A 71,082-nucleotide genomic window follows, 5' to 3' on the forward strand; every position below is an offset into this window, starting at 1 on the left:
CCTTGCCCCCCACACCTGTGCAGCCAAGGAGCAGCCAGACCTACCTGGCAGGCCAGAGGGATTCACCAGGTGGATGGCAAACCTGGGCCCAGGAAGGTGTCCTCAAGAAGAGCGCGGCGTTGTTGGCCACGCCACTTCGCCTCCCTGAGTGAGCGATGGAGGAAGCCAACAGAATCTGCCTGGCCCGTGCACACATCTCATTGAAGTTGTAATTGATGCGACTTGTAATGGAGGGACATTCCTTCAGCTTTTAAAGAAAAACTGTTGTCCTGAAGATCTCAAAGCACAAAATAAAAATTGGCCCAGGCGTGTGACAAGCAGGTGACAGGAGGAAAGGGCAGTGGAAAGGTTCATTATTGAGACCCGAGGCATCCATGAGGAGCTGTAGCACAGTGGGGCGGCCTTCAGTCAGTCGGTCATCAATATGGCCAGCGCCAGGTGCGGGGACTCGCTGGCCACAAGCCCTGGTCCCTGCCCGGATGGAGCTCACAACCCCACGTGAGACGCAGATGAGCAGACAAGCAACTGTGACTCCAGTAAGAAATGCCAACACAGGAACTGTCATGGCGTCTTCTGAATTCGTCCTGGGGGCTTAGGGCAGGGAGGTGTCCAGGGGATGGGACAGAAAAGCAATTCTCTAGGAAGAATAGGAGTTCGCTAAGCAAAGAAAGGGGTATAACGGTGGGCTGAGTGTCCCGGTTTGTCCCTCGCCGCAATCTTAGGCAACAGATGCTAGTATCATCTGCCTTTTCAAACAGAAGCTTGGAAAAACCCAGTACTTATCAGCCTCGGAATACCAACCTGGGAACTAACAAAGCTGCAGTTAGCAGCCATGGCATATGAAAAAAAGCCCTGTTTTCGCTTCTCCTTGGTCCTTTATGCGTTTCTTTCTCTAAAAGGTCATTGAGTTTGGTGCAGGAGCAGAATCAGTCCTTTTGTCTCATTGGTGAAAGAGTCCCAGCTTCTTCCATTTGGAAATTCAGGGAGTACATTGAAGTTGAAGGGTGGGTGTGAGATAGACCCTCCCCACCCCTTCCCCAGGCGCCCCCCTCCCTGCCAGTTACCCGGAGATGGAGGTCACAGAAACTTGGAAACACGCAGTGTCCTGGGTTTCGATCTTGAGTTGGAGGCTGGGGCATGCCCTCTATGGGAAACTCCTGGTATGTCTGGAGACTTAGCAAGAGATGGCAAGGAGGGGAAGGGCCAACTTGGACTTGGCCCTGAGGATGATGGCAAGAGTTTGCAGATCATGGAACAAGGGAGTGACCCCTTGTCGTTCAATAGCTTGAGTGGGTGGTCCCACTCACGGAGGCTGTTCTCCATGTGCTGTCTTCGAATTGCGTATTTCAATCAAATTAGTCTCAATCTGCTATGGAGAGTTGTGTTTCATACTTGCTGTCTTGAGAGGAACAGGTTGGAGGAGGAAAGAACCAGAGGCAGGAAAGCAGCCAGGAGCATGTGCGGTGGTAACACAGTCAGGGACCAGAGCTGACCCTGGAGAAGCGACCACATCACTGGGCTTTTAAAATATTGAGGAGTTAGAGACATCGGGCTTGCCGACCCACTGAATATGTGGTTTTGGGGGCTGAAAAGAGGATGTCTGCCCCCACTGGGTCGTGGGTGGTTGGGGAAGCAATGAGGCCACTCACCGAGGGGCACAGTGAGGACAGGGGAGGCAGGTGCAGGAAGGAGGAGTCGAATTTGGGGCGGTTGTGTTTGAGGTGTCCGTGAAACAGCAGAAGGGATGTGATGTCCTTGGGGCAGTGCGGTACCGAGATCCTGTCCACAGGTGGCCACGGAAGCCACGGCTATTTTAAAACAACCGCCACAATAGAAGTGTTACAGTGGAAGCTGACATTCTCCTGGGTGGTACCAGAAAGGCAGGTCAGGAGCACAGAGCCCAGCCCTTGACTCGACTCTGGGTGATGATGGCTTTTGTGCCCGGAGCAGATCAGAGGGAGCGGCCGCCCCGAGTCTTCCCTCTGCCATCCGGGCACCCTCAGCCGAATGCCAGGCGTCAAGGAGGGTCTCCAGCCCCTTTGGATTTCCTGGGCTTTGTTGGGCCCGGGTCAGGGCGGTAATGTTATTTAAATCTAGGGTTTGAATGGAACGTTATTAAATGCCTCCTCAACCACAGGACACTTGTGATGGGCCGCGGTGAATGGGGGATTAGGCAGATAAATTGCTATTGTGACTCTAACACTATCACCAGGTTTGCTGAGGACAATAATTATGTAGCTTACAGTGTTTGGAAATACTGCCTAAATCTCCTCCCCACATGTTGTTTGTGATGGAAAACAATTAGACAAAAGGTCCTTTTGGTAAGCTGCCTGGGATTCAGATCAGCTTGATGAATGGGTTTTCTCCTGGACCCTGAGCATTTGTTAGAAGTAAATTATATGTCATTTCAAATCCGAAAGGTCTGCCTTTCCATGTTTATTGGGATAAATTAAATCTTCTAAGGAGGGTAAACAGAAGGCCCCGATAATTATTTGCTTCTGTATAATTTAAGCTGAAAAGATGTCGCCAAGAGGAGGACAGGGACAGCAACACCTGCCTGTGCCCTCCACGGGGAAGGCACAATGGGGAAGTTTAATTTGATACTGATCTACACGCATCACGTCCAGCGGGGCTGGGCAGCCCCACTTCACTCACCAAGGCTGTCTTCAAAGTTGGCCTCTCAGTTGCAAATTTCAACCAAAATCATCTTGATTTGCTACTTGAAGATGAACTTTTATAACTTGAAGAGGCTTCCTTACAGAGAGTGTGATGCTTTTCTGATCAGACAGGCTTTTCGTCCTGAGACTAGGATAGGACTTCCTCCCAGCCTATGCTAAGCCCAGATCGGAAGACTTTATCAGCATTAGTAGGAATCCAGCAACTCATCCATCTACCCGTCCATCCGTCCACCTACAAATCCATCTGTCCACCCACATATTCATCTGTCTGTCTGCCCATCCATACTCACCCACCCATCCCTCCGTCTCTCCCTCTCTCCATCCCTTCGTCCACCCACCACGCTTCCATCCTGCCGCACTCACCTGGCCATCCATTCATTCATTCATTCATCTACCTGTCTCCTCACCCTTCCGAAAATACTAATTGAATACTTCTGTTGAATGCTGGCTCCCCAGATAGGACCAGCACAACCTATTGACAAGACAAAGCTGAGGTGATTTCCTGCCAGGCTGTGAGAGAACACCACTTCTACAGAGCTTTGGGAGGCGGTGTCTCAACAGGGGATGCCAAGGTCAGAATTTACTGAGAATGGGAAGTTTGATGTAATGGTGGGACTTTCAATAAGGATCAGGAAACAACAGTCTAGGAATGTAGAAATCCTCCAGGCAGGATTTTGGAGGTGAGAGATTTGAAGAATTATTGGGGTGCCAACTAGCTGTTGGTGCTTCCTGTCGAAGGATTGATGTATCTTTTGGGAAGTTCCTCTGGTGAACAGTCAAGCCATTTGCCTGGCTAAGAGGCTTCCAGATACACACAGTCATGCTAGTGAAGCAGTGACACACACAGTCTTGTGTGTGTAGGCAGCTGCAATTTGGGGTCTCAGTGTCCAGGTTGAGTGGGGGTATAGGGTTTCATCCCCACCTCTAGGGTGTCTGGCTGGAGGGGAGGGTGCCAAGGTAGTGGACCTGGGAGGAGTTTCTGAGTCCAGCCGAGGTGTTGGATCTGGCAGGGACAGCTCTGTCGGGATTCAGTCCCTCTGTCTGGTCTTTGCGTCTCTGTCCTACATCCCTGCAGTCACCCACCTGACGGCAGTCCCTGAGGGTCATCAGGTGCCCCTTGGCATCGTCATCCTGGTTCGGGTGCAGGAGGAGACTGCACGTGCACCCTGAGGTGTACCAGACCCAGGGAGGAGAAGCGAGGAAGGGCAGGGCAGGGAAGAGAAATGATTGCCAGTCTGTAGTCAGCGTCCCCAGCACCCCAGGCCAGGAACAGCTCCCCGTCTTGATTGCTGCCTGGCGCCCGCCCCAAGATGTCATCTGTGGTGTGAGGGTCCAGGCTCGGGTTTCACTGGTCCAGCCAGTGATAACATCTGGCTCTTGGGGTCCTAGGCCAGTGACCTCTTAGGCTCTCTGGTGCCTTGCAGTCTGCAGGGAAAGTTTCCTTTGCTCCTGGGCTGACAAGCCTCCTTTGCTGATGTGAAGTTAGCCCCTCCCTGAGTCAACTATCTCCTTCACACAGAGTCCTGCAGTGTCCTGCCCCCAGGCTCTGCTTGGCTCAGCTTTGAAGGAAAATTCCATCCAGTCCTTGCTGTTGCCCAAACACCATCTATGCCCTTGGCCTGAGCCTGCAAGAACAGTCCTGTAAAAATCCCAAATGTTACTGTTTCAGCTTCTGTCATCAAGCTTAATCATGGCTGGTTGGAATTAGGAGAGACTAACCAGTGTCTATTAGTTAATGCTGACAGTAAAGTATGACACTTCCCTGTGTGTAGTGTGACTTCACTGCACAAGCTGATTCAGTCTTCAGACATGGTGGTGATAGCCCATTTAACAGAGGAGACAGAAGAGGTTGCTGGTGGAGTCAGCATCCCACGAAACAGGCCCCTGGATGTGCTAAGATTTACAGCTCTCCCTGTGACCCAACTGGGGGGCAGAAGAAATGGGGATAGAATCATCTGGATTGGAATCCAGTCCCTGCCCTACCTCCCTGTATGCCCCCGAGTAGCCCGGTCTCTTCCTGAATTCAGTGACGACCCCCACTCTGAACTATAGCACTGCGTGCAGTCTTCTGCACGTCAGAGCCCGCGAGTCCGCTGTCAGACTTAGACCACGTGTGTTGAAAACATGACGTTGAGCCAAATAGCCAAATAAAACAGGCCTCTCTCTTTTAAAGCCCAGAATTCCTCTCTCTCCTTATTCCTGTATCCTGCCTTTGACCCCCAAGCCTTGCTGGATGCCTCTCCCTGGTTTTTACCTTCTTCCTGTCGGCCTGTCTATGACCTGAGCACATTTTCCCTGTGGAAGTCCGTCTACACCGCCCCTTCCTGGTACCACCTCATTTTGGACCATCTCTGTTTTCCCGAAGGCGGTGCCCCAACCTGACCCTTGGGGATGCTTGTGTTTGATACAGCTCCTGCCCTTGCTGGGACCTTCTGTCTCTGTCCCCACACCTCCCAATCTGACCCCCATCTCCTCTAGTTCTTTTCTCTCACTCCACACCCATGGTTCTCAGAACGTGGTTCCGAGATCGGCAGCATCAGCGTCACCCGGGAGCCTGTCCGAAACTAGACCTCCGAATGTGAAGTCTGGGGGCAGGACCAGCACCCCAGGTTTTACCAGCCTTCCGGGCACCCCTGAGAATTTTGGTGACATGCTCCTGGGTGATCCCTGGAGCTTTGCTAACCTTTTATAGGAGAATGCTTCCCAAAGCGCGTCTCCAGGCCGGCCCTCCCCCTGGTTCCTGGTGATTCCACGACGCTTTCCCAGGACTGTGAGATTCACAGGAAGAGCTGCTCAGCTAAAACAAGCCCCGAGTCCTGGGCTTTGGAAGAGCGAAGGGGCCCAGGAAGTTCACGGTTTCTAATCCAAGGATGACTTTCTTTTTCAGCAAGTAGATCCTCTCTCAAAATAAACCATAGGTTTGGGGGCTTGGATGACCATTTCATAGACTCCAGGAGAATTCAGGGGCCTGACAAGAATGCACGGGTCTGAACCCTCCTTTCCCATGTAGGTTGAGAGCTATTCTCAGAAATCTGCTGGGATCGGGAGCTGCTCGATTTCCACTGAAATATACAAGTTTTAGCGAATGTGGATTCTTCTTCTTTAGTAAATTCCTATACGAAAAAGGTTCAGATTAGATATTAATTAGTCTCATTGTTATAAGCCTGTTAAAAATCTCCCAGGCTGTCCTATGTTCTATATACCTGGTCTAACAGACCCCCTGAAAAGACTAAATCTTCTGGGTGTCAAGGCTTGCTTGGACCTGCTTGGGAAATCTGCTTTCCTGGAAGGCTTATGCTGCTGCCAGCCTGGCCGTGGGATTAGGCACGGGTCAGAGCTAGGGTCACAGGACAGAGATCAAATGTCAGCCCTTGGGGCTAGGCCTGGGCCCATGACACAAGGCAGGTTGTTTTCCTAAGCGACTTGTCCAAGCCCAGAGTCAGGGGCAGGGAAGTGTCTGAGGGACAGGCAGAGATAGGGCCTTGGGGCTGGGATCTGGAGACCTGCCATCTCTGCTTCTCCAGGATTTGCAGTCCCCAAGTTCAGGGTCACCAGAAGGAAGGATCCACTGGTGAGCTTAGCATGATCATAGCTGTGTTCACTGAGGTTGACTCTGCTCCTGGGACTGTACTGCCTGCCTGAGTGACCTTCCTGATTTCTCCTGCCATCAAGGAGAGAGATGCTGTTTTTGTTTAATGAGGTAAAATGGACATGATATAAAATTAACATGCTAAGGTGACATTCGGTTGAATTTAGTACATCACAGTGTTGGCAACAACCACCTCTATGTAGTCTCAAAATATTTCCAACACCCCGAAACCAAACCCTGTACTGATTGAAGCCATTTTTCCTCCTTCCCTCTTCCCCTAGCAACCACTAATCTGCTTTCAGTCCTGATGGGAGTTGCTGACTCTGAATATTTCCTATAAATAGAATCGCACAATACATGGCCTTTATGCTTAGTGTCGTGTTACCAAGTTTCATCCATGTTGTAACTTGCATTGGCACCTCATTCTTTTTTGCATGGCTGAGTAATGTTCCATTGTGTGGCTATGTGGCCGTTTGTCTGTCTGTCTATCCACGGATGGCTGTTTGGGCTGTTTCCACCTTGGCAAGTGCGACTTCTATCACTATTTCACAGAGAGGGAGTTTCAGAGTTTGATGCTCTTTTCCAAGTTCACCCAGCGAGCAGCTGAGCTGGGCATTGAATTCAGGTTTGTGAACTCTTAACTACAGAAGTCTGCTACCTCTCAACACGTCTGAGCAGCGGATCTTGGCTCCATGGTATCATGGTCAGTGCCCTGGACTCTGAACAGTTGATCTTGGGCTAAAAAGACAGAGGAATGGAATTCTCCGGCCCTCTCCTGGGACTCTTTGAGGAAGAGGATTCTTGGCTGGTCTTTGTTTTGAATACCATTTTGTGGGCAAAAAACTAAGAATCCTCAAAGAAGATTAATATCTAACATGATGTAATTCATCACAACATTTCTTTTAAAAAGTCACGCTTGTTGGGGCGCCTGGGTGGCTCAGTCTCTTAAGCATCCGACACTCAGGGTTGGCTCAGGTCATGATCTCGGGGTGGTGGGATAGAGCCCCACATTGGGCCCCACACTCAGCAGGGAGCCTGCTTGAGAGTCTCTCTCTCCCTCTCCCTCTGCTCCCTCCCCTGGCTTGTGCGTGCTCTCTCTCTCTCTCTCAAATAAAATAAATTATTAAAATCTTTTTAAAAAGAGTTCACCCTTGTTGAGGTGTAAGTCAAGGGCAGTAAGGTTCACCAGCATGAAGTGTACAATCTGATGAGCGCTGACACAGGACAGTTGCATAACCACCTCCACAGTCAAGATACAAAGTAATTCCTCCTCCACTGAGCCTCCAGCCTTTACCTTTCCCAGCAGCCCCTCCCTGGGGCCCTGGCTGCCTCCACCCAGGAAGTGCATTGCAATTTACAAGTGTGTGTCTTACTCTTTATTGCCCGGTGGCAGTCCCTTAGTGGGATCTGTCTCAATTTGTTTATCTACCCCCCAGTTGATGGACATTTGGGTAATTTCCATTATTGGGCTCTTAAGAATAAGACTGCTATGAACATTCATGTCCAAGAAGCCGTCTGGACATGGGAGTAGAATTGCTGGGTCATATGGAAAGTTGTACCATCGTATGTCTGCCCAGAGAGGTGGCTTTCCGTGGTGCCGGGCTCCCTCTTTGGGCTCCAAGTGGGTTCAGTCCCTGGACGCTACAGTGAGGCCCCCGAGCCTGTCCTTCCTGGGCTGGGGGAAGCCTGTGCATCACCAGGAGTTGAACTGTTCCTTCCCTGGGGCCATCTCATGCTGCTTAGAGGGCGGCCGTCAGGGCTTCCCAGAGAAGCAGGAAGGCTGGAACTGAGGATGAAGCTTGGATTTAAAACAAAACAACAGCAACCACAAAAAACCTCTCTATAGTCTAAGCTGGTGACTCAGAGCATGTCAGCCTCTGGTTTGTGAAGATATCAAGAGCTTTCCTCAAAGTGCTTCCCCTGGTGGCCTAGGGTCCCCGAGAGTGGCAAATGGTCTACCTTTCTATTTTTCTCTGCACGAGGTGGGGCCCCTGGTGGATTAGGAATTTCAGGGTGCAGGGGGGAGGCTTCTCCTTGTGGCCTGGCCGGGAGGCAGCTGAGCCCTTCCCAGTCAGTAGGCCGGTACCTACCCGCTGCTAGAATTTTCCTACACAGGAGCATTGTGGTGCCCCCACGTTGTTTGGAACAGAAAAGGAAAATGAGCAGGCAAATGTCCAGGCAAATACCTGTGGGTTTGAAAACAGAGCTCTTCTCTCCAGGACTTTTCTAGGGGAGTCATTTGCATGCCCATCTGATAGCAGGGGCCCAGCCAGGCCCAGCAGATAAAGCCCATCTGGGACCTTTGAATGAGAAATAAACATTAGCTTCTTTTAGACCCTAGAAGGTCATTTGCATAAAAACCTGCAGCATTTCCAAGGTCTTTGGAGTAGGGGGTGGAAAGCGAGAGGTGAGGGCGAGTGAGTTTGCATGAACCTGGGAAAGCAGAACTAAGTGGTTCAGGTTAAGCCATATTGTTTCCTTATTATTTGCAAAGATCTGGGCCCCCGAGAAGTGTGGGCTGGGAGCCCTCCCTGATCCTTGCTCTGGTTCCACTTCTAATTTCTCACTTGACCTCTTTGGACCTCAGGTTCCTCTTCTAATAAAATGAGTAAATGGGACCAGATCCCCCCTGGAAGCCATCTGCCTTGCACTGAGTCTGTATGACACACCAAACACTCTGTTAGGAGATCGAGGTACAACAGGATAGATCAGATCCCTGCTTTCAAAGAGCTCCTGGGGGAGTCAGGCAGGTGGGCAGACACCAGCCATGACAGTGCTAGACAGGAGGAGAGATATAGACCTGCAATGGTCCGGCCTGTCCCCGTGGGGGTTATCAGCTCGGGATGATCTGGGCTCACTCCCAAATGACAGCCAGTGTCTCCCCCCACATCGACTGACGTCTTTTACAAATGTAAATGACAAGTTTAAAGACACCCACCATCTGAATTCTGGCTGCCTTCTCCTCTACTCTCCCTGCCTCCTTTGGAGCTCCTGGAAGGTGTCCTAGGAGAGACGTCCCCACTAGACCCTCTGGCAGTGGGAATGATGTCAGTCCCAAGCTGGGTGTCCATGGGGCCTCATCCGTGTTCAGGCACGGCTTCTGGATTTGGTAATCTGTGTGAAATTTTGATGTCATTGGAAGCACGTAAGGAAAGAAAGGGGGTGAGATTCCGTTAAACGTTTGTTCTGTACAAGAACAGAAGTCTAACCCTAGAAAGTAATTGGATGTTTTGAGAGGCCCACCAGCCAAGGCCTTCTCAGCTGGAAGGCAGGGCCAGACGGCAGAAAGAGCCCCGAGAGGGGTCCGGAGACTGGACTTCCATCCTGGCTCTGTCTTTCACCAGGCAAGGCTCTGTGACTCCGTTTCCCCATCTGTGAAATGAGCAGGTTGGACGAGGCAGGCTCGGGGTCTTTGATGCCTGACTTGCCAACAGAATGAGCTCCTTCATGTACCTGATCACGGAGAACCCAATGTGGAGAATCTGGGAGAACCAGCTCAGGCCTAGCCAGCGCCCATCAGATGATGGAATGGACCAGTATAAAGGCGGACAGTATTTCTGGCTGGTGAGTGGGTTTTGTCCTTTTTGAAGGATCCTGTTACCTGGGGACCCTCGAAGAAAAGCGGCTTTGGTTTGTGCAACAGCCCGGAGGCAAGGATGTTTGCAAATGGGGCTTCCCAAAAATGCCCCTGGCTGCCTTGCTTTCTGGACAAGTCCTCCTCAAGAATTTATTTCAACCCAGAACCTTAGCATCACTGACTATCAAAGAAACACAAGCTTTCACAGCTCCGAGACATGGAGACCTCCCTCTTCTGGTTCCCTTTGCCTTTAAGAATTCTTATTGTGACTGGCGACACTCTCTGGGCACAATTAATTAAATCAATGGCCCTCTCATAAATTTAAAAATACATCCCCCATGCCTTTAAATCTCCGAATCCCAGCTGGGGAACTGAAAGGCGTGAAATACACAGTCATCATGTCACAGTCCTGCGAACGGGATCCTGGAGCTGTAATTCTGTGATGAATGTCTCCAAGACACACACCCACAATTTGGTTATGCCCCAGAGGCACCAGGAGGGCCTTGAGTAGGAGAGGGGAAGGTTCTAGAAGGAAAGACTGGGCTGCCCTGTGGTGTGCTTTGGGGATCAGTATAGATTGGAGACTCAGACGACAATATGGGGCAAGTCTCCATCCATGGATTTGGAAAGAAATCCTAGAAATTCCCCTGAGACCACTGGGAGGCATCATGGGCCTCATCCTGCTCATCCCCCTGAGTGAGGAGATGAAGGAAGTGACCAGTGGTGACTGTACCACTCCTGCCGGAAGGCTAGGCTGCTCAGACCTGGCTGAGCATACAACTGTCTTGAAACACCCAGGACCCTGCTAAGGCCCAGGCACTGACAGGGTGGGGCCCTGCCCTTAGGCGGTGAGCGCCCTCCAGGGGCCGCAGGTAGGCTGGCAGGCAGGGCAGTGTGAGGACGGGACTGAAGCAACCTGCCTCGGTGGGCAGCTAGCCTGCTGGGATACAGGCCTCCCAGGTAAGGGACTCCCGGAGGAACTGAAGGGTTATTTGGAACCTTCCAGGTGAAAAGGAAGGATGGAGGGTGGGGGTCCCTGCAGAGGGATGGAGCGGGGAGAGGGTACTGCCCAGAGGGTGAGGGACTGGGAGTTGTTTGGTGTGACCCAGATCGGGGGTGTTGAGCTCTGGGCAGGAGATGAGCTTTCAGACAAGCTAGAAGGCAGCATCTCAGTGCCCTTAGAACCCGCTGGGAAGGAGTCAGGGGGGCGGGGGAGGAGGCCGACGGGCTGCGCGTTCCAGGCGCTCAGCAAATGCCCTTTGGTGCGTTTGGGGAATTCCCTTTATTACCCAATTTGACACAATATTGAAGTTGAGACTTTTCTGTCCCCTTTGGTTTCAGTAGATTCTATTCATTTTTATTTCCTTTTGTTTTTGTTTTTGGTTGATATTGTTCCCAGTTCACTGAGAATTGTATTTCAGAAAAGACTGCTTCCTGAACCCCTTGGCTTTTCATTACAGCAATTATTTTATTTAGGACAAATAAGGGAAAGCCCTATTTCACATGTGCTAATAAACCCACAGTGTCCACCCCACCTCGGCCCCCACCTCTGATCTCACTTCCAGAGAGGGGAAGCCAAGCAGGCAGCTTCCACCTACCCCTCGGTGGGACAGGCTAGGGATTAGCAAGGCCTGTAACCTCTCCGCTTGCCCGTCCATTGCTGGCAGGATCTGTGTCTGATGGCCGCTTCTCATCAAACCCTGCCCGGGAGGTGTTACTTTCCTGATCGGACCGATGGGGAAAAGGGGTCTGAGAGATCCAGCAGCACCCGGGGGGAGAAAGCAGAGCAAGGCTGGTGTTCAGGGAGGGTGTTTCTTCTGTCGGACCTACCCAGTGGGGAGCCACGATCATGGCGGCCACAATCACCCCCAAATCCCCTTTCTGATGGGGCTGGGGAGCCCTTGGCTCTCCCAGAGACGCAAACGTGGACGCTGCATGTTCCAGGTCTAAAAGCATCCCCCGACCCCAGGCTCGGGCCATGCTGAAGGCTCAGAAAGGCAGAGTCAGGGCAGGGAAAGGGGCTTATACTTTTCCCCTATGTCCACCCATGGGCTGCAATGTTCCTGGTTCCTGGACCCAGCCGTAGAAATGATGGGCCAAACTGTACATTTTAAACTTCTTTTTTTAGCAGTGGACTTTTAAGGCGTTTGGAGTGAAAGCAACTATATTTCTTTGGGCCAGTGAGAGGAGAGGAGGCGGTGTCCTGGCGGCTCCGGATTCTGGTGTCCTCGAGGTGAGGCGATGCTGTGTTCGCTCCCCACCCCATCCGCCCCATCTGCATAAAAAGTGTTTGAAACCACTGCTTGGAAATATTCTTGAATCTCCATCTATTTTCAGCTTATGCTCGGTTCTTAGCATTAAAATAAACCCTAGCACCTCATTACACACTGTATGAAGCAGAACCTCCCTTCATTTTTAAAACTGTCTCCTTCAAGCTCCAAAGGGTGCTTTCGGGTTGGCGTAGGAATCTGCATGCTTCCTGGGGAGAAGGGCAGGTGTGCGAGCCCGCCGTCCTGGGTTTCATCGGGGGCTGGGCTAACGGGTCGCTCCTTCCTCTCTGTGCTCGTCCTTTCCCTGGGAGACGTCAGCTGTCCAGATCCTTGATGACCGTTGGGTATGTTGACTGGTGACCCTGTCCCGCCCGCTGTACCTCCCTGCTTGTCTTCTCTCTTTATACGTTGGATTTTAGTAAACACAGAAGTAAGGAATTCCCATTGCTCCTTTGGGACTGTGGTAATCTTTAAAGCTGGTCCTGTTTCTTTTATCTTTGTTTAGGGGGTGGGGCATCTCTGAAAGCTAGTCGGGGCACTGATCATTCATTCTAGTAAGCAGTGACTTGGTCAGCTCAAACATGGGCATTTATTGCCCTGCTGGCTGGGGTCTCAGATGGGCAGTTGCGGGAGCTTTTAACCTCGAGAATCTACCCATGCCCCAAAGCCCCTTCCTCGTGTTTTTCTGCTCTGAGCAGAGCCCTGTGATGTCACCTGTCTCCCCCACTTGCCAGGACTTCTCTCTGCAGGTTGCCCCCCTCCCCCCACCGTCTTGGTCCCCGACCTAAGGACTCCAAGTCCCTGATGGGTCCTGGACCACTGATTTGAGGCCTTTCTGTTCCCTTTGATTCGGTCTTTGGCAGAGCCCCAGGAACAGGAGTCCTTGATGGCACCTGGCCCTTTCTAGTCACCGACAAGGGAAACCTGAGAAACCATTCTCAGAAATGGAACTAAATTGTCAGTGAATCTGTCCCCATCTGGAGAAGAGAGGAAGATTTGGGATGGCAACAAAGGCTCCTTTGATTTCTGTTAATTAACTACTTTGGACTCAGGGGTCTGAAGTGGCTTTCGTTTGACACACAAAGAATCCGGAGCAAGGATGACACCCACGTTCAGGGTGTCTGCACTGGAAAGGGCTCTGTGTATTTACCTGTAGGGCAATTCAATTAAAAATAAAGAAAGAGGTGAATCTATGAGATTAGCTCCAGGAACAATGGCACCGATTGTGGCCGGGTGTAACAATCCCGCCGAAAGCAGATGTTAAACAAATATTTTGATGGCTCCAATCAGCCGCAGTGTGCATCTCACGGTTGTCTTTCTCATTATCTCCAGGGGGTACAAATCCTGAAATCTTCATCAGCGACCCACGCTGGTGATTACTGAAACGCTGTCGTGAGAGCTTGGTTGCAGATAGCCATAGGAAGGAGCCTGATGGATGAACGCGGGGACATTCTGGTGTTGCCTGCTTTCACTTCCTCGTCCCTCCGGTCCTTCTGGGAACGTCCTTCCGTTACTGGGAAGGTCTCCTGGGCTTTCGTGACAGACTCAGGAGAAGGAGGGGAGCAGAAGACAACGGGCCGTTGGCTGGGGCTGGGTGCAGTATTGACAGGAGGACCCTCACGGAGGCCCCTGGAGGTTTTCTTCCATGGTGTCTGGAAGAGAGGGTAGATGGGAGCGGCCGTGTGTGAGGAAACATGATTTGAAGGGAAGGGCGAGTTTCGGGAGTGTCGTCCTGGGCCGTGGAGCCCCTTCACGAGGGCACCTGTTATGAATGAATGAATATATGTAGAAACATATGGAGAGGGACAAGCCCTTGCCTATAGGTTGACCCAAATGATTATTTTGTTAGATTATTGTTTTTCATGAAGCAAGCATGAAACTTGGAATACTTTTTAAGTCCTTGAATAGGAATGTTCAAAATAGATAGGACTTACTACGACTTTGGGATTTGAACGGCATTTCAACCTTCCATTAACACAGAACAGTCACCTGTCTTCTTCACACCTCCCTTTCTCGCTCTGAGCTGGGCGCCAGCTGCGCGAGGACAAGGGCACCCCTGTCTTGTTCGTGTTGGGGCTCCATGGCCATGCCTGAAGCTTCATAGGCCTTCAATATGTATTTGTTCCACGAAGGAAGGAGGCATCCAAGGAAATTCAGGTTCTCCATGGTCCACCCTGTTCCCTGCAACGTCTCTGGAAACACTTCGGAGCAGCTCAGACCGGAAATCCGGTCTTGTGGGACCAGATCCTCCGCGGACTTCCTGCCCTCTCCTGGGCTTGCCATGGCTCCCGACTTTGTCTCCACAATGCAGCCGGGCTGCATTTATTATAATGTTGGTCACACTGAGGCAGGTAATAAAATTTGAGTGGTAGGTACAGAATCATTTCATTTGAACATTTTTAACTTCACATTTTTCAAATGGCCATCTGGCTTTGTATAGACACAATGAAAGAATTACGACCTTTGGCCAACTTTACTGAACAAGGCGATAAAATATAGTTGAAGTATATAGTGCCTTTTGATTTTGGGGGAGGCGGGATGTCATTGTAGCCTGAATTATTCTATTTCATCAAATGGGCCCGAGCATTCTACAGAGACTGAAAAGTCCTTTGGCTCAGTCCGTGAGACTTTGGGAGAGGAAGGGCAGGCGGTCCTGGGAAGGAGTCATTTGTCTTCAGGATTCCTGAGAAAAGGAATTTCACATCTGCTAGGTCGAGTTCCTTAGTTTCCCTGAGACTCAGTATTCCTCATAAAACATGGAAATGACATGACCTGATTTGCCTTCTTTTATGTCACAATTATGTGGGCCAGTTAGAAAAAGCCGTCTTCAAAGTACTTTCCAGACTTTGAAGTGCCATGCAAAAATCTCTCGCATGTTCCGTTTGCTTAAAGCGACCCTTCCTCAGAGGCTTGGAAGATACGTTATATATGGACACATGAAAAGATAAATCTTAATATTCATCTTAAGAGTCAATAACACAACATTTGTCAGCTCCATAATCATTATTTACCTACAGTTGCAGATCACTTTATGAGGATAATGACTGGGGTAATTGCTTTGTTATGGTAAGGTAGCCACACACTTACGGCCAACCATGTAAATTACAGCTTTTTAATCTCACAATTACAGAGCGGTGGGAAGGCGACCGAAGAGGCTGACATGGCACCGCTAATTGCCAACCAGTGCGCTGGGTGGGACTTTTCTTTTTCCCTGTCCTGACCGGTAACGGCGGGATGCAGAGTGAGCAGGGTCATCTGGGGCCTGGCCTGTACGCACATAAAGTGAAGACTCATTGTTTTAGCTGGCGTTTTAATAGGAGGCTTCCCAACGTGAGAAGCAAACATAGGAACTGGAACACTCACCTTCCACTCCACCAAGCGGAGGCATAAGATGGCAGATACAGTGGCCTGGAGGTTACCTCTTGAATGATTGCCTGCTTCCCCTGAGGTCCTGGGGGAGGGGTGGGTGTGGAGGTCAGGCCCCTGCTGAAGAGGGTTTAGATCAATACAGGAAAGGGGTTGTCGGCTGCCATTCATTCTGGTGAGAGTCAGTTGTGCTCTTTCTAAGAAGCGCACAGCACCGGAGTCAGGTCTTTGAGCTTGGATGGCTTTGCTGCTTTTGAGCCATGGGAACTAGAGTCGGTTACTTCTCTCCTCTGGGCTTTAGATTCCTCATCTGTAAAATGGGCACAGCAATAATAGAGCTTCTCTCCGGGCTTATTGTGAGCCAGATTAAATGAGAAGATGCAGATCTAGTGCTGAGAGTGGTGCCTGGCCCACAGGCAGAAGGCTGGCTGCGTTGGCTGGACATCCGTCTGGTGTAACCCCATGCCCACCCCCTGGTACACTAACTCCTTACGTTACCGATTCATGGAACATTGCCCGCCTTTAGGAGTCCTCGCATGTCCCATATGCTGCCAGGTTATGACCGGGCGCTGTCAGCCTAAAGCAGTCTTGCCTTGGGGGTTGGAAGCTGACCTTATGTGAGGACACCCCGCGTCTGGGCTTTCCCGATGCTTGAGTGACACTCTAGAAATGCTTTACTTTTTAAGCCTAATGAATCAGACCCAACCTATAGGGTTTTTGGGTGAACATTCTTAGCCTTTCAGCTTGGTCTATGTGGCCACCAACCTGCCTTACTTCAAAATCCTGCACCCCCAAGCGATTACCTTGACTTACTCATCCTCGCCTTCTCCTCCCATGGAAACCCCCTTTGTTTGCCCAGATTCGCATGAATTCCAGCCCCCAACAGAGCCATTTTCTCTCCGCCCAGCCTGCAGATTCGTGAGCCGTCCCCACACCCCCAAGGGTCGAGGTTCATAAGTGTGCTTACCAGCAACTCAGGGAAACTTGCACAAATAAGACCTTGACCTTGACGCTCAGAACTTGACATTTCTCGGCCCTGTTCTGTCTTCCAGAATCTGAGCCCCAAAATGATGGCTTTCTTTGGGGGATACCAACACGCCTGAATTCACCAATCCCAAAGCCTTGACATGCGTCTTCCTTGTGGCCAGAGAGAAGTTCCAAGAGTCGCACGTTGGAATGGGGAGCCATCCCAGGAAACTCAAGGGGAGTTGTACTGCAGAGTTGATGTTCGCATTAGAATTCAGATTTCTATTTCTCTTGAAACCATAGTCTCAAGAGATTTTTGTTCCATAGAAAAGGGGGATGTGGACAGCTGGAGGGAAGAAGTAAGTGCTTCTGTTGAGAAGACGAATGAGCCGGCTCCAGGTGAAAGCCTTTCCCAGGTTGCAGCCCCGTGTCAGCGTGTCTATCTCGGGAACTATTTTTCTGACCCATTTTCGTGCCCAAGAATAGACGCTTTCCCACGATCCTATGTATTGCCAGGTCTGGAGAACTCGAACTGTTGAGGCACGTAGCTTTAGACAGATGGAAGGGTGTGTTCTAAATGCTTGTCCTCTTAGCAGAGATGCATGCTGAGTGGCTGCGTAACGTTCATCTTTTTAGTGACATCAAAGCCAAGTGCAGAGAAAATGCACTATTAAAGCAGAAAAGGCCAAAGGGTGCAGGTGTACAATTTTAATATTAGGAGAACGAGCAATTTTCTTTTCTTTTCTTTTTCTTTCTGATGCGAGGAAATGGAGGACTATTCGAGGCAGGAGTCCTGAACTCTCTGCATAAGACAGTCACTTTCGAACCAAGGATGTGTAGTTGACTCAGGTCTATGTGTTGGGGCCTGACACCCTCTGGTCTGCTGGGCAGTGTGTCTACGGAGGAGGGTCTGACGGCAGCAGCTCTAGAAATGGACCCGGGACCCAGGTCTGAATGCCTGGTCATCCGCTTTTCACATGGCCTTGGGTAAGCTGCTGATATTCTTAGCCTCAGTGTCCACATCTCTGTAATGGGTAGAGTAATAGGAGCTTTGCGGCAACATCACACAGTGTGTGCGAAAGCACAGGATAGAAGCTGAGGAAATGTCAGGCTCCTTCTCATCTTTTTCCTTTTTTCCCCATACCTCCTCCCTCCCCCTTCCCTCTTTTGAAGTGCTTTTTGGAGTATGGGGGCATGGAGGCAGAAGTGGAGATTTCCGGAAGGTCTGGGGTCAGGGCGCTCGGGTACCCTCTTAGACTCCGCACACTGTTGCTTAGGTGAGGTCTGAGAACACCCTCATCAGAGGCACCTGACGGGCTATGTCAAATGCAGGGCTCTGAACCACGGCAGACCTGCCCGATCAGGAACTCCGAGGCGGGCCCCAGGATTCTGGGTGTTCGGCCCCGGGTGTACCCAGTGCCGCTGAGGGCCTGCGCGTGGCCGTTGCTCTCCCGTTTCCTGACGGAGCCCAATTTTGTTCAGGTATCCTTCCTGCCTTGACAGAATGGAGGGGCAGATCCTGACTGGTCTGGACAGACCCAGAAGCCCTCGGCCCCCCTGCCAGTGACGGGCTTAGTGGAGGGCAGGGGACTCTGTGCTGACCACGGAGATGACAAGGGCTGATGCGGGGATCAGACTGCCTTGTTCTTTGTAAAACTCTTGTCTCCTTCCACTAGATGCTGGAAGCAGGGGGGCCATCTTGCAACCCAGGCACCAGCCAAGGACAAAGCCAGACGGTCCTCACTGATGTGTCGGGCAGGTGGGACATCTGTGTCCATTTAAAAGATTGAGACATAATTAATGGAACATCAAATTTACTGTATTAAAGTATACAATCCACTGATTATATATATATATATATATTTTTTTTTTTTCTTCAGTATGTTCACAATGTTGGGCAACCATCACCATTAATTCCAGAACATTTCCATCATCCTGGAGAGACACCAGTACCCACCACCAGTCACTCCCAGTTCTCCCCTTCTCCCAGTTCCTGGCAACTACTAACTTACCTCCGTCTCTGGGGGGCTGCCTATTCTGGACATTTCCCGGAAATGGAATTTCTCAGTACATGGTCTGCTGGGCCCGTCTTCTTTCCTTTGGTGTAATGTTCTCAAGGTTCGTCCATGCCATAGTGTGTGTCAGCACTCTGTCCTTTGCCATGGGCCAAAAATGTTCTGCCGTATGGATGTCCACTGTTTTGTTCACCCGTTTGTCAGTCGATGGACATTTGGGCCGTTCCCACTCTTTGGCTGCTATGAGTAACGCTGCTATGAACATTTGTGTACGAGTTCCATGAGGAAGTGTGTTTCCCAGTCGTCTGGGGCTGCGCATCAGCCGGTTCTTGTCCTTCCTAAAATCCAGATAATATGGCAGAAGGCTCAGAGGTAGACTCCAGAGTTTGGCCACCTAGGCACAATTACTGGTGCTAGCGCTGACTAGTGAGGGGACATTGGGCAGGTGACAGGATGTCCTGTGCATCAGTCCTTCTTCTGTCAGGTGGTGGTGGTGACTATGTTGTCTCCACAGGACTGCAGCGAGGACTCAACAAATTAATCCAGTAATATGCCTTAGAACGCTATGTGACACATAATTCATGCCCAGACAATGTTGTCATGTTTTTAATAAAGATTTTGATTTATTTATTTGAGAGAGAGAACATGATCTGGGGGGGTTGGGGAAGCAGACCCCTCACCGAGCAGGGAGCCTATTGTGGGGCTCGATCCCGGGCCTCCAGGCTCATGACCTGAGCCAAAGGCAGATGCCCAACCGACTGAGCCACCCAGGCACCCCAGCTGTTGTCATTAATGTCATACCCACACACCAGAAAGAATTCACTGGAGAGCTTTCTGCTGAATTTATTCTTACCTGTCTCCAGGGAGCAAGGTGAGGTAAACAGCCACCATCGTCACGTCCACCGGCCGTCCTGATGACCCAGACAGAGTGCACGCTGGCTGCATGGGTGAAAACAACCCAAAGACTGGCCAGAGTGGTCGGGGGTACCACCTTCTATTTCCTCTGCTTGTCTGTCACTAATTATTGAAAATACGGGCTCTGTTTTTCTGTGCAAGACACAAGCCCACTCCACTTCCCTGTTCTGTGTCTACAATTCTTGCAAGGTTTTGATTCTTCTTTGGTCGTTACCTTTTATCAGGATGCTCATTTCCCTGGGCTCTTTGTTCCCTACCTCTATACATCTTGTTAGCGTCTCATGTTCAAAGGTCAGCATGTTAGTCAGACTGGTAATGGCCTGCTTCTCCCACCCCACCCCAGTTCCAGCCAGCAGGAGGGCTGATCTGCCCTTAATACCGTGCCTTCGCCACGGCTTCGAGTGAGAAATATGAGACAAGATGTGGCCTTGGGAGAGGTCCACGGTCCTCCATTTCGAGCATTCCCCCGAATGTTATAATTAATGTGTTATAATTAATAACTAGCCCTGCCCCAGCCTGAGCTGAAATTCACATCCCAGTCCCAGGGGGCACATGCATCTTGGCAGAGCTGCGGGTCTGGGCCTGTGGTTCAGACTTCTCTAGCATTACGGGGCGCCTCCTTGCCAGGCCTGGAACCCTGAGGCAGGCTGAGGATTTGATTCAGTCGCACTGGGGCTGTGGACCTGAGAGGCCTCCTATCCGGAACTGACCATTGCAAAGGTCTGATCACACCCCAACCGAAGGACCCCACAGCTCAGCGGCCAGCTCTAGGTCTGCATCTGTGAGTTTTTATCGGCTGTATGGGCCAGTAGCTAAGCAGCCGGGCTCTGGAATCAGACGGTACAGATGCAATTCCTGTCCACATTCTCCTAGCTGTGTGATCTCAGGCAAATTCCTTCCCTCTCTGAGCCCTATGATGTCATCTGCCAAAGAGCAGAGAAGATGACATCCACCTTACCCTGTCATTCTTTGGGTCAAACAGGATGACATGAGTGCTTCGCAGAGTATCAGGTTGAATTCTCACCAGAGATTAGCTGCTGTCACCATTACCTTGGTCACACTCACTGTGTCCCCATCCCTCCTTGTCGCTCACCACACATGGAGAAACCCTGCACTACTACGAGTGCCCGTGGGCCTCTGGCCCTCAGTGCTCCTCCTGCCCCAAAGACCTGGCCTCAGGGCGGCTCTGGACCTTTCCCTGCAGACCTCCTGCCAGGCAAGTGCTTCCCAGCCCATGGGCCCCCTTCGCTCCCCAGCTGTCTCTGCTGTCTGGCGGTCTCTAACGGAGGTTGGGCCTTCAGCCCCCACGTCAAGGGCTGAGACCTCGACTGCCATGCCAAGTCCCAACCCCTACCCAATGCTCCAGGTCGAGCCACTTGGCCCTGGTCTGTTTGGTGTATGAGGGTCCCACCGATGATTTATGAAAAGGAAGAAGACAGAAGCCGTGTTCTCTGTGCACAAAGCCATTCTAGGAACCACAGCGAGGAGCCACCCGTCACTGGAGAGCCAGGACGGAGCCAGGCCACTAGGAGGTATTCCACTATAGGAACAGAAGTGCCTGCAGCTTTCTCCATGGAAACCCCACACACGTGTGTTTTCTACCACTAGGAGGAGGGCAGAGGGGTCGGGGGGAGAAGGTGGCCTGGCTCCGGCGGACGGACAAGGTGGACCAGAGCAGGAGGAAGCAGAGGGCATTGAAGGGCGCGGCCAGCTCTGGGCCAGCCCAGGTGAGGGTCCGACCTCCGTCAGGGTCCGGGCTTCAGCCTCGCCAGGGCGTCGCGTTTGGGAGGCTGATTAGCCGGAGCCTGTAGTTGGGAGGGAAGAACAATGCTGGGTCGGCTCGGCGTGCCCGGGCTGCGGGATCCCGAGCTCATTACACACCTGTTTGCACGTCCAGGCCTGGAATGAAATGTCGAGCTGCCGACGGCTTCCTACAAATTCCTCGGTGTTTTGTTTAAGGGGAAGAAATGCACCCAGATCTTACTCCGGGCCCTCCTTGCTCCGTCAGCCACAAAATAAATTAGACAGGTCAAACGTTGTAGATTTAATCTCACTGTGAACTGAAAACATAGTAGCTCTCCTTGCCATCGGAGAATCTGCGAGCGCGCGGTGACCCCCGGGTGAACCGGGGCGGCCGGCAGGTGCAGCTGTGGGGACTCAATGTGACATTCACGGCAGTTCTTTGTGCCCTTCTGAGAACTGCTGGGGAGCGCTTGGAACCGAATACTCCAGGGCTTTCCCTCCCCGGCTCACAAAGACCTGTGCAAGGCAGAGAAAAGGAGAAATTGAGAGAGGCAGGAGGAGGAGGAGGAGGAGAGAGCGGCTGGGGGAGAAGGAGCAGATTCTCGGGGGGTGGGGGAGGCCAGGGCGGTTCCAGTTAGGGGCAGACATCGGCCCAGGAGCCAACGGGGTAGAAAGAAGCGGTAGAAACAGGGCTTGGTAAACAGATTGCTCTGGGCTTCCCTGCAACACAGAGGCGGCACCTGGTCCCCGCTGGCCTTAGAGGCGGAGGGGAGACAGAGCGCAGCTCTGGGCAGTGGGGCTGGCGCCAGCTCGGTGCACAGAGGCCTGGAGAGTCTGGTGGCTTTGGGCCCGCGACCGGCAGGTGCTCCCAGGGTGGGTTCGCTGCAGCAAATGGGAGCTAGTCCCCCAAGCCGCTCTTTCTGGGGAGAAGGCTCCCCTCCCCACCCTGCAAGCCACTCACTCCTCTGGAAACCCCTCAGAAGGTGCCCCGTTCGGCAGGACCGTCACCAGGGCCTGGCCTCCGGAAAGGTCGTGGGAGAGTCAGAGCGCAGTTATGAACTGCTCTACAGGGGGATTTAGTTCTGCCCAGACGAGTCTCCCTCTCCGTGGGAAGGGGAGCCAGTGAGAGGTGAAGTCCAGTTTGAATCGCAGGGAAGGCTGGGCTCTGGGGTTCAAGGTTGGGGGCTGTGTTGGCTCTCAGATGTGCGGTCCATTATCTGCTATTCTGGTCACTTAGCACCTACCCAACCAGGAGCCCTAGGACCATCACCTTATGCACAGAGCACTGGCCTGGGAGCCAGGACCCCACGTTTGAGCCCCGGGACCCTCACTAATACCTTCACTAACCATCTGACCAAACCCCTTCTCAAGTGTGAGCCCAGTTTCTATCTCTGGGCTGTGACACAGAGCCCTATGGGCATCTGCCCCAGCACTTGAGCTGGTCTGAACTCTGTGACCATTGGGCCACCCCCTCACGCCTCCCCCAAGTCCCAAAGCAATAGGAAGAATCTGTTCTGAACCTTGGGGCCAGGCCCCTGCCCAATAGGGGTGGGAGGATCTTCTGATTTCTGATTTCTGAGGAGCATCTGAGGCTCCTATTTTTCTCTTCCGTGTCACAAGAGCACTGGGGCTACTTATTTCCCAATGACCTCCGCAGTTTCAGATTCAAAATGGTGCTCACTGGAAACACCTTCCAACCCAGGAACAAAGATGCCACCAAAGTGGGGCAGGGGGGGGACATCCAGACGGGGTGCTGAGTTATCTTTCTGTCTCTCAGGGCCCAGACAGCCCTTGGCAGGACTGGGCAGCACATCCCAGAGCCTCTGTGGGTGAAGAGTGAAAGTTCTGTCACCCTTGCTCACCTCCAGGATCTCCAAGATCACACGTTTTCCTGGGCAGGGGTGGGGCCGGAGTAGGTGCTCTGAAGGCAGCAACCTTGTCTGTCTCACTTACCGCTTCCCCTGTGCCTGGCACAGACCTGGTGCTGTCAGTGTTTGTTGACTGACAAAATGGCGTGACACTCCGCTCCCTCCATGAAGTGATGGAGGGATGGAGGAGGTGGTGCTGGTGGGGAATGGTATGCTCCTCCTGCCCACGAGGACAGTGAGGAAGGGGACTTTTCTCCTGGGGCTGGTCACTCGTGAGGCAGAGCTCCACCTTGGCCTGGAGAAGCCACAGAGACTCCAGCTCCTTTTTTGGGCTTTTCCTCTTGGCTCTGGACACTCTAGGTCCATGCCCCTTTTTCTAGGCATGGCCCGAGCCACGGGGACAGAGTCCCAGTCTGAGCACTCATCAACTTTCCCTGTGAGCAGCTGATTGGAAAGATTTGCCAGGGCCATGTGGGTCGGATTCCTCAACATCTTGTCCACATCTTTCCATGCTCACCCCGTGCACATCCTATCACCAAGGGTAGTGATGACCACTAATTTGTGAATACCATGGGTTCTCTGGCCATGGGTAAGTGTCTGGGAGGAGTTGATCAGTCCAAGAGATGTTTGGAAGAATTTCTTTGGAGGCCCAGCCAGGGAGAAGAGGCACTGGCCAGGAAGCATCCAGAAGGGCTTCACGATAACTGGAGAAGAGACTCGGAGCACAGCTGAGCCCCGCAGGTGCAGAGGGAAGGAGGATTTTCGTGGAGGCACAGCATGAGAACAGGCTGTGTTCAAGGAACATCTAGTGGGGACTTGGGTGCGAAGGTGTCGAGAGATGTTGACATGACTGTCTTGATGTTGCAGTTCTGCTCGGTGATGGGCATGAAGCAGGGACAGTAGGGTAACTTACAAAAACACTGCGGAATCATGGCAGGTGAGGACGGAAGGGGGTTGGGGTGCAAATAGCGGGCAGTTTCAGTGCCAGGGTCAGAAGTTCGCCTCTCCTGACTCCCATGGGCAGTGGAAAGCCCCTGAGATTTCTGAGCCTTCTGATTTCTGATCAGCCTTCCATTTTAGGAAAATTGTCAAAAGCGGGTATTGTATCTCTTTGGGTAGATTTGAAATTCACTGGGCAGAGAACTTAGTTGAGAGATGATTCCACCTGGAAGATTGGCCCTCAGTAGGGTTTCCTCTTCAACAACGACTCCTTCAACATCTTGGAATTTAGAATGTGTTAAGACATGCCCTCCGTCCCCTGTCCCCCTGGGGCAGACCTGAGGTTAGGCAGGACTGCGAGGTCTCCTCTAAGGAATGGTGTAGACCAGAGCTCAGCCATTTTTTTTTTCTTGTAAAGGGCAGATAGTTAATATGTTAAGCTTTATGGGCCCTGCAATTTCTGTCGTAGCTACTTAAGCCTGCTGTCCCAGATGCAGAGGCACAGTGAGAAGGTGGCTGTGTTCCAGTAAAGCCCTACACATAGTGGGTAGCCTGGATTTGGCCCCCAGGTCACAGTTTGTTGATTGCTGGGGTAGATGGCCCAAGGGCTTCAGACAAACCCTCTTTTCAAATCATGATGCTTCGCTTGTCTGGCCTGCAGGGCTGTCCCTGGAGACAAAAACCTGCCCTTGGTCTGGCTGCCCAGATTCAGAGCCAGGGCTGATGCTGGCTTCTTCGGTCCCCGGCGATGGTGTCAGACCTGATGATGTCTGTCTTGACAACCATGCTGACTAACTGAGGAGTGACTTGTAAAGCCAAAACATGCCCAAAGATGTTGGCTTTCAGGGTGCATTTATGTGAGCCCCCGAGCTTCCAACCACACCCAGCACCTCCCACTGCCTGTCATTTCACAAAGGGCACTTGCCAGAAATTCCTCCAGTGGCCACTGTTGACATTGCTGTCACTCTCTGGGGGGGGGGGGTGAGTCCCCACCACCAATGTAACAGTTTAAAACAAGCTTAGAAATGCTGTCAACCTTCCTTTTGAGCCAAGCCTGCCAGGACCCGATTAAGCGGGGCTTGTAGCTGAAGCCGCTCTTCCCTTGATGACGCGTAGTAAGTGGCAGGTAATCCGCGTCCTAATCTCCTCGCTGCCCCCAGAGGCTTACGGTAACTGATCCCCCTGTGAATGTCACGGAGTCTGATTGAGTTACCTTGAAAGGCCAAGGCTTCTTCCTGCTCCTTTCCTAAAGGAATGTAGTCAGATAAAGGCACCTTGAAGTTGGCCACGGTCTCCTGAGATGTTGCTCTGAAGGGAAAATTGGATTTCCCCTAAGCTGCAGCGAGAGGACTTTTTGATTTTCCCTGAAGTGTTTCACCATATGCAGCCAAGGCAGCCAGTGTGCACCTGTCTGCAGGTGGGGGGCAGGGGGTGGGGAGAATCCCGGTGGCTAGCCTGCTTCCTGTTGTGGGTTCTGCCTTTGACTCCAGGGTCAGAGCAACGCTGGCCCATGGGGGGGATTTCACGATCCAAATTCTGACTTTCCCCACTGCAATCAAGACCTGCCCCAGAGCCATGCTCCTGTGGACACAAAGCGTTCATGGTGCCCTGAGACTGGCACGCGGGCTGAACGGCTCGATGCAGTCCCTGGCAAGCTTTCCCTGCATCCTGGCCCCTCTAGCTGGGGACCCAGAAGCCAGCCTTGTCGAGCAGAAAGAGTTCTGGACTTGGTCCCTGGAACCTGGCCTTGGGCTTCTGACTGAGTGCGAACGTGCCTGGTGGGTAACCCGGATCCCGTGCCTGCTCTTGACCCATCTATAAACTGATGAATTTTAGTGAAAAGATCAGTCGGGTTTACAGTTGCCAGATTTAGCAAATAAAAATACCAGACACCAAGTTAAACCTGAATTTCAGATTAACAAAGAATTGCCATTTAGTGTAACTGCCCCATGTAACACTGAGGACACACTTAGACTAAGAAGTTATGATTACCTGAAGTTCAAATTTAACTGAGTATCCTGGACTTGATCTGTCAACCCTCTTCCCATGGCTTTCACCTCACCTGGTTTCTGAATCCACACTATGAAAAACATGGTTTGGGTTTTGATAGCCTGTGGCTTCAGGTAACCAACCATAAGCAAAGGGTAAGAGGGAAGTGTCTAGATAATTCTGGAAAGTACCAAAGAGATGCTCTATGAGTACTGGTTGTGTGCAGGCGTGCATGGTCGCCAGATCTCCTCCAATTCGTCACCCACTGCGCCTTTGTAACCTTTATTTGCCCTTTGTTCCGTGCACTTTCCAGTGTAAGAGGACCCTCGTATTCCCCAGACACACCCCATCCTTTCAAGACCTCTCTGTCTTTGCTCAAATGGTCCTCTTCCTGGCACCCACATTCCTCACACAGAAGCAGTATCACACAGGGAGCAAAGCTGAGGGCTCTGGAGGCAGAATGCTTGGGGCTGGGTCTCATGTCTACCATCGTGGATCTTTGCATATTTTTTTTTAACTTCCTGGCCCTCGATTTTAGCATCTATGAAATGGAGGTAACAATGAAACACAGCAAGGCTGTTTTGAGGCACAGGTGAGCCAATATATGTTTGGCATTTAGAACACAAAGAAAGTTCTTCTAATCAGGGTTCTTATTCTATTCCATCTACAAATCCCTAATCCCGGCCATCCTATTAGAGCCCCTCCTGATTGGCCTCCATGAAGCCCTCCTGATTGTCCTCTTCCTACAGGTAGAAGGCAGGCTCTCCCTTTAGCTACATTCCTTGAATGTATCCTCCTACCCAGAGCTTTGGGATAAAATAAAATGTGGTCATTCCTCTCCTAAAGATCATACATTCTGGGTGGGAAGGACGACTGTCTACATGCTGCCTGATCCCCAGAGAAGACCCAAGACATTTTTGTTGACTGAACGAAGTAATGAATCAATTAGAACACACAACAGCTACAGAAAAATTTCCAGGCAAGTTAGAGGAAGTATTGCTACCCTAGGGGGTGTTTTTATCTGGTGCTCCCACCATGTAGCTGGCAGGTCTAGGGAGGTAAACCTGAAGATCCCATCTAGCGCTGATCGGATCCATCGAGAAGGGGCACAGCTTGGTGTGGTAGGGAAAGCAGGGTATAGGAGTCCAGCAGAGGCATCCAAAAACCTAGCTCTGTTCTTGAATGGATAAAGACCTATAGAACCTTCCAGTTCTGCATATATTAAAGGCAGGTAAGAATGCTTCCTCTTGGGGATGGGATGGGAAGGGTTTGGGTACTGAAGAGATATAAATACCGACAAAGGGCTGCACAGAGAAGGGGAGGCCATGCCAATGGGTACTGTCTGGTGTCTAGTTACTGGGTTTAGCTGCTGCTGGGCCTGGGGTGCCCCCAAAAGGTCCTGTTTGAGTGCTTCCCTTGTCCACACAGATGCAGACACAGAGGTGGGGTGCTGAGAGTGAAGAATCTGGTAAATTCTCTCTCCCACTGAGCTTTTCCTGTGGCTCTAAGCCTGATATATGGTGTGCACGTTCCTTACTCCCCCAGCTACTCAACCCAAGGATAAAGGTCATTCTGAGCTTCAGTGGTTTGAGCTAGTAAAGATTTTTATAAAAACTCACTGTCTTGATTTGTGTTCAAGTACTTTAAAGTTCACATATTTCTTATTTGAACTTTGCTGGCTGTAGTCATTTCATCCACAATCAGCCTGGATTGGTTCTGCTTATTCAGAGCCCATCAATTACAGAGAACCGGACCAGAGCACACACCGCCCATTCATTGGCTTCGCCCCAGGCTAGCCGATTTATCTGACATTTAATAAGGAGTTTTAGATTTTGCAGCTTATCAGGAGAGCACCGTGCGAGTGCGGGCGAGCCAGTGAATCCCAAATAAGTGGGCTGCTCAGGAATCTCTTCTTTTTAACCCATTCTTTGTCATGAACGGGTTACCTTCTTCAGTTTTTACTGGGCCTTCTTTCTTTTCTTCAAATTGTTTCTGGGTTGGTTTATTTATTTATTTTTTTAAGATTTTATTTATTTGACACAGAGAGACACAACAAGAGAGGGAACACAAGTAGGGGGAGTGAGAGAGGGAGAAGCAGGCTTCACACTGATCAGGGAGCCCCATGTGGGGCTTGATCCCAGGACCCTGGGATCATGACCTGAGCTGAAGACAGAGGCTTAACAACCGAGCCACCCAGGTGCCCCTGGGTCGGTATTTTAAAATCACGTCCATGTTGAGACACTGTGGGGAGAATTCCAAATCCAGCTTCGACATAAGCAGGGAAACTCTGGAATTGCAAACAAGGATTGGGGAGCTCTGCTGCCCAGCAAAAACTCCAGTCAACAGATAATGCTGGATGCGGATGTTACGTATGGGTGTGGCAGAGATGCGGTCCCTGCTCTCCAGCGACACACAGCAGGGAAAGCAAGGCCTGGATGTAAATAACATAAATCCCAGGGGGACTGAGCTGCCGCTTTAATAGGGAGATAGACAGAGCATAATGGGTGTGGTGGGGGAGGGGGAGAGATTAATAATCTCCCTGATTTGTGCTGTTCATTGGAGGCTCAGACAATGATGCACATTTACACATTTGACTATATAAGGAACTCTGTTTTATTAGGCTACCTTCCTGTTTCTTTCTTTTTCTTTTTTTAAAAGATTCTATTTATTTATTTATTTGACAGAGAGAGATCACATGTAGGCAGAGACAGGCAGAGAGAGAGGGGGAGGCAGGCTCCCTGCTGAGCAGAGAGGCCAACAGGGGGCTCAATCCCGGGACCCCGGGATCATGACCGGAGCTGAAGGCAGACGCTTCAACCCACTGAGCCACGCAGGCACCCCTACTTTCCTGTTTTTTTTTGAACATCCAGACTAACGTGTTAAACCTATTTCTTCCTTATGATGGTCAGTTTGGTTCTCTTGGGCACTTTGTGTATGTTTAAGCCGCCTAGCCTGCGTTTCTATCATAAATGCTCTTGGAGACGGAGGTTTCGCTCAGTGCAAGAACAGCTGGCGCGCAGGGCATTTTGGCAGGAAGAAATAACCTTTCACTGGCTTACTCTACCTGCTTTCTAGGTTTCTTCTTCTCTGGGATTTTCACTGTCATCTTAGGTCTTTCGAGTAATAAGTTCAGTATATGTCCTGACAGCCACATACAAAAGTGTCTCTTCCCCTAACCCCGCACTAATGTTGGTTCCTGTTCTTCCTCTTCCTCCTCCTCCTCTTTCTTCTCCTTTTCCCCAAGAAAGCAGAATTGTGTAGGTTCCTCCGATGTCCCTCTCTAGCACCATCAGAGTTTCTACCAGTTTGGTCCCTGACCATCACTATCCATTAAAGACTCAGGTTCTCCGCAACTATCCCTGAGATCCTAACTGACGACGGTGAGATGGAGCCCATGAACTTTCATGTTAGTGGAGGCCCATGTGGCTCTCACACGTGTCAGAGCTGGGGGACAAAGTCATCTCTCAACAGCCCCATCCAATCCGAAGCTTGGTGCGGACTCCTGCACCTCCTGGCAGAGCACCAGCTCTGGGGATGCAGCTGCTGCCCGCACAAGCTCCCAGGGATGACCCACAGACCCTCAGAGCCAGCGTGCCCAACAGTGGCTGCGTCATCTCCTCCCTAAATCTTTTCTCCTCTGTGCTCCCCACGGGAGTGGGCATTGGCCAAGACAGATACCTCCTTCTCTCTTCTTTCTCACACCCATTAGCTACTAAATTGTGAGATTCCTTGTCAAAGAAGAGAGAAGTCTTCATCCCATCTGTTCCTGTAGCTCGACTGCCGCTTGGCTGGAACGAGCCATCAGCACCGCTCACCTCCGCCGGCCTTCTCGCCCCAGTGTTGGCAGCACATAATCTGTTCTCTTCCCTGAAGGCAGACTGGATTTTTCTCCTAACTGGCCAACCTGATCTTGCTGCTTGCCAGCTCAGATCACTCAGATCCCAGAGTGGCTCCCCACTGCTTTCAGGGTGGAGAACATCCTCTCGGCCACAGCTTCGAGGGCCCTTTGCTCCCCACTCATTGCCTGCTTGCCCATCCTCCTCTCGCACTGTGCTTCTCCTGGTCCACACGCACTAGGTTTCTTCCAGGACCTCACACCACTGCACTCGCTCCTCCAGCCCTGCTGTCCCCTCCGCCTCAAACACTGTCCCCTTTGTCACCTGCACAGACTTCCTGTCCTCACTTCCGGCTTGAGTTGGCTGTCACTCCTTCTGAGAAGTCACTCCCCACCTCTCTAAGTTAGCAGACTTTTCTTGCTCTTAACAGCACCTACCACCTTGATTTAAATTGCCCATGCTCCTCACTCTTACCCCAGTGGACCAGACCCTAGAGAGGCAGGGTCCCACCAGCTCCTGGCACCAACCCTGGCAGGTGGGGGGAATCATATAAAATGGCTGATTTTTGACCTTCAAAAAATTAGCATTTCATAAGGGCTCAACCGAATCCTCGTCATTCATAAATTTTTGTCAAAAGAAGATATGAACACTGTTCTCTCTTTGTGTTAATTAGAATATTTGTGAACAAGGGCAAAGTCTGTAATGGGTATACGCTTTTGAACATAAATTTTAACTGGTGGCACGATGCTCCAAACTGGATTATATGAAGAACGATGCACAGCATCACAAAGGAAAAGACCCCATTCCTTCCCCAGGCATGAGGTCTCACACCTGAGTGACATCGAAGAGGACACTGGGGGTTGGGAGGGCTGGGATGGTGGGAAGATCTGCTTGAACAGGACCTCAGAGAACACTTCCCTGCTTTCCTGGAGTCTACACCACCAGACGAAACATTCAAGTGACGACATTCGGCAAGTTACAGTCTTGTTTGCAGGCTCCACTTTCCCTGGTGAAAATGTGATTGGTGAATACTTTAGAAACACCCTTTTTATTTTCAAGATTAAATATTCCCAATGGCCATGTTAGTCTTGGAGAGACTTATTTGACTTCTGAAGATAAATGACTAATTGGCTGGCTTCTGTTTCCTTTCTGGCCCTATTGCATTTGCCGAGAAAGTATAGATCAACAGAAGCATCTTTTCCTCAGATTTTAGTTAGCAAGAGGCTGCCATCTATAGATCTTTGACCCAACTGCACTGTGTTTTAAGAGGGTGGAAAGGCAGGGCTGTGGCTCTGATGGGCTTTTATGAGTTTCCTACCTGTCAGCTCTGAGGATTATGGTGGCAGGTTTTTAATAGGTTTTCACTTTTAAATTAAAGTTGTTTTATTTTGCAGACAAGCTCAGTGTGCTTATAGTAAGACTGAAGGATCATCTAGTTCCTGTTTTGCAAAAGAAGAAACAGGCTAGCCAAGATTGGAGGACTCTGGCTGCCCAAAGTCGCCCAGGATGTGAGGACAGAGCTGGGACTTGCACCCAGGCTGAATGCTCATACTGTCCCCAGCATCTTTGCCTTCTCAGGGCAGGAAAAACAAAGTTCTGGGCAGGCAGGGGTGCTCGCCTGGCAAATTGAGTCTGGCCTGAGGTCAGTGCCACCAAGGCTGTGTCCTCCAACCGCCCTGTGGAAATGTTTCCCATTTCAGAGTTTGTTCTTTATAGCAGTGACTCAACCCCTTTGTCTTTTAGAGAAAGTAACAATAATGACCATGGTGATACTAAGGATTGCATAAGCAGAGTTGTGACTGGGAAACAAGATTTATAATTAGATTATTTTCATAAAATGCGTCTGAGTTTAGCCACAATATTATAGAAACAGCAGTAAAGCTAGCTGCGTCTAATGAAGGGAAAGTGGAGGGACAACACGACTTTAAAAGAGCACATTCTACAGAAACAAAGGGGTCCGCCCCATCCACCCCCCGACCCGGGCTGCCCTCAACTTTAAGTCTACTGTGTTCCGGCCAAAAATGAAATGCCTGCTCCCAGCTCGCTCCCAGATGCCAGGCCCGTGGACAAAGGCCCACTTGTTCGTTGGGACACGTGCCTAGCTGCCTTTCAGGGGGAGGTTTGGAGGGCACCCGTCACCTGCAGCTCGCCGGAAGAGGACGCACGTCACGAGGCCGGACCCTCCCCCTGCCGGTGCGCTGTGCGGGGGTTACTCGGGTTGCCTGCCCCACGGCCGGCCCGAGACGAACCCCGCTGGGATAGGAAGGGCACCGGGCACACGGGATTGGCAGTCCCCCGATGAGTGCGCGGACGGCCCGCGCCGCCTGCGCTCAGGCCCTCAGGGCAGCTCCTGCCCTTGGGATCGGGGGGCCCAGGGTGGGCGCACTATGACGGGCACAGGGGAGGGATCCTCGTGGAGACTGTTGTGCCCTGGCGAAGGTAGGCACAATCCGTGGGGTCAGGCCCTGCTCTCTGCCCCACGCAGCGAGTTCTACTTTCCAGGGCCCTTCGCGGTGGCCAAGCTACAGCTCTTGTCATCTGTCACCTCCGCCTTGCCCGCCGGAAGCTCCCGGGCCGAACTCCCCGCTCTTCCTCCTGCCACCGCCCGCCCTGAGCTGCCAACTGCGCGCGCAGCGAACGGAAATGCCTGTCCGGGTGGCCCCGCCCCTTCCGGTTCCGCCTTGGATGCCTGGTCCCCTTTGTAGACTCACGTGCGCCTGCGTGCTCGTCGTCCGCTGCTTGTCGTTGGGGGTCCCGGGCCACCGTCCGTCCTCCAGAAGCCTTGCCTGGCCACCGCTCCCGAGGAGGACTGCTTGCTGGTGTCCTAACATTCCATAACCCTGTGATGGGGTGACGGCCCCTTGCACAACCCTGTGATCTCTTGGAGGACACGGACTGTGTCTGTCTGCTTCGCTGGAGCCGGGCTGGAACCGGGATCCTGCGGCAGATCGGGCGCTTGGAAGCATCTCGTGACTGAATGAGCGAATGGGGACGGGGGCGTTCGGAGCAGAGACTGCGCCAGGGGAAGGCAGCTCGTGTCCTGGGCTTCCACATTTGATAGCTTTAGGGCAAGGGTGGGGAGCCTTTTTCTGGGGGGTCAGGTAGTAAACAGTTTAGGCTCTGTGGGCCAACGACTCTGCTGTAGCTACTGAGCCCTGACGTTGTAGAGCGAAGCGAGCCGCAGACCGCATGCTAACAAAGGGGTGCAGTTGTGGCGCAATAAAACCGTATTTACAAACACAGGCGAGAAGCTGGATTTAGCCCACCGGCTATAGTTTCCTGATCTTTGGCTGAGGATTTGGAATGGAACCCTATGCTCCAGGACAGGGGTGATGAGTGGCTTACACTGGGCTTATACTCTCCTTTTCTTTCTTACTCTCTTCCTTAGAGGGAACGTCTCAGAACTTCCTCCAGTCTTCTAGCTAGCTTTCTGGATATATTCTGCATTTTGTTGTCCAGACACCTGCCCTGGGTTATTCTAAGGAGGACCCATCCCTACCAGAGCAGAAAGAAATAGTCTCCAATCATCTGGTCTCTCCCACACATCTGCTTGGTAAGGTTCCTCTCCCCCTCCCCCAAGCCCAGTCTTCAGGGCCTTCCTGCATCTTCCATGCAGAACAATGGCAACCCCAGCAGTGCTCCCTTGCTGATACCTAAGCCTGCATCACAAACCGTCACAAGCTGAAAAACCACAACAGCACTGTTTTTTTCTCAAGGGCAGAGCTCAGCTCTCCTCCTCTTTCCTTGACAAAAGCTGGGTTGCTAGAAGCCTGGGGACTGGAGTCCTGTAGAGGCTCATGGACTCTCCATCTGGGGCCCAGGCCAGGAGGACTCAGTCCCCAGGAGGATGAGCAATGGGAGCCCCATCGCTATCTCTGTCTCTTATGGTGCCGCCACGCCATCTCTCCAGCATGGTGACTTCTGTCACCACATTTCTTAATAGCAGCCCAGGGATCCCAAGTTGCCTGCCCCAGAAGAACCTGAAGAAGCCACGTCACCTTTTATGACCTAGCCTTGGAAGTTGTGCAGGGTTACTTCTGGCACATTCTATTCCTTGAGGTAGTCTCAAAGTTCCACCCAGGCTGAAGGGAGGTGAAACGGGGAAGGATAATGTTGTGTAAGAGCACGCAGGACCACTTTTAGGAACTAGAACCCCCACCCCTCTGCTTCGTGGATCCCACTGTGTGCCAGGCCCTGCACTTGTCACTTTGCTATCTACATTACCTGGAAAGACGTGTTATCAATGCCGGTGTATCTGTAACATCTTACAAAGTCCTTTCCTCTCCTGAGTCCTTATTACCTGCATGCAAACTTTGTGTTGAGTGTTTCCAGTTCTTTCAGAGGCTCCACGTGGTTTGGCAGGAAAACCAGCACGTGCATCCCTGTGGAGTGTGAAGGACAGGAGTCTTGGGGGTCTGGGCTTCCTTCCAGGGCGGGCTTCCTTCCAGGGTGGGCTGGAAGGCGGCGACGGTGGCACTGGAACAGGACAAGTCTCCTGTCAAGTCACCGTGCCAGTGCCGAGCTGGTAATCACTGGGGCGCACACAGTCTCCATCCCCCTCTGGTTCCAGGTGCCCAGGGTTGGTCTCAGGAGGTCGCTGTCCACAGGGACATCTAGAAGCCAGCTGAGTGGGCATCAGTGGAGGAGAAACTTCACCGCTCACTCCGCTCCTTTCTCCAAAGTGAATTGGTCAGAGCAGGAGGACACACCATCCTGCTGTGGCTCCACCCGCAGGGGACCCTCCTTGTGGGGCGGGCTGGGGGCTGTAGAGCGAGTTCACCTCAGCTCCTATTTAGGGCTCCTGAAGGGATGGAGGCCAACTTCAATTTCCATCTTATTTTTGTATTTCCTAGGAGTTTTTATTCCTGTCATCTTTCTTCATTATTACAGCTTTGATGAGCAGAAACCCTTCAGGCCAGCAAGATTCAGGGGGAATTATTAGCTCTTCAAAAGCAAGAACAACTTTATAGGCTTAAGAGACAACTCGAAGACCCCTTGCTAAGCCTGCTTGGTTTTACAAATGAAGAAACTGAAGGTCAGAGAAGGGAACCGACTTACCCAAGGTCACACAGGGTGCCGGGTTTTGCCCCTGGTGCCTGCATCTCTCATGTGGCCTCTGTCTGGAGGGGGAGTTGCTCCCTACGTCTGAGTCAGTGTTTTCCTGTTGGCCCTACTGTGGGTTAGTTCTCTGCAGCTTCAGATGGTGTCCAGAGTATTCCAGCACTTTCTGGGCCACCAAGGATGATGGTGGCAACTCACACACTGGCCTGTGACTTCCCTTTGCTGTCTGTCAGATTACTCTCTTCTGTGGTACCACCTGGTGTTGGGGTGTGTGGCCAAAGCAGTGGTTTGATCCAGGAGCATGGGGGTCACAGTGTGGGCCCCCAGATGCTTTCACCGCCCTGCCTCACCACCTGCCCCCGGCAGCTGTGAAGCTGAGTGTTTGAGTGACCGACGGGCCTCAGGATGGAGGCTCTTCCTGGGCTGCCTAATCCCCTTCTTGTCTCTTCCTGGGCCTCCATTTAGCTCTGCTGTTAGACATTCCCCTGGATGGGCTGACTGTGGCCACGAGCCTGCGCCTCTTCCTGCCACAAGCAGGGTCCAGGATTTCCCAAGTTTCAGTGGAAAGCACAGGCTCTTTTTTCCTGCCACTGGTCCTGGCTGCACAGTCTCCTCCCCAGTTCGTTTGGTTTGGGTGGTGGTGACATGGAAACACAAGCTGTGTTCTACACTTTACATACAGCAGCTTCTTAAATCCTCAGACCCTGACATCCCTCCAGTCTGACGTCTCATGAAGATGGTCTTATTAACTTGGTCTGCATTAGAATCGCAGGGGCTACTTTTTTGAAATGCAGAGTTCTGGGCCCCCCAGGATCTACCACCCCAGACTCTCTGGGGACAAAGCCCAGAAGATCCGCACTTTAACAAACTCCTTGGACAATGTGTAAGTAGCAGGTGTTTGAGACGCTGCACTCAAGGAAGGCTGGGGAAGTCATTTGGTCTACAGCTGTGCACCTCGCAGAACCTGGCACCAACCAGGTACTAATAAACTGTTCATTGGACGAATGAATGATGCCCTATCCCCGAACTTGACCCTGGTCTGTTTGTTTGGGGACTTCCCTCCCAACCCATCCTTCAGACCGCTCGCCAGCTACTTGCACACCTAGTGCAGATGTGACAGGTAATGCTCTCTCCTGCTCTCAAATACTATCATGTTAATGCTGCTTCAGGTATAGTCAAGTTCAGGGAGATGTAACACATAATCTCAGGTTAGAGAGGTTAGTCATCTTTAAAATTATTGTGTGTGTGTGTGTGTGTGTGTGTTGCCTATGTTAAGTGTTTAAGGGGTTCAAAAGAAGGATGTCCTATTAAATTTGGAATTGTAAAATTATTGGAGGAATTAGCTGTCCCTAGCCAATATATAATGCACAAATGCTTCATTGTTACCGTGTCACTTGCTGGACATAGAACACACATGATTTGACAGGAAAATGTTTTTTAGGAGAGCTCACTGTGCTGAGGGAAGCACGGGCTGAGGAGGGGGCGGGCTGGCCCTGCCCGGTCACCGGTGGTCTCCGGGTCGGCGCGGACGCCCAGTGGTGCGTTCTTGGAAGGCCTATAGTTGCAAAGATGTGGATAATTTATACGATGTTTAACTATCTTTTAAATAGCCAGTTTTTCTTGTACAGTGGCTGGGTTTCCATAAAACGGAGACAAGGCCTGCCCATTTGGCTCAGTTCTAGGGGGCCAGGGCTGTAAAGTTAATACCCTGAGAAATCTGTGGTGCTCCGGCATTAAACCCAACACGGGACATAAAGAACCAGGGCTGCTCTAAGCCATGGCGGTGGAAAGAGATGAAGCAATCTTTGCAGAGGAAAATCATCCTGAGTGGATGGGAAAGGGCCTCCGTGCACAGCAAGACGGAGAACTCAGAGAGAGATGGGTGGGCTCTGTACCCCGGCAGTGCGGCGGGGTCCCTGAGAAGCCAGCCACGGTATTTAACCATTGCAGGACCCCAACAGTCAGGGATGTATTGAGAGAGAGAGGGAAAATATTCACTGGATAGTTTGATTCATGTGTTTATCCTTTGTGTGCTCGTTCTCGTGGCCGACTTGGCTTCTGGGAGAGCAGGTGCCGGTCCTCCCTGAAGACAGGCAAGGCCCAGGAGCGCAGAGAAGAGAAAGCGTCTCCGGCCACGGGGCGCTGCAGCTCTGGGTTCCTGACTGGGCTTCCAGGCCGGGAGGGCAGAGCAGCCTGGGTGCTGCGAGATTCGGACCCCGGCTCCTGACCATCACGCTCGATGCTTTTTTCTGCTTCCCCAGACCACTTTTTCCCCGGGAGTGGGGGCAGGGGGAGCTTAGACAGATACAGAGATTTATCTGACCAAGGCACCTTCTGTCCCCAGCCTGAGTGGCTAAGTCAGAGACCTCCAGGTCCGCAGGTATCACCTTCTCAGGGGGCTGTAACTGAGTGCCTCGGCTGTGACAGAAGTATCTGTGAGGGCACAGAAGCTCTGTTTGGGGGCAGGTCATGGCCAAGAGGCTACTGAGTGACCGAACACAGTCGAAGGACCAGTCCTGAGGGGGTGGTGAGGGACTGAGCTGCTGAGGAAGGCGGCTGGGGCCTCTGGTAGCCTCTGGAAAGTCTGCAGAGAAAGAGAGGCCCGGGTGTGCTCTCTCCAGAGCTTTCAAGGCCCCTGACCCTGGCCTCTGACAGAAGTACCTGATAGTTTCTTGTGCTCCTCCGGGACCACTGGTATTTCCTCCCGTGGTGCAAAGCCCAGAGGAAAGTGGAGACTGAGGGACGGGGCGCAGGGAGGGTTTGGGCGGGGGGAGGGGGAGCAGAGAGGGCAGGCGGGGGCAGGGTGGACAATGACAGCTGAGCGGCGAGCGGCAGGAGGGGCTGGGCTTCGGAGGCCAGCGGGGCACAGAGCAGGAAAAAGTCAAGGCCAGGATCCCAGATGTTGGAGGTCTTGACGCTCCCAAAGGCCAGCAGAAAAGGTGGGAATAAAAGGCCAGCAGGGCAAGTGTGGCCGTCCCCTGGAACTCGGCACCGCTTTCTGAAAGCACCCCCCCCCCAGAAGGCCCAGTTGGGGTGGGGGTCTGTGTCAGAACCGGCTCCCTGACCCCAGGGCCCCCCAGCACCCGCAGACTGGAGATGAACCGCTGGGAACATGTGCCTGGGGCTGTGTTTCTCCACGTGCTTCCTCCTTCTGCTGACTTGCCCTCTTCCGGGAAGCCTGCTGGCCACCAGAGCACAGCTCGCAAGGTCTCTCTGGGGCTTCAGACCCTGGCCTCAGTTCTAAGGGGACAAATGCAGCTGCTTGAGCTGCCACCCCTTGCAGTCAAGGTGTGGGCTTCCCACGGCTCCTTGCCATTGGCCATCGCCTGGGGCCCCCAGTCTTGTCTCATCCGAGCAGGTGGGCTCCTAGAAGGGCAGGCAAGGTCTCCGGGAGCAGCTTTGCACTGTGAGCACTACAGGCCGGGTGCCGGGGCTGCACGGCCCCCAAAGATGGTGGTGGGGCATTTGGGTCACTGGGGGGTCCTCGGGTCCCATAGGGACCAGGCTCCTGCTGCCAAAGGGCTGAACTCAGAACCCCTTCGAGGTCTGAATCTTCGCCCTGAAAAGGGAAGAAAGCGTGTTCTGCAGGGAGATCCACCTGTCAGTGGGCTTGTCTCAGTATCTCACCGGGCACGGGGACCCTTTCTTCCTTACAAAACACACTGGACGCCACTCTACTCTGTAAATCCCGAAATCTAACCCGTAACCCACAGATTACGGCCAGGCTGGGGGTTAACTCCGGACTCCGAGAACCTGCTCCCCCAGGGAGCGTCCGCCGAAGGGATCATTCAGGAATTCATAAAGTATTTATTGAGTGGCCCCCGGAGCCCCACCTCCCTTTCTTAAGGTAGAATTGAGGCAAAGTTTCCAAGACAAGCCCGCGATTGCGGCTGTCACCAAACAATGCCATATTTCTTTTTTTCTCTTAAATTCTAGGGATCATTCCCCGTAAGAGGGCAATTTGTCTGTCAGGCAGGCAAAACAGGGGCCGCTCCCTGCCCTCATTAAACTGACAGCACGGTTATTAGCCGAAAACGAAGCCCGCCCGCCATGAAGCTAGCCACTGTTTTATGGTGAGCGCCAGGGAGATATTTTCAGTAATTAATTTGATAAATATATTAATTATGAATTGAGTTGACAGTACAATCAGATTGTCAGCCTTCCAGACAGCCTCTTGTGATAAAGCTCTGTGATGAAGTGCTTGGATTTCAGACCTGTCATCCCGCGGGGCAGTCCCTTATCACCGTCTGCCCATTCACTATCATTTCCTGCGCGTTGTAATTAAATGGTAGCTTTCTGATTGGGAGTGACTCCTCAAACTTAATCTCTCTTTCTTTTCCAGCCCGCTGGGGGAGGGGCACAAAAAAGCCCTTTGTTTCAAGGGATTTTTAATGTTAAGAAGCAGTTTTCTTTCCCCCTCTCCTTTCAGTGCACCTATCTGGTCCCACGGGGGCCCCTCTTGGGGTGGGGAAGGAGGAGCCTGGTGGGGGGGGGGGAGGAGCTCAGGCCACAGAGGGGCCATGAAGGGCAGGGGGCTGCTTACTCGTCCTGGGCAGGTCACTGCTCCTCTGTGGGCCTGTTTCTTCAGCTGGAGGAAGAAGGGGTGGGCCAGAAGGGTTCCGTAGGCTTCCCCGGGCCTGAAATTCTGGGCTCCTGGGGACTGAGCAACTTTGCAGGCTCCCCTGCCCTCCAGAGCCCTGGGAAGGAGAGAGGGGGGAGGGAAGGAGAAGTGAGCCAAGTGTCAGCTGTATTTCTGCAGGACAGGTCATTCAGGGAGTCCCTTGCCAGCACTTTTGTCCCCCCTTTTGATGAAATTAATTATGAACACTGCCCGGGGTCATTTGACTCCGGAGATACATGTCAAGATAAAATATTTCAGAAACACTTATATTTAATAATTTAATATGGCGGTTCGCATTTGGGTGCAACAAAGGGAATTATTGGTAATTGCATATTTTAAAGAGACAGGAGGAAGCCCAGCAAAGTGGGGGGACCACAGGACAAAATGGGGAAGGTCGTCAGAGGTTTTGTTTTAGGGGGAGGATCTGTGTTATTTGGGTACCTTGTATGGAAATCAGCTCCTGACATCTTTTGAGGGGGTAACATCCAGGGCCCCAGGTGGCCCGAGTGGGACAGAGAGAGAGAGAGAGGACAGTGGTCTGAGGGGTAGTTGTTCTCCGCCTGGAAGTCATAGAAAATCTGTTATCTGGGACTCAGAGGCTCGGAGGGGTCACACAGCTGAGGAACAAAAACCCCGAGAAGCTTGGTGCCCCCAGGTCGGGGTTTCCATGGAAGGAAGAGCAGTTCTGCGTCCGAATCCAGCTGCTGCTTGTCTGCTGTGCCTCAGTTTCTCAGAAAACTGCCACTGAACTACCTACCTCAGACTAATGCTTTTCGGAGCCCCCGAATCCCGGTGGAAGCCGAGGGGTTGTGCACAGGGGTCCAGCGGTGCTCGGTGGACACGCACGCGTGCGCGCACAAATGCCCAGACAATGAGCGCCGGGGCCCTTGGCTGCTCGGCTCTCTCAGCCCTGCCTGCCTCCCTGGCTCCCTTGTGAGGCTCTTCTCCGTCCATGGCCGAGCGAGTGGCCAGTGCCCCCTCTGCAGCGTGGCACAACGGGTTAACACCCCACAAGGGCCCAAAAAACCAGACTGGTCCCGCTCCTCCCCCGACTCGTCTTGTGGCTTTGGCCGCATCGCCCTTCGAGGCCTGTGGTTTTGGCCTCTCTGAACTGTGGGCAAACAACGTGCCCGAGGGAGCTACTCAGGTAGGTGCTTGTCCAGGCCGGGTGGGCTCTGATGCTCTGGGGCCTGCCCCGTCCGGTGAGGTGAGCAGGCCAGTCCCTTGCCTGCTCTGGGCCTTTGTCCTCTCATCTTTAATGTGAAGATGTGGCACTCCGCCGTTGGCAGTATCAGGGGAGAGCCGTCATGGCCCGAGGTCCACAGCTGTTCCATACTCAAAACTCAGCTTTCTCCAGAAACCACGCGTCCTACTAGAAAATTCAGTTTTTGTCTATCACCTAGAAAACTCGGGCCCCATTTTGAACAGAGCCTAGGGCCCATGGCCATGAGGAGCCGGGCTCAGATTCCCAAGTAGAGGAGCACCCCCCCCCCCCCAATTTACGGCTCCTACCCACTAGGTTGCATGCACGGGAGTCATCCCAGTGCAAGACGAACCGAAGTTACACCCTCCTGAGACTGCGGCTGGAGGCAAAGCCCCGTAAGTAGGACAGAAAGTTGTAAGATGACGTAAGAAAATGATCACTCCCCCTAGAAGGATTTCTGTTCATGTTTCTTTCATGAACAAACGCACACTTACTTTTTTTCTAAAGTTCCAGATTGTGATCCTTTTCTTTACTTTTCCAAGAAAACAAAGGTACTAGGAGCACAACCCGAGTTGAGTATTTTCGTTTGTCCGGTCATACTCGAATCTGTATTTTAACATGTTCCCATTATATTTCAAAGAGGAGACATGATTGCTATTGGGGGAAAAAAAAAAAGGTAAGACCAAAGACAGGGTATTGTCTATTATCCTACCGTCTACCCCAGAAATGCTCTCGTCGGAGCCAGCCAGGTGTCATTTATTAAATCCCGAATGAAGAATCATAAGCTTCTTTATTTTATACCAGAAGCGACCGGTAAGTGGACGCAAATTGATTCTGGAGAGGATGCTAAGTGATAATCCTTCCCAGGTTCCCAGTAAAGAAAATATACCTATTTAAGGGAATTTTCAACTTGGGTTTGAACTTGCTGATGCCTTTTTAGAGTCCAAGTGGAAACTATGGAGCTTTTGTGTGTCCATCAGATAGCTTTGCTTAATGCCGAGGGAGGAATGGTAAATATGCAGAACGCTTTGATGTTAATACCGACCGGGCCTCCGGAGGGGCGGAGGAGAAGGCGGTTGACACCGTGGTTTTCATCCCTCGGCAGGGATCGAACGGATGCTTGAAAATAAATGGCACCTGTGGAGAAAGTGCTCTGTCCCTGACTCTGTCATCGGAGCCCGCATTCGCCACCGCCAGCTCGAGGGCCCTGGGCTCCGAGCTCTGCCTGCAGGAGAAGGTGAACGCACGCAGGGGATAAAAGGCAGTGACTCACTTCGTTTTGTTCTGTTTGCCAGGGAGCCTTTCTGATGAGCTCAGGCTAATCTTCTGCAGGCGGGGATATGAAAGGGAAAAGCACTCTCTAGAAATGAATAGACAACTCTACTTGGCTCAGCTGCCTGCCTCACCGGGCCTCAGTTTCCCCATCTGTAAAATGATGGGGTTGGGCTGGTTGAGGTCTGAGATGCTGTTCTTTGCCATTGTTTAGGAAAAGGAAGCTGTCAGAGTGACCCCTGGTTGGGGATGGGCCGTGGGTAGCTTGTGCAGGAGCAGGACGGACCCCTGCTGAGGGGTCTGTCTCAGCCTCCCTCCCCCAGCCCAAGAGCCAACCTCCCTTCCCGGTGTGATGCGGTGTGATGCGGTGTGATGCGGTGTGATGCGGTTGGAGAGGGAAAAGTAGGACACAGAGGGGGCGCCTGGCACCACCCTGCAGAGGCTGTACTGCTGTCGGGGGCCCTAGGGCTCTCTCTCTCTTAGCCAGGGGATTCCTCTTCTGCTCCGGGAAGAGAAAATGGGTCTGAGAAGGAACCATCATCCTACAAGGCAGAAGACCGCTCCCAAACCAGCTGACCTTGGCTGTGTGCGGGTTGGACCTTTGCTACGTGACGCCCAAGGCAGGGCCTCTACCCAGCCCCACCTGCTGTCTGGGCCACAGCATGACTTTCCGGGGCCCTGAGCTCCTTTGTCCTCCTGGACCCTTTCCTCCCTAAAAAATACAGATTTTGTTTCACAATTGCCTCAGAATGAAAGTGACTAGGATCCGGGCTGGATTCATTATTATATATCCCTTATTCTCAGATTCATTTCTCTTTTCTGATTTTAAGAAAAAATATTTGTGTGTGTGTGTGTGTGTGTGTGTGTGTGTGTAGACCCTTAAAAAATGTCACAGGCCCTGTGTGTAGCGAATATATTGACCACACTCACTGTGCTCCCTAAGAAGACATCCCTTTTCAGAAGCAGAGAGCCCTTTGGATTTGCATTTCCATTAACTAAAAACCTGTCCGGGACTGAAGGAGATGGCAGCTCTGTGCTCAGCTGACTTGTCTACAGGGGACAGTTGGGGCCACCCTGGCATCAGAGGCCACCCAGCCCTGAGCAGGAGGCCTGGTGCAGTGGGACAGTGTGTGCTTCGGGCTCAGAAAGGCTCTCATTTCTCCTACTGCTCTTCCTATCTGAATGACCCTTGCAACTTATTTTTTCTTGGCCTCAATTTCCTAATCCGGAAAATGAGACTAATGCCACCTTGACCATAGGTCTCCTGAGCCATGTGGCACTGGGTAAGTGGCATTGTTGGAATGTTCCATGTCCTGTGACCTCAGGATCCCTGTCTTTCATGAAACCACAATGTGCATTTGTTCCTAGAATCCCAAAAGGGCATCACAGTCCAGTTCTTTGCCTTGGGGATTAGTAGGCTCCAGCAGGGGTTGACAAGGGGGATTTTTGTTTTTCTTTCTTCAACAAGAGATTTTCCAAGCAAATCAACAGAAATGTTTGTATGGGAACAGAAGCTCTGGGGACTCTTCTTGAATTCCTTCTATTAGTTCACTGGCAACAAACTTCTTATAAGTTAGCCAATCTCAACTCATAAGACACTGTGCACGGTTCAGCCCTGAATCAAATCAGCGAGGGGTTCTGAAGGCTCCTGTAATTTTGTGCAGAAACAATGTCTTAAATTAATATTTTCTTTGGTTCAAAAGTCTGCCTGTGCCTTTGGCTGAGTTCTCGGGCTGCGGAGGACCAGGGAGTAACTCTGGCCAGTGGACCATGCTACGTGGGGACAAAAGCCCCACATACACATCAATAATGAGAAAATATCTCACCCGGCGGCATTAGTCCACCAAAAATGTTTTACACCAGTTGAGCACAAAAATCAATTCTGAAGTGCAATATATCACGGTCATAAATTACATGTGTCCAATCAAGAAAGTGAGGGAACTGGGCAAAGGTGAGGACAAGAGAGTGCTCACTGGAAGAGGCGGCTACTGACTGGCCCCGCTGTCATGCCTGGGACCCCATCAGCATGTTCCTCTGGGTGACAAACCCGCCTGCCCCTGACTCCGTGGGGTGGGACGCCCAGGCAGGGTGGAGCGCGGGCCCCTGCCTGCACCACTGATTTGTTCTAGAAGAGCCTTGAACTCCCCAAGCGGCCCTCATACCTGCTCTGCCCACTCTGCCTTTGGATCTGTCTCGACTCTAGGTTAACACAAGGGAAGGCATCGTCTTGGATTGCCTAGTCCCCCTTCCCTCGGAGTTTCTGTCTGGGGTGTCCAGCTTTTAATGGGGCTACATTTTAGGATCCGTAGTTGTTGTTGAGTGGCAGCAAAAATGGCTTGCCAATGGGAGGATATGTGTTTCCTTTTTGGAGTGGATGGGCTTAGGAAGTCCTTGAGATGAACCCCCAAAGTGGATTTGCTTTCCCAGTAACCAGTGGGGAGCCCACGTGATGCTTTCCATAGACCAGCTACCCCCCAGATCTGTCCTGCCCCAGGTCCTTTCCAAGGACCAGCCCCCCCTGCCCGGCTACTGCCTATCTTCCCCAGCTCCGGTCAGCCTATAACTCCGCGGGACTAGTTACAGTGGGTGGTTAGTGCTTCCCCAGCAGCCTGTGCAGCGCCCTGTCTGCTCTGGACAAATCAAGAAGCAGCCCAGGCTGGGAAGCAGACGCGCATTTGTCTCCAGGCACAAAGTACTCTCCCGTACCTCAGTGACGTCGCCCCACAGACCCAATCCATTTTATTCTATACCGTTTTATTTTCAGATTCATTCCATTTCAGTGCCAGAATGAACCTTAGAGTTTGTCCTGTCTGGCCCATTCTTTGTAGAGATGGGGAAATTGAGGCCTGCAGTAGGCAGTGACTGCTCAGGTCATAGGTTGAGGAAGGTCTAGGATTAGGGCAGCTGGAGTCCTCCCCAGAGCTGTCCTGTCCTGCCCAGGGCAAAGGTAGGGGTGCTGGGGAGAGCGCCTCCTGCGGGGAGGTGGGGAATAACACCCACAACCACCTATGCCCCATCCTTCTTCTTTTCAGCCCAAGGGGGTCTTCTTTTCCAAGGGAGTGGTGACGCCCTTCAGCTCCCACTTCCTCCTTCCTGAATGAACACCCCTCTGCTCTGTATGAATCATGATGTTAACTGGAGCCCACTGAGCAATAGGATGTCTCCAAGGCTTGGGAAAACATCCCTTAGACTAAGCTTCAACCCCGAAGAGTGACCAGATCCTGTCTGGGTGGTGTCTCTGCCTCATTTAGGAAGAAAGGAATCCAGGGAGCAGGTGACCCACCACCCACCTCTGCCGACAGCGAAGCCACGGAGCCTCTCAGCCTGGCCGAGCTCAGAACCACCTGTGTGGCCTTGACACTGTGAGCTGGGTGTGACCCCCTTTGGGAGGGTGGTTCCCGCCAAACCAAGGGCTCTGCTGACTGCCTCTCCTCTCTGAATAGGGTCGTCCTCTGAGTCGCCTGAAGTCCCCAGACCCACCCAGGGTGGCCTTGCGTGGGCAAGTGCAGAGAGATTTCCCCACTCCCTGAGTCTTCTGTGGGGCCAGGTCTGTGCTGGACCCTGAGGCTCTGTAGAGAGCAATACTCAACCGCCTTCTCGAGGGACCAGAGTTTCACAGAGGGGGTCCGACCTGCAATCAAGATGGGGTCTTCAAGCTCACAAGTCTTCCATGTGGGCATTATTTTCTCTCCATTTTAATTCATTTACTTCTTCAACCAGTATTTATTAGGTACCAGTATATGTATAGGGATGTTGGGTGAGATCCCAGGATTGAAACAGTGGCTGTTACCCTAACTCTACCGCCTTCCTGGAGCCCACAATCTAGCCACCCCCCCCCCATGCCTTTACTCAAACCACACTGAATGAGTACCTTGGGCCCTGGCAAACCTTCACAGGGGCTGACTCCCTGCCTGGGCCACCTTCCTCCTCTGTCACCAACTCCATACTATCCTTCTGAGGTCAGATCAAAAATCACTTCCTGCCTTCCAGTCTGGATGCCTTGGTGGAAGGAAGACCCTTTAGAAATGGGTCAAGCCACCCAAGCTCTCATTTCAAGGCTATGGAATCTAAAGTCCAGGGAGATCCAGATACTCCCCCAAATGTACAAAACCAAGTTTATTTGTTCATTTATTCAACTAAGATATATTGAGAGTCTTCCATGACCAAGCACTCTTCTACATGCTTGGGATTCATCTGTGAATAAAATGGACAAAAATCCATGCAGTTTGGAGAAAGAGACCATAAGCAGGCCGACACATGACCAAACTTACCAGGAGGTTCTGTGATTCTTTACTTAGAAGCCACCTTCCCCGTAAGCCTGGGATGGCGGGGGTACTGTATCTTGAGCCATCTTCCTGCTCCCTATCACTTGCCTGGAGCCTTGCACTGGGTAGTCCTTTTTTCCACATTACTATTGGATTGAATATCTAGTACACACCAAGCAGTTCTAACCACCACGCTCCCTGCTTTGGTATGGAACTGCAGGCAGGCAATGTGTATACGAGACAGTGATCCATTTCTAGACATGTGTGTTTGCATTCTGGGTTGGACAGCGAAGATTAGGGAGTTAAGAAGGAGAACCCAGAGCCTGGTGCCCCACTAGGGTCACTTTCTCCAGACCCTGTCGTATCATAAGGGCCTCAATTCCATGGACGTGAAAGGTGCTAAGGGCCTGCTATTTCTGGGCCACCCACAGAGCCAAAGCTGACATCTGGACACTGGCAGCCCTCTGCTGCCTGTTAGGAATTCAGAACCCCACTAAAATGGGCACCATCTCCACCTCCGTGTGGTCCTTATGTCTGCTCGAACCCCCTCCCACCAGCTCATGAATGGTGCTCAGAGCTAGAAGAGTTTGAAACTCTTAATTGATTATATGAATGAGCGGTTGATTAAGGAAGAAAGTCTAAGCTGAAACAGTTGATGAAGTGAAATTACGGCTCTGTCACGCAGTCATACAGGAAGATTAATGCACCTGACATCTGTGGAGCCCCCAGCATTTCAGAAATGGGTCAAGCCACCCAAGCTCTCATTTCAAGGCTATGGAATCTAAAGTCCAGGGAGATCCAGATACTCCCCCAAATGCACAAAACCAAGTTTATTTGTTCATTTATTCAACTAAGATGTATTGAGAGTCTTCCATGACCAAGCACTCTTCTACATCCTTGGGATTAATCTGTGAATAAAATGGACAAAAATCCATGCAGTTTAGAGAAAGAGACCATAAGCAGTAATAAGTTTGTAAATTACATGGTATGTTAGAAGGTGAAAAATGTAACGAAGGAAAAATAGGCGAATAAGAGGACAGGGAATGGGGCGCCTGGATGGCTCAGTGGGCTAAAGCCTCTGCTTTCGGCTCAGGTCATGATATCAGGGTCCTGGGATCGAGCCCCGCATCGGGCTCTCTGTTCAGCAGGGAGACTGCTTTCCTTCCTCTCTCTCTGCCTGCCTCTCTGCCTACTTGTGATCTCTGTCTGTCAAATAAATTAAAAAAAAAAGAAAAGAAAAGAGGACAGGGAATGCATGTGTGTTGTGGGGTTATGCGTGGGCGTGGGTGTGGGTGGAATTAAATAGTGTGACTTTAACAGGGTGGGTAGGGAAGAGTACATTGTGCAAGTGAGGCTGGCATAAGGATTTTCAGAGAAGAGAGGGAGTTTGTTTCTAGTAACATTACAGGTTCTTTGTGTGAGTACTCAGTGAGTGTGTACTTGGCATGCCGTAAGTGTTCTTCTAAGGGCAGCTGCTCTGGAAATTACTGCTGTCGCTACCATCAGTAATCTTCATCATGATTACTTTGAACTTTTATGCTTCCATCTGTAAATATTTCTTTCCTCCTCTTATATCCCTTTTCCCTCAGAATAACTAGGTGGGAAAAGCATTGGAAGCAATGAGTTCACAGTTCCCCCTTCTGCAGGTTCCACCTCCCAGGGTGGATTTCATGGGATTTCCCATCCAGAGGGATTTCTGTTGCTCCAGGATGAAGGAAATTGTTGGGAACCATTGTGGGGGTGGGGTGGGTGGTTCTGAGATTTCTTCCTACTTGCAAGTTGACGAGTTCTATAAGACCCAGGTCCTATAGGGCAATGTGATGTGGGCCAGGTGATGCCCTGCATGGGGAATGAGTTGCATTACACGAGAGGGTCACTACGCTGAGGAACCTAGAGCTTTTATAATGGGCAACAAGCCTACTTAAACTTGGCACAAAGACAGACATCATCTTATGGTACTTGTCAGTTAACAAACATTCTGTTGGCCCTGGAGGGAGACCTTACCTATTTCCCAAGGCTGTTTGTAACACAGATGTCCTTGGCAAGACTCTGGGACCAAGACAGTCCGTGCTTCCATCCTCAAGGCATGCAGAAACACAAGAGACTTGTGGAGCGTTGTCTCCCACTAGGCTTAAGGAATGAGCTGGTAAGATACATGTAACAGAGTCACTATTGGAGTTTAGTGTTTTTCTGTCTCTTGGCAACTCCAGTGAGAATCCAGGCTCATTACTTAGAGACTTCCGTGCTGCTGGCTCGTCAGGGAGGCAGTGTAGTTCCTGCCTCTGGGTGTAGTGCTGGCTTTGATACCCAGCTCTGTCAGTTTTCTGCCTGTATCCCTAAAATGGGAATAACAAGGGGACCTGCTTTAGAAAGCCATCAGGAGTTCCAAATGATAGGATGTTCCAGCAGTGCTTAGCGCAACACCAGGTATGTGACACCACCCCAGCCAGTGATAGAGTTGGCAAGGATGATGGTTTTCATGGGTCCTAAGAAACCAGTTGGAGCTGGGAGGGCTAGCCAGCTAGTAAACTGTGACCTGGCCCTCTGATGCCAGAGGTAGGAGAGGGAGAATGTGTTTATGCTTACCTACAGTGATTGCTTTGGGCCTTTAGGATTAAGTTCTGTTTCAGACTTTAATGTCCTGCAACTTGTTTATATATGTCTTCTGAAACTGTGTCATGCTCAAAGCCTGAACAAGGGTGCTTATTTCTAGAAGTCTCTTTAATAATCTCAGAGTTGAATCCAGGGTTTTCAACTGTCCTTAGATACAACAGGGTGATACATGGGCTACTGAAGATTAAATATGTCTGCAGATCCCTGAGTGGGCACAGATTTTCATAAACCATATATGCTAGAAATCCCAAGGGGATGGGATTTTGTTTGAGGGGAGAGTCAATCACCTCAATATACTATCTCCTGTACGTCTGTCATGTGCCAAGCAATGCGATGGGCAGAGTAGTTGACCCAACAGTGTGAGGGGCACAGGCCATCTCACAGTGAGCTTGTAAGCACATGGGACCCCTAATTCATACAAAATGCAGAACTTAAATGCCACAAACAGATATAATCGAAGAGATATGCAGGTGAGAGGGAAAGAGAGAATGAGAAAAATAGCAAAGAAATCATAGATGGCCTTGGGCAGGGCTGTGAAGAGCATAGTGTCTTAGAGGAAGCAAGTCTTAGGGTGGGCCTGGATTCAAATCCCGCTTCTGCTTCTGTGACCTTGATCAGATGACCTACCTTTCAGCTTCTCCACAGCTTTCTCTCCACTTGTGAAGAGAGGATGTTAAAACCTACCTTGTAGGACTTTGCAGGGGCGATTGAAATAATTTATAGGCTTGACAGGAGATGGGTTCAATAAATGGCATTTTTATACTTTGTGGGCAAGAATCTTAGACCAGATCCTGGAAGCAGAGGGAACTTTGCTGGGAGGGCCCTTGGGAACTGCAGCACCTGGGAAGTATGGAAGGCTGCAGGATAGGTAGTGGGGACCATCTCTGAGGAAGGGCGTAACCTCGGGCCAGGCAGATCCCTTGGCAAAGGGCAAGTCCAGGAGAGGGCCTGGGCAGTGTCAGCAGACAACTTTGCCAGCTGCTGGAGGAGTGAGTGCGTTGGCCATGAAGGAGGATGTCGGTAGCATGCTGGTGGCCCCTGTGGCAAGGTAGACCAGCAGTTCCGGCTGAATCCAGTAGAGGGAAAGCATTCCTCTCGGTATTTTACCTCTTCCTCTGAGGTCTGAGCCAGAAAAAAATTCAGAGGATGCTTCATGGGCTGGAAACAGCAAGCTCTGCTCTGCTTCTGAGCACCTAGCTCTGGGCTGGCTCTGGCCTCACTCTGCATTCCCTCCGAGCACCTTCCTGCCCACTGGCCCTCCTGGAGAGCCAGCCCCCTTGCCCCTGGCCTCACTTTTTCCTTACTTGTGGACTTTTATTTTCTTGAGAGGATCAGGCATGGCTGAGTATCAAAGAGCCAAGTGCTACTTCTCAAGGAGAATGAAAACATCTCTAGAAAGTTCTAGAAATCACTTCATCTCAAGCACAGACCCCATTTGCAGGGCCAGAAGGGGTCAGGGTTATTAACCTCACCTTGGTCATCAAAGCAGAGAGTGGGACACTGGCCAGCAGAATTAAGGCAGTGTTGGAAGCCACCCCCCTCAGGATCTTCCAATCCCAAACTCCGCTAGTGTCCTTGCCTATAGCTTCCGCAATTCCCTTGCTCCGTCTCAATTCACAGCATTGTGCCCCATTCCTCCCTCTGTTACTGACATGGCGAAATCGGAACTCTCCTCCTGTTTACTGCTTAGGGACTTGGGCATTCTGGACTTAAGGCAAGACTGCCCATATACCGCCCTTCGGGGATCTTCATTTGCATGCCGCGGGAAGAGAAGTCCACTAGCCTAGTTAATAATTAAGCAAAGCCTCCAAATCCTTTGAGAGGCAATCCAGAGTTTCTGGCCCCTCCCAAGGCAGAGGAACTAAGAAGGACTTTTGATAAGTGAAAATGAATCCATTGTTAGCTCTGATTTTATGGGGGTCAAACCTTATGGTACCTGGGATTCACACTCACCCTGACCTAGGACATTTGGCATAGTTCCTCCTTTCCAGTGCCTCTGGATTAATATTTAGCCATTTTATGGAGGTAGAAACTGTCAATTAAGGGCAGTTCTCAAATAGCTAAGTAATATGGTCATTTACCCAAGAAGATCTAAACACTCCTGAGAACTTTCTATCATTCATTCCTGAAATTCCCTTAGGAATAATAGCTCCCAAAACAAGAAATTATCCCTTAGGACCATTTGTCATTGATTAATGCAGTCAGCGGCTGAACTTTTGGCCTCTTCAGAAAGTGCTCGAGTGTATGCGTGAATTTAGCTTCAAGGTCGCTCCTCGTGGGGTTCTTTTCATAAGGAATATCAGAAAGAACTCACCCCTGATAGGGTATTCATTGAACAAACTGTGGCAGAGATATTCAGTGGGAGACAATGCCGTCCCGAAGAGGGCATCACAGGAGGAGTATATTCCAGGGCATGAAAATGTTTATAGGGCAAGCCACGAAGTAGCTTGTACGGCGTGACCCATTCGTGTGAGTACAAGTGCGCCCGCATAGGACAGGTCTGGAGGAAGATCAGCGCATTCCAGTGTTCTCCCTTAATGGCGAGATGACTGGTGATGCTTTTTTCTTCTGTTTTGCTCATCTCTTCCTCATTTTCCTGTACTACATGTGCATTTCTTGCAGAACCGGGAAATCAAAAGTTATGAAAAGGGGTGCAGAGGACGGGGAGTTCTCATTCCTGTTGAAACGTGGGCTCTCAGCATACGGAGAAGCAGTCTGTGTCCCCAGAGCCCGAATTCTCGCCATCACTAGCCTGCCTTGCATTAGGTCCACAGCCCGCAATGTGGGAGGCCAAGCCCTTTGTGATGAATATGGGAGACGGGCTGCGGCAGAGGGCAAAGGAGGTGTTAGTCTGACCGTTTCTACCTTCTGGAATGAAATCTGCAAGTGATGTCACGCCCTCTCAGAAACCTCGCTTGCTTTGATCTCCAAACCCGGGGCTCTTCTGGACAACTCTGCGATTCTCAACAGTGGGGACATGTCTCCAAGGACATTGCCCCACAGGCAACATTGCCACATCCTCTGCCACTGTCCTGGGGGACCTGAATGCTGGGGTCAGGACAGGCACCTGCCCACGCCTCGAGTCTCCTGCTGGGTTCCCCGGCTCTCTGACATTCACAAGCCCCCAGGTGCCAAGCCCCGAGGTGGCAGGTGTCCTCTGCAAGATGCACAGATGTCCCTTGCACACAGGGCCCTGAGCGGGGCGGGCGCCGGCCCCAGCGCTGGAGGCGATGACACCGCTTGCTATCTGCAGATCTTGCTGTGGCTACGGTTGCGCGGTTTGCAATTAGACGAGAGGTCCGGGGGCTTGGGAGATCATTTCCTTCAGCAGGTTATCATTTGGGCAAAATCAGGGACTTGTCAGGCTCAGCTCACTGGCTCTGCCTGCTCTCTGTGCCCCCGCCCGCCCCTGCCTGGACAGCCCTGGTACTTTGTGCAGCAGCAACACTAGCTGCCTTCTCCCCTGGTGGACTCAGGCCTTGGTGTTGTCGGAGCAAACTGTGTTGTTCAGTGGTCCTTTCTGGGATGACGTTCCCCAGCCACCATCTTCTCCACCCCACTAATCCAGGACCCCGTGCCTCCCCTTCCTCCAGCTTGTGATCATTTATTCGTTGGATTTCGTGTCACTATTTCCCCCACTAGACTGTGGACGAGGCTGTGTTCACCCTTGTCTCCCCAGCAGCTCATCTGGAGCCTGGCACAGAGGAGGCTTCCACAACGAGATGAATGACTGAGCTCACGCCCGCGTGTGTGATCTGCACATGACGGTCACGCGTGACATTCTGACCTCAAGACGCTTCTGGTTGGGATCAGCTCCCCTGGGTGCAAGCCCACGTTCGACACATCATTAGGGAGTGACCATGGGCCAGCTGCATGACTGAGATGGTTTCCTCTCTGGTAAATGTGGATGCAAATAAATTTTTTTTTTTTAAATTATAAGATTGAACGGAAGATTAAATGAGATGGTGCCTGGAAGCACCAGGTGCGGGCACCATGTGGTGAGTTGCGTTCTGCTATTGTTAATTCCTGTTAGCTTTCTTGTCCTGATACTCTGTCCTCTGAGCCTTTTCCAGCTAGAGCTGGAGGTCACCCTGTTATAAAACCTCTTTAAAAAAAAAAAAAAAGATTTTATTTATTTATTTGACAGAGAGACAGATCACAAGTAGGCAGAGAGGCAGACAGAGAGAGAGGGGAAGCAGGTGCCCCGCCAAGCAGAGATCCTGATGCGGGCTCAAACCCAGGTCCCCAAGACCATGACCTGAGCCGAAGGCAGAGGCTTAACCCACTGAGCCAACCAGGTGCCCCCAAACCTCTTGATGTCTATGGAGCTCTTGGCCTCTTTATCTGCCTGCATGTCATGTGTCGTCCACACTCAGTGTCCTTGGGTTTGGGAGGGGACAGAGAGAATGAAATAGGCGCCCGTTCACTGGATGCCACCTGGAACTTAGTCTGATTCTGGGGAGGAGCCTTGTGGGGGGTCGTCCGTGCAGGAGCAACCTTTCAGGAAGGGGGCACTGAGTATCACACAAGACGTGCCAGTGGGCTGCCCACTCCTTCCTCCTGGACCGGGCCCCACGGAGGGCTGACTGCTGCGGGTCAAGAAGGGATCCAGATGGGTCTGTTTCCACCTGGATATTACTGTGAGGATGGCGACCCTGGAAAGGCAAGCAGTCTTCAGAGAAATTGGGTTCTGTTATAGGGACACAAGGACCCAGGGATGGACTTCTCTAGGTCAGAACATCAGGAACATTTAAGAGTCTGTTTCCAGCTCCTGAATTCCAGTGGGGAGGCTCAGAGAGGTAACGCACCCTGCCATGGTCACAGAGCTGCTCAGTGGCCGAGGCAGGACTTCTGAGGGGTTCTGCCGTTCCGAAGCTTTCCCTGAAGCCACACTGCTTCTGCGATCAGTATGTCCATTCCGAGTTTATCTGGACACCAGTTTTAATGACTTACCATCCTATGGTGGGAGCACTCGTGCATGCAATGTTTGATTGTCAAGTTTAGTTAATTAATTTATTTAGATTTTATTTATTTATTTGACAAAGAAAGAGAAGGCCCAAGTAGGTGAGCAGCAGACAGAGGCAGAAGCAGAGGGAGAAGCAGGTTCCCCACTGAGCAGGGAGCCTGATGTGGGGTTCCATCCCAGGGTGGCCTGAGCCGAAGACAGATGCTTAACTGACGAAGCCACCCAGGAACCCCTGATCGCCAAGTTTTAAATGCCAGGTCCTGGCTGAAGCCCAAGAATACAAAGACGAACAATACCAGCTCCTGGTCTTGGTTTCACAGAAGCAGCCCTGTGTTTAAGCAAAACTGTATCTCACTTAGATGTTCGCATGGTCCGATGTGGTAAGTGTTTATCTCAACTGTATTCATTTCCCCCCTACCCCGAGCAAGTATTTACTGAGCACATACTTTGTGCTACCCAATCTGCTAGGAGGTTAAAGATAGAACCCCGGACAAGAAATAAAGACTGAACGCTGCCTTCAATGGGACTTAGAGAGAAGAGACATTAAACAAGCATTCAGATCAGTGGGTTAATCATCACAGAAAAGGGGGACTCTATCCTCCCATTTGCTTCCACCTCTGAGGGATCAGAGGAGGCTTCCCTTCAGAGCAGACTCTGAACTAAAGTCTGGAGATTGAGTCTAATGTAACTGCACAGAGAGGGGAGGGAAGATCATTCTAGGACAGGAGAACTGCAGCACAGCCAGGGAGGCAGGAGAGGAGAGGCAGGACAGTCAGACGAGGAAGTTTTGCCTCTACCCCCAGAAAAGTGGGCATCCATCACAAGATTTCAAGCCAGGCAATGACACAATTAGATTTCTATTTCCAAAAGATTGCTCCTACTGTGGAGTGGGCTCCAAATTGGCGGAAGGCAGGAGAGGAGTGGGTGGACCAATTGGAGACCATTGCCAAAGTCCTGATGAGCAGAGATGGTAGCCCAGAGTGAGGTGAGGGCAGGACATGGGTGCGAGAGGACAGTGGACATTGTAGAAGTGTTGTGGGGAGCTGGCAAAGGAACTAGAATGCAAGAGACAGAGGTAGGCGTTGATGCGTATTACACCATGAAGACGAGGCAAGAGGGGGCCAAGGAGGAAATGACAGGGGCACTGGCTGTGGCAGAGAGGAGAGATGATGACCGAGTGATGCCTGTTGGTTCGAGTGACCCGAGGCCACGGGGCCCTTGCTGAGAACTGTTTCAGATGACAAAGCCAGGGCTCAACACGGAAGGGCGACTCAAGAAAGGGCTGAACCAAGTCTTGAACCCTGGTCTTCTGACTCCAAATCCAGTGCCCTTTCTAACATCTGAGGTGAGCATTTAGCCAGGGACCACTCTGTAGTCTACCAGGAGCTGTACGGTCAACCCTAGCTTGCCCACACTAATGCGTACCCCCAAATCTCAGTGACTCATAACAACAGCAGGGCTCTCCGCTCGCATTACCTGTAGATGGAGGGGCTGGGGGTTCTGACCCCGTGTCTGCTCGTGCAGAACCCAGGAGGAAGGGGCGGCCCTGGGTGGGACCTGCCTGTTCTGGTGGCCAGGGGATGGGCGTGGTGTGCCGCCATCAGGCATGGGAAGGCACAGAACGAGGTGAGCGTGGCTGCGTGCCTTCTCAGGCCACGTGCAGAAGCCCCGAGCTGCACGGCTGAGTGGCTCCTCCCACTCGACCCATGACTTTTAGGTAAATGAGCATGATTAGCTTGTGTGTCATCACACGAAAACACTGTTTCGTTTTTAGGTGGATCGGTAGTTTGGGGACCACTCTGCTGTCCATGGGCCACAAGCATTGAGTAACACGTGTTCCTTGTACTGCACTTGCTGGTGCTTGACGGTTGTTTGTGATTTCATATGGGTTTTCCTTTTCGTTCTGAAATGCAAACCTGCTATTAACTTGGAGTTGGGTTGACTCCTGCTGTGTTTGGGCTGAGAGCATGCTTGAATTCGCACGGGGCATCCGGCTGCCTGGCAGCTTGGGGTCTCTTCCCACCACGTGACTGCTTTCCAAGTCAAGCTTTGCGAAGCCCTGGAGGGTCAGGCCAAGGCCCGTTGCTGCAGGAAAGACAGGGATGTGGGAGCTTTTAGAGACTGTCCTCACGTCTCCATAGAAGGGGGCTTCTGACACCCTCTGCCGTGGCAGCTCAGGGTGGAAGACAGGACAGGGGTCAGCATCTCTTGGAGCAGCAGGGGCCAGTGGTATTAGTGATACCCTGGCAGCCATGAGCCGTTCCCAGAGACCCCCACACTGAAGCGTCTGGGTGGGTGCTAGCTTTTTCCGCTTCCTGTTCTTTCGGTCTCTTTTGTCTGCGTGGGCATGCGGGGCTCTAGGGTCTGCTGAAGAGGCCTCTCCTCCCCAGCTTCTGCCCCACAATCTGCTTGAAGAGGTCAGGCTTACCAGTCCCTCATATCTAGAATGTGGGACAGGAGGTGGGGGGCCCTGCTGCGTTCTCCAGTCCAGCTCAGGGAGCACCTGGGGAGCTGTGGGGTGGGCTCTTGGATGCCACTTGATCACTGGGGTCTGTATCTTCTACCAGTCAGAGGAGGGGGCAATGAATTTGTACCCCAAACCTCCAACAGACTGCAGCAGGAGACAGCGACACTCTTCCTGTTTCTCTTTTGTGCTTCTGTTTGAAGGACTCTCTCTGTGAGAAGTTTACTTTGAAAGCCGCAGCACACTGGGCATTTGAGGTACGAGTATATCAACTCTTGGAGTGGAGAGCTCTATGGGACAGATGGAGGACTTTCTGGCCTTTTGAAACCTAAATAACCGGTGTTCTTCCAGGCTCTTAGCTTGGGAAGAAATAAGCCATCCTTCTAGAACCTCAGAAAGATTTATTTCAACATCTGTGGACGTATTTTAATTTCTTCCTTCAGTAGGTTCAGCTTGGCCAACTGGAACAGTGTTTAGAGTATTTTAATCATGTTAATAGGAAAGGCCGCCTGCCAGGAGACCAGGAGGGATGCCTCTCTTCTTCGTGCCGCACAAAAGGAGCTCCCTCGGTCTCCCCTCTGCTTGTGTGTTGCGTGAGCCACAGGAATTCATTGACTTAGTCCTGCAAGCAAATAGACAGGCGGGTATAACTGTCTCAATTTACACCTGAAGACATCTAGGCCCCAGGAGCTTGGCAAGCTACGTGGCTCAGTGGCGCTGGGGGAAGGAAGCACACACATCTTAGAAGGTATGACCTGCCCTCAAAGAACCGACCATACGGTCAAGAGATCCTCAACTAGCAATCAGTTGGTATAGCTTATTCATTTTATAATGAGGAAAGGTGAGGCCCAGGGAAGGGGAGGGGTTACCTGAGGTAGAGTGCAGCAGTAGGTATCCACCAGCAGAAGGTTCCAGCATCCTTTCTAGTGTGGCCATGCAAAGAATTCTGGCCAAGAAGACCTAAGATTTCCAGAAGTACAACAAGGGAGAGGGCGTGCCTGGTTTGCTTTCTCCACCCTCCGGCCTCCTGCTACCTGTGTGTAGAGTTTCAGAAGCCATCTGGGGCCAAAAGGACTGGGCTGTACCCTGGGAGTCCAGGAGGGGAGAGCCAGCAGGACCCTGGGCTCCTGCTGACTTTACTGAGCTACCCTTGACTGGGGCCCTGGACTCTCACTCTGGATTGACTTCATATGAGACAAACAAACTCATTCTGGGCTTTTCGGTTCCATGCGGTTAAACCTGAAGAGTTAACAGGGGACCTTGAATTCTTGAAGGAACCTTGACTATTTGGTGAGGTCTTGGGGAGCAAACCACCATTCTCACGCCAATGACCTTGCTTCCCTGTCCAACGTCCCTTTCGTCCTTATGCTATTTTTTTAATCACTGTTTTTCTCTAAACATCGCTGAAGCTTTCTCCTGCAAATGAAAATGCCAAATGAAAAGGCCTATGAACAAAATTTAAGATGCTCAAGCAAGTAGCTTTGATCTAGAGCCCATCCTGTGTCTCCCGTTCAGTTTGGGTTGGGTGAGCAGCCGGCTGGGCCTCACGTAACCTTCTGCAGCTCAGCTTCCGTTCCTGCTGTTCCGCCGTGGCCTGCTTCCCCTCGCCTTCCCCAGACATCACCTGAGGAAAGGACTCTCTTTCTTTAGGAATTATGCGGAAATAATTCTTGGGCAGTCGATTCAGGGAAATCACAGTGTGAAATCTAGAATCACTCTATGCCCACATGCATCCCACAGGGATTAAAAAGAGTTAAAATGACTTGTTCCAGCTACATCATGAAAAGCAACAAGAGTTACAGAAAAACATCTATCAAAAATTTTAAGTAGCAATGAAACATTAATTGAAATGAATGAAGGATTAAAAGAGAAAAGATAAAGTTAATAACACAAAGTAAAATTTCTGTACGGCAAACCCCAATAAAACAGAACAAACCCCCTCCAAACAAACCCCAAACCCAAACTATGTAAGCAAACTGTTTGCAAAGTAGGACATGAGGCAGATAGATTTAATATATTGTAAATTCATTCAGATTGGTAAAGAATCACCATAATATTGACGAACAATTGGCTTTTTTTGAAAAAAAAAAAAAAAAAAAAGATATATCCACACCCCCAATTACAGATGAACAGATGAATAGTATACATCGAAAAAGATATTTAAATTTACTTTAAAAATCAAATAAATATTATAACATCAGAGAAATAAATTTTAACATGTCAAGTTGCATTTTGGAATGAGAATTCTGAACTTAGCAAGGGCACCGAGACATGAAAACTCTTATCCTGGTACAAATTGGCCCAACTTTTTCATTGGAGACACAATTGAGCAACATATCAAGCGTTCACATCCATTAAATGAGTAGGGCTGCCTCTGGGAATGTATCCCAAGAACGTAACATGAACACAAAAGGAAAGCTCTGTGATCAGAGATGCGTACCGCAGTGTTATTTGTCAGAGAAAAAGGCAACTGCAAAGACATCCAATTGCTGATAACTGCCTTAAAATTTTTTATAGAACAAGGTAAAGCATAATGGCCAGTAAAAAAATGAACAATTATTGCACATCCAGACCAAACACCATTGTACAATAGTCCCCCCTTATCCGCGGTTTCTTGTGCACTAGTTCCTCGTTATCTGCAGTTTCCCTGTCCATGATTTCAGTCACCCGTGGCCAACCTCACGGTCGGAAGGTCAGTAGTAGCCCTCCCTGCACCCCGTTACCGTGCCCGCATCATGCACGTCCCTTCGTCTCATCACGGAGGCCTTTTGTCCTCCCCCACGGCTACACAAAGTAGGGTGAGTGCAGGACAGGAAGTTATTCTGAGATAGAGACCACGTTCATAGAACTTCTATCACAGTTTATGTTAAAATTATTCTATTCTGTCATTAGTCATTGCTGTTTATCTCTTCCTGCGCCTACTTGCGAATTAAACTTTATCAGAGATGTGTATACACCTAGGAAGAAACATAGAGTTTGATAATATTCACGGTTTCAAGCATCTCCTGAGGGGCGCGAAGTTATCCCCCAGACATAAGGGCGGCTCCTGTACCATTCTTTCTTGCAAATCCTTTGCAGAGTTTTTCTTAGTCTTTATTGAAGAAAAATTGACATACCCAAAGCACACGCATTTAATATGTACAACTTGAAAAGCTGTGATATGTGTGTGTCTGTGAAACCTGTACCACAATCAAGATATCCAGTGGATTGCCCAGCCCCAAGAACTTACCTTGGGCTCTCTTCCAATATCTTCCCCCCCCCTTCCGAACCCTCCTCATCGACCTGCTTTCTGTCACTGTAGATTCATTTTCATTTTCCAGAATTTAATTTGGAAACATACAGTATGAATTCCTATTTGTCTGGTCTCTGACTTATTTGTCTAGTGTCGTTATTTTGGCAACCAGCCATGTCGTGTCATATTAATCCTATTAAGTGCTTAGTAGTTTTCCTTTCTCTAGCTGAATCCCCATTTGCGCGTCCGTCCTGTATACAAGCACATTTGGGTAGTTTCCAGTTTTGAAAGCAGCTACCAATAAAGTCACTATTAATAGTCACGTCTAAATAGTCTCTTGCTGTTCCTCTTTTCCAAACTTAATTCATTTATTTTTTGCCCATTAGTTTGTTCAGTCTCGTGGTGAAGGGAGACTCACCTGTGTTTTCTTCCGTCTTCACTCCGGACCAGTTTCAGCCCTGGCTCTGTTACTAACATGGTGTGTGATCCTTGGGCAAGTTTATGTGTGCGTCTAGGCCTTTCTTGTCCTATGAAAGCTTCAGCCCTGGACCAGAGCTTCTCAACGTCCAGAGCATCACAGTCCCCCACAGGAGACTTCCCCGGTTCTGCCCTTGGACTTTCTGATTCAGCTGTCTGGGATGGGCTTGAGATATTGCACTTTGACACGTCTCCTGGGGACAAACATTCATGCTGCCCGTGCAGAGAGCGCTCTTTGCAAACCCCGGACCTAGGCCTTTGAGATAACCACGAGCTGTGTAATAATAAACTTAAGACACAGAGAACGCTTGTTTTTAATATGTGCTTTTGATAAGGGGAGCGTGAAAGGATGCATTTTGCAAGTTGGCTTTATGCAAAATTCAAACATTTCTAAAACAAAGAAGGGAGAAACATTACCTCTGAAAAATTCTCAGGATTTACATATATAGGCAAATCCACCTAAGAATAACTCATCGTATTCAAATGGTGATGTTTACATATTTTTAAGAGCTCCGTTAGAGACAGATGGCTCTTTCAAATCTAATCAAACTGAAGGTAATCACTTCTCTGCTTGTTCTAAATGACCCCCTCATCAACGCTAGTTACATGGCAAGAAGTACTCAGTCTTGACATTGGATTATTCTTCACGATTTATGTGGTTTGTCCTGAAATGTAACTCTTTGCAATTGGCTTTTACTGGGCAGGGACACGATCATCTTTTAAACCAGATAATTTTTATTTATTTTTTTTTAACCTGTGTGACACAGCATGCCCGATAAAGAAACCATTTCTTTCATGCCTTTAATCTCCTCCGAGGGCAAAAGTAGTATTTGCTGAAATAAAAGTACACCCCAGCAGAAACGCGATGCTAATCCTCTTAGTTTTAATGGTTTGGAAATGGTTGGAGTAAGAAGGTAAACATTGTAGTTGATTAATAGGAAGGAAGTCAATTGTCCATGTAGCCACTGCTCTGTGCCATACTGTACAATGGCGCTTTCTTTTTATAAAACCCCCAAACAGGGTCCTTCTCCATTTTAACGTTCTTACTTGAAAAGTGATCTACTAGCGCCGTGCGGTTCTAAGTGTTTGATTCCATTACCCCAAAAAGCAAGCAGTGCACATTTCAAATCGACGTCAAACAAGTCCCACTGATAACTGGTGTCATATCAATGGCTTATCAGGTCTTTTTTATTGAAAATAGTCGGATATAATGAGTTGCTTCACATTTAAAAGTCTTAAGTCTCTGAAAGCTCCAGGCCTAGATGGTTTTGATACTGGCTTATTAAACTTGCACCGGGAGAGAAGGCAGAACTGGGGGCGGGTGGGAACAGGCGGGAGAAAGAAAACCGGAGAGGGACAGAGGCGGGAGCTTTCCTTAGCCTATGGTTTAACCCCGCGCTGGCCACTGAGAAAAGATTGTGTTTGCCGATCGCTGTTTCTGGGAGTCTGTCCAGGTTGTAGCCTCGCAGGAGCTCACCTGCCATTTTTGCAGGATTGCATAGTTTTCTTTGCATAGTGATGAGTCCAGGGTTCGGGACCGTGTAGTCATGTCCTAGCCACTAAAACTGAGCGTTGGACAAAGAAGACGTTTGACCCACTTTACAACTCAAGTAGTGGGAAGAGAGCCCTCAGGACCGAGGAGGGAGAGACCTTCAGGAAGGCTGAGACTCTACCAAGTACCACATGTGAGAGATGCCCTTTTCCTCTGTGTAACCCCTCCCATGTTCACGCTGGGTCGGTGTTGACACCTGTTCCCAGCTGAGGAGAGTGAGGTCCCGAAGACGGGAGGGAATGTCTTATGGATTGACCAGATGCGTGAGTCTCAAAGTGTGGTTCCCCGATCAGCCCAGCAGCACCCCCTGGGGACCTGGACCCCACCCAGACCTGCTCATTCAGGAACCCTGGTGGTGGGTCCTGGTGGTCTGCGTCGTGAACCCTCCTGGAGGTGTTGATGTGTGGTCAGTGCGGGTGCCCATGTGTGCCCAACTTTGCAGGTGCCCTGATGCCTAGGGCCCAAAGTGCTGAAACCTCCTTACGATCGCAGCAAGTAGGAAGCAGCACGTTTAATTGGGAGGGATGGGGGTGGGTGTGCACCCTCCAGAGCTTTGCCCCTTCACATGGTGGGTTTGGCAGGTAACCAGGAAACTGAAAACAACAAGATAGGATTTTTTATTTTTTATAAACAGGTATTTTTATCCCCAGGGGTACAGGTCCGTGAATCACCAGGTTTACACACCCCACAGCACTCACCAAAGCACATACCCCCCCAATGTCCATAACCCCACTCCCCTTCTCCCAACCCCCCTCCCCCCAGCAACCCTCAGTTTGTTTCGTGAGATTAAGAGTCACTTATGGTTTGTCTCCCTCCCAATCCCAACAAGATAGGATTTTAACGTCCATCTGTCATATGATGGGCACTCGAGGGTCCCATCCTGCCCGTCACGTTCGAGTTGAGAGGTATGTGCTGCTTTATGGGAGCAGAGGAGGGAACTGAAGGCTTGATGTGATTCCCTCTCTCCCTGCCCACATCATCAGTGCCTTGCTCATGGAGATGCTTCTCATGCGGGTCCCAGAGGAGCCACTTGCTTTAAGGATGATTCCGAGAGCCGTGGGTCTAAGGGCGCCCGGAAATAACTGTATCATCTAGCAAATTCCTAAGTATGATTTCTACAATATCTGCCATTGCCTGGAGCAAAGTGTGGGTTGTGATAGTGAATCAAGGTCCCACCAGGCACACAGAGGAACTCATTTCTGTTTATTTCCTTTCTTAAAAAAAGATTATTTGTTTGAGAGAGAGAGAGAGAGGGAGAGAGAGAGAGAGAAAAGGGAGAAGCCAACTTCCTGCTGAGCAGGGACCCTGACTTGGGGCTCGATCCCAGGACCCTGAGATCATGACGTGAGCTGAAGGCAGACACTTAACCGACTGAGCCACCCAGGCGCCCCTCTGTTTATTTCCTTTGCTGCCGTTCCACCACCCCCCCCCCCCCAGCAGCCCACCCTCCAGCTCTCTATCTCACTGGCTCCCTCGCAGGCCAGTTGAGTGCTGAGCGAGCACCTTGCGGGAACCTGGACGTCAGCACCACACCCACACCCAAATAGAAGCTTGTGTTTCTGATGGAGTTCACACCGCCAAAGACAGAGCAAGGACAAGTGGGCAAAAGTGTAGACTCCGGGTGCCCATCCTGCCCATCCCAGCGCTGTGACCTTGGCAGGTTATGGCTTCTTCCTTGTCCCAGAATCACCGCGATGGCCTTGCCTCTCCTTGCCCACCCAGTGCAGATGTGAGGGTCAGGTGAACTGTGTGCGGGTGGGTCTCTGAGGCTCCATAAGGACAGTAGGTGTTCCTTGGAGCAGCCTGAAGAACCCCTAAGAGAGCCCACGAGAAGGGCCTCGAGCCACCAGTTGGAGAGTAGGCTTCAGGTCAAGGTTGCAGTGAGAAGACCAGAAATGCAGGCATAGCCCTGAGCAGGGTGAGCGACTTGACCTGGTCTGCCTGGGACTTTCTTGGTTTTGATACTGAAAGTCCCAGGCAAAGTGGGATTGTTGGTCACCCGAGCTCAAAGCTCCCTCCTTCCTTTACTTGTCATGTAACCTGGCCTCTCAGAGACATGGTTCCATCTCCCGAAAACGCAGCGGTAATAATCATACTAACACCAACTGAATAGCAGGCACTCGACACGCTCTGCTTATTCCTGCCCGGGAACCTCACGTGTCTGCCGTCCCCTGCTTCCTGCAGTGCCCCAGATCCCGACTTGCTTTGTCAGGGCATCAGCCTGCTTTATGGCAATGATGGGCTTCGCACCTGTGACCCCAAGTCATGGAGGAGCTCCTTGAGAGCAGGGACCAAATCTTGTTGGACTTTGTTCCTCGGTGCCTAGCTCGGCACCTGCTGCCCGGAAAGTGCTCAATAAACGTTAGTTAAAATGTCCGTTCCTGACCTCTCACACCACGAGGACAGCCGGCGTAAAGCTATAACCTGGAAAATTCTGGGTTTCAAAGAGTCAGCGGCAACAGCTGCATTTCCTCAGTGATACTGAGTGTCCAGCAATCTGTTCAGCCCTTTACTTGGTTGGATTCACTTAACCCCTCCCCACCCTTGAGGAGATAAGCAAAGATTTAGGATCACCTTTATTTTATGTCCCAGAAGCCCTGGACTTAGGTGAAGCGACTCACCCAAGGGCGCACAGCTGGCAAGTACAGGAGTCGGGATTCAAACCCAGGTGGGTTGTCTTTGCCAAACAACCTAGAACGACCCATGGCTCTGGGCAGAGTGGCCCGAAGCACTTTGTAGGGCGCTTACAGATGCCTGGAAAAGCCCCCTGGTGTCCATGCTGCCCCCCCCCCCCCAGCTCTTTTCTAGTAAAACCCCTCTAACGAGGGCTGCCACCCTCCCCAGCTGTGCCGCTGTGGCCCTGTGGCCCTGAGTCCTCAGTCAGCCCTCCTAAAGGACAGCCTGGCAGGTCGCCCCGACTCGAGAGCACCAGAGACCATTTTCACCACCTAATCAATAACCCTGTTATTGACTTGGTGTTCCCGGAGGACAGGTTTATAACTTTATTGAGCACTATATGCGGGGGCAATTATAAGGATAATGGGAAATCATCGACAAGAGGAGGCTTCTGCATTGCAAATTAACATCTGCTCCAGGTAAGAGAAGAGCCGTGTTTTAGTTTTGGAATTGGGAAAAATGGAAATGCCTGTAAGACAGAGTGTGTGATCCATGGTGGGTACCCAGAAGGGCACCACAGTCTGGGTCTTCTGCTCTGGCCTTGTCCTGAGTTCCCTGTGAGCGTGACAGTCCCCACGTGATGAGCTCGTTGGGAGTGTCCAACCCCTTGTCCACAAACACCTGCTGTCATCCTGATTTCCTGGGTCCTGAAACAACTGCACCCAAAGTCCTCCTGTCTCCATAGTGGGCAAGCCTGCAAAGACCTTGGCCTCGTCCCCTGGAGGGCAGGTGTGGCTCAAGCTGCCACCCAGTGCTCCTCGCACAGCTGGGACGTACTGGGAAGGGGGACTGGACCCAGACTAGGGGACCGTGATCCAGTCTTGGTTCCACTGGCTGTGTGGCTCCAGGCAGGCCGTTTCAGCTCCTTGAGCCTCACTGTGTCCATCTGTAGAGTGGGGTTATGACACTGTCTGCCCTGGAGGGTCCTAATGAGGTTAGAGGAGCTCATACCTTTGCAACTCACAGCCTTATATTACAGACTCTGTGTCTAGCCCCCGGCCTCCGGCACGCTCGGCATGATCGTCAGCATCTAGAACAAGAGAACAGGATGACAGATAAAACCCTTGCCTTTGTTAGGTCATTCCAGCTGCAGAAGAGTTGATCCGGGGGCTAGCACAGAAACAAGACTTACGAAATACCCCCCAGGGGCATCTGGGTGGCTCTGTCGGTTAAGCGTCTGACTGTTGATTTCGGCTTAGGTCACGATCTCAGGGTCGTGAGATCGAGCCCTGCTTGGGGCTCTACACTGTATGTGGGGCCCTGAGGCAGATTCTCTCCCTTGCCCTCTCCCTTTCTCCATCCCCCATGCCCTGCTCACTCTCTTAAAAAGAAAGAAAAAAAAACAGACCCCCCCAAAGAGCAGGTCTACAAAGCACACTGAGCTCTTCCCAGGGCAGACAGGCCCGGCTGGGTTTCTCCTGCGTCTGTTTGTCTGGCACCGGTGTTGTCTAGCATCCTGAGGCACTTCCTCTGTGCCTGGTGCCGTGCCCAGGGCTGTGGGCTCATTCCGTCCGTGGGTCCTCCTGCCAGCTCGAAGAGGCAGGTGTACGCTCCTCATTTTCAGGTGTGAATCCCAGAGAGGGAAGCTGGCCTGTGTGTGTCCCACAGCACGTGAGTGGTGGCTGGGGCTGGATTCTGGGGCTCTCCTGACTCTTAGACAAGGACCCAGGAGGCCCCCAGCGCTGCAGGTGCCTTCCTGCCATGGCAAGGCAGAGCTCCCGCCGGCACCCCATGCCCTGGCCCGCAGCCCTCATCCTCCTACAGTCGCCCTGCGCGGTCGGCCCCATTTTGATCGCTTCAGTTCCTCCAGGACCCGCGTGAGCCAGCCAGCCTGCTTTCAGAAAGTCTCTGGTTTGGTTATGTCAGGGGACAAAGGCTGGTGGGTACACAAGGAGGCTCTGGGGTGTTGCTTACTGTCCCTTTGAAAGAGTGCCACCGTTGTTGGTGAATGACCAGAAAGAAGCAGGCTCTCCAGCTGCAGGAGGGGGAGCTGACAGGGAGAGTCGGACTGTTGGCCCTTTGCATGAGGCTGTAGTGAGGGCTCTGGAGAGACGATGGAGGCCCAGAGAGAGAAAGGACTCGGGGCTATTTGGTGTGACTGCAGTCAGGTACCTGCAGCCCCCTCCTCCCGTCTTGGGGCTACTGACTTATCCCCGTGTCTCCTTAGCCTGTACCCAGCTCTCTGGTTCAGCCATAGTTATGACCCCGTGCAGCTGGGGTCCTGTGGGCGGCCCCAGCAGCATCCAGGAAAAGCCAGCATCCAGAAAACCCGAGAGCCCCAGGAAAGGCCCCCACTGGGGGAGCGGAGGCTGGTAGTCCCCAGGCCTACCCGGTGATCCCTTCACGACTGATCCTGCAAGACCGAGTTTTCCTAGGGCATCCCTCTTGGTTTTTTTTACTGGCCACATAGGTGGCCTCAATTCTTTGTGCCTTTCCATGACCACAGTTGCTTGGTGACGTGGCAGTTTCTCCCACTAAGGAGGTGGTGTCGGGTCTCTCTGCCCCTTGGATCTGGGGCTTGCTCTGCTCCATAGCCTGTGGCAGATACTACGGAAAACCGGTGCTAAACCTGGTTCTGAGGGACTCGCGTGTTTCTGCTTGCTCTCGCTTGCACTGCTGGGGTCTCCCAGGAGCCCTAGAGAGGCCAGTCTGCACCAACCAGCAGCCAGCGACTCTCAGATTTGTGACCAAACTCCGCCAACATCAGCTAAACCCAGCTGAGATCAAACAATCCCCAGCCTTGATTCATGAGCTCTACATAATAAAAGATTGTCATTTTAAGCCACTGAGTTTTGGGGCTGGTTGTTACTTCGAATTAGCTAGCCAGTAAACCCTTCTGAATGTACCTACTGCCCATTGGGCACTTACCGCTGGTTCAATGGACAGAAAAATGTGGGATTGCTACTCACCACGTTCTGAGCATCCTATGACCGTTGTCGTCATCATCTTGGTATGGCCACATACTGAACATCACTGGTCCAGGCTCGTGCCCCAGACTGTGTGTGTACTCGATGCTCTGATCTTCTCTACATACTTCAAGGCAGGTATGATCGCTCCATATTTGATCCATAATGAAGCGGGAATGCAGAGATGCTCACTGGTTTCCCCGAGGTTCATACACCAAGTAGCAGCATTAGGATCGGTCCTGTCTGACTCAGGCGAAGAGAACATTCTCTCGACCTGAGTCAGACAGGACCGATCCTAATGTTGCTACTTGGTGTATGAACCTGGGGGACTAGACAGCAGGGTTGGAAATGGCCTCTGCACAATTAGAACCAGAATCCCTATGTTAAAAAGTGTGAATAAGATTTTTACTTTTTTCGGGGACAAATGCACTTATCAAAAGACCTGCCTGGTCGCTCTCCCCAGAGCCCATGTGAACCCCGTCCTTCCCCAGGGGCTGCCTGATTTCAAAATCCAGGCAGGAGCCTGCTGCGGTTCCCCTCGAGTGACTCGGAGTGTCTGAGAGAGGCTGTGCTCAGGTCTGGTTAACCTAATGTGCACAATAAAAATTTTTATTAAAAAGAGAAGAAGAAAGCAGGGAAATGGCAATTGGCCATGGAAGGACATTATTTTTTATTGGAATTAGAATTCCTTGATTTAAAAATATATAAACTCTCAATCTTCTTTCTATCCCTTGGCTCAGCAGCCCGTGGCAAGCTTCCGAGGGCAGTTCAGTATTGGCGGAGGGAACAGCCCTGGACTGGCTCACTTTGCCTAAGCTGTTAGGAGGATGGAAGCCGTGGCCCCACGGGACACCAGAGCGCAGGACCCCCCAGCGAATGCCACAGAGCCCGGCTTCGAGTGGCCAGCCGTGTCCTCAAGCCTGGGCCCAAGAATCCATCCAAAGTCGCCCCTGCGTTCTCACAGACGTGCTCAGGGTTTATTTTGCTGAGATTTGTTGGATTTTAACAAATACATCTCCAGAGGTTTTGATGGAAAGGTAGAATTCCTGTGCTTTGCAAAAAGGCAGCAGAAGGGGTGGCTGTGCTCACCTGAGAATTCCAGGTCCCTGGGAGCCACGGGCTCATCCGGCGTGACCTGCCCACACACCCCACGACCGTTCCCCGGGTGGCCTTTCCCAGGCTGCGTGCTAGGCGCTCGCTAGTCCCGCATCTCACCTCATGCCCACAGCTGCCCCTTCGAGGCACGTTCTGTTATGAGACCCCTTTGCGGCGGCAGAAACTGAGACTCCACAATGTTACGTCATATACATTCAACTGACAAACGCGTATGAGCACCTCACACGTCAGCTGCTGTCCTGGGCACGAGGGACATGGTGGGGACGGAACTGACCCGGCAAACGGGTCCCGCGACCGTGGAGCCGGCAGCGGTGGCGCAGGATACCAAGTCTGTGGGGCTCCAGGACACAAGGCTGTCCCTGCTGTACGGAACCCCTGACTGAGGCCAGGTCAAGGACTTGGGCTAAAAACCAGCATGGCGTGCGGGGCGCATTTGGAACGGGCAGCGCACATCTGGATTTACACCCCACCGGTTCCTCAGCTTTCCAGCTGTTTGAACACGATTTCAAAGGGAGTAAGGGGACAGAGACAGCGTCGGATGTTTGCTGAACACCGATCAGTGGTCAGGTAGACGGGGTGGAGGGCATGTGCCTCCCGGAGACTTTCGGCCGTCCCGGGGATAGATGCCATTCGCCATGTGCGTTTTGCAGATGGCAGAACTGGACGTGGGGAGGCACGTACTCCGCTTGGAGATGCTGGGCGGACAAGTGCAGAAGCGGGGTTTGGACGGAGCCCGTAGGCAGCCTCACCCTGGGGCAGCTCACCCCCCTGAGGATTTCCCCTGAGGGCAGGGTCCCGACACCCCGGGGTCTTGAGTCTGGGGTAGTCACCCGGGGTATAACCCTCTGCTCCCCAATAAGACCCCCGGCTGGGGAGGAAGAGGGGGATGGGGGAGAAGCAGGACCAGCAGGGGGAGGGGGAAGGCAAAGTTGGGGAGGGGAAGGGGGGAGGGAGGGGGGAAGGGGGGAGGGAGGGGGGAAGGGGGAGGAGGAGCGGGAAAGCTCTGCTCCTTCGTCACACTCCACCCTCGCTAACACCCCATCTTCTCATCCTCCAAGGCACGCGGCCCCCAGGTGTAGTGTGAGGGTCCCCGTCCAAGCCGCCATCCCGATGCTTGCTGCCTCAGTGGCTTGTTCCGTCCCAGTTTCCGCCAGTGCTCACCAGGCTGCCTGTCCCGGGCTGGGGACCAAGAGGGTTTTGCAGCGAGTCATTCGTGCTCAGTGACTGGGTGCGAGGGACCCGGGGGGGGGGGCAGGAGAGCCACAGGAAAGGGGGCCGAAGGGGAGGCGGCAGGGGCTGGCCTCGGGCTGGGCCTTGGGGGTTTAGAAGCAGAGGAGGGAAGTGCCGCAGGCCTGAGCTGGTTCCAGGTTCAAAGGCACAGCCCACAAGGGAGAAGAATGGATTTTGTCTTTGTGGCTGAAAAGATGTGCAGCCTCGGAGGCAGCAGCCCGGCTCCCGTGGGAGAGCGTGGAGCGGGTCCGCGGAGCACACCCTCCCCTCGGACGGTCCTCTGAGAACCAGCAGGCCCCAGTGCCCTGGGAAGCTCCCTCGGAGACAGGCTCAGCGCGTGGCCCACCTTCTGCTCTGCAGCGATCACACGGCACATTCTCTGGGAGGCACGTGGGACCTGCAGACAGACGTGGCTTCCCCAGCCGGTGACTACGCAGGGGTCGGCCCTGCACCCTGCAGCCAGGGCCACGTCTCAGGAATCTGGACAGGATCCTCTCCTGCTGCCCTGCCAGGCTCACGAGGACCTTCAGGAGGGCCGAGCCCCCAGGCCCTGGGGCCCGTGGACGCCGGCGTTTGGGTGCCTGGCCGCCCGCGTTGCCACCCAGGAATCTGTCTCCCTGTTGGTGTTTTCCTGCTCATCTCCATGGCTGGCCTCAGCCAAGGGGTGGGCCTGTGGGCCACACAGAAACGTCTGTCGGCAGCGATTACCCACGGAAGGAGTGTGGGTGGAGTGGAGTCATCCCTGATGGGCCCCAGAGGGGACCCCGGGAGTCTCAGCCCCCTGCTCCCAGTGTCCTTCTGATGTTCGTCTTAAGCTGCTACCAAGAATCCTACCTGAAACAGAACTTCAGGGGGAATGGTCTTCCCCGTGGGCTCTTCCACATCGTGGTGGGGCCAGGGAAGGCTCCTGGAGGCCAGGGCTAGGGGCTGAGCTCTAAGGGACAAAAAGACTTGGAAGTAGGGACTGGGACAGGGGACGCTGCCCTCAGGCAGGATTGTGGGGCCTGGCAGCAGTTGCTGACGCTCTATCAATGTCTCTGAACTCCAGCCAGAAGGAGGGGCTGAGGGAGCCGTCAGGAGCGGGGGGTCCGTGCTCCGTCTATCCCCTGGATCCTGAAGCCCCTAGGAGGTGGGGAGACATGTCGCTGTGTCTGCCATGGACTGGAAAGGAACCGCCTTCCACTGAGCCTGCATTACACGCTAGCTCTGTGGCTTCTTGGCGAGCAGGTGTGCAGCCTGAGGGTGGCGATCTGACACCCCACCGCACAGCTCAGGGACCCTCTTGTCCTCGCCACCCCCCCCACGCCTCCTGGAGCGCCAGGGTACGGGGAGCCCAGAAAGTTCCAGTGAGACCCCAGCCCGAGACTGGGAGAGGGGGTGGGGTGACTGCCTTGCAGCCTGGCCCAGCCCAGCAAGCCGTGGCCGTGGGCTTCAGTGTCCCTGAATAGCGTCTGCTCTCCACCTTCATCACAAAAGGGATGAACAAATTAGATAAATAAACAAACAAGTAAAAAATGCAATCTCGGCACCAAGCACCGTCTTCTCAGGGATATTATTATAAGATCGAATTACAGAGGTTGCTGCAAATCACAGCTGGAGAGAAGAGAGACCTCCTCAAGGCAAGGGAGACTCAGGACGGTGAGCAGAGCCACCTGTAGGTTAGCAGACGCGGGGAC

General features: G+C 51.7%; 1 long non-coding RNA gene across 1 annotated transcript; it reads left to right on the plus strand.

Annotated features, from left to right (window-relative positions):
- Nucleotides 1-34,835: 34,835 nt before the first annotated feature.
- On the plus strand, nucleotides 34,836-42,620 carry LOC309856641. Its single transcript, XR_014307298.1, has 3 exons — nucleotides 34,836-35,790; nucleotides 41,743-41,874; nucleotides 42,376-42,620. It is a non-coding gene; the product is annotated as an uncharacterized lncRNA (long non-coding RNA).
- The last annotated feature ends 28,462 nt before the right edge of the window (nucleotides 42,621-71,082 follow it).

Source organism: Mustela nivalis (assembly GCF_964662115.1).
Source record: "Mustela nivalis genome assembly, chromosome: 2".
Classification (NCBI taxonomy): domain Eukaryota; kingdom Metazoa; phylum Chordata; class Mammalia; order Carnivora; family Mustelidae; genus Mustela; species Mustela nivalis.